The 72,089-nt window shown below is 29.9% G+C and overlaps 5 protein-coding genes across 7 annotated transcripts in view; all 5 read right to left on the bottom strand.

Moving 5' to 3' along the window:
* LOC126835197 (uncharacterized) overlaps positions 1-10,805 on the bottom strand; it is a 12,348-nt gene extending 1,543 nt beyond the window's left edge. For 2 of the 3 annotated variants that reach the window (XM_050567581.1, XM_050567582.1), the window contains exons 1-9: positions 10,637-10,805; positions 9,908-9,977; positions 9,807-9,836; positions 1,084-1,146; positions 947-1,000; positions 609-638; positions 494-523; positions 298-348; positions 57-86 (exon numbers count right to left, since the gene is read on the bottom strand). In XM_050567581.1, the coding sequence (XP_050423538.1) occupies positions 57-86; positions 298-348; positions 494-523; positions 609-638; positions 947-1,000; positions 1,084-1,146; positions 9,807-9,836; positions 9,908-9,971 (352 nt within the window). In that variant the 5' untranslated portion in view covers positions 9,972-9,977; positions 10,637-10,805. Of the gene's footprint in view, positions 1-56; positions 87-297; positions 349-493; positions 524-608; positions 639-946; positions 1,001-1,083; positions 1,147-8,226; positions 8,257-8,510; positions 8,562-8,714; positions 8,745-8,832; positions 8,863-9,206; positions 9,261-9,648; positions 9,712-9,806; positions 9,837-9,907; positions 9,978-10,636 lie in introns of all 3 variants that reach the window. The other variant, XM_050567580.1, reaches the window with a different exon arrangement.
* Positions 10,806-12,168: 1,363 nt separating this feature from the next.
* On the bottom strand, positions 12,169-20,255 carry LOC126835193 (uncharacterized). Its single transcript, XM_050567567.1, has 16 exons — positions 20,165-20,255; positions 19,460-19,556; positions 18,865-18,934; positions 18,766-18,795; positions 18,628-18,690; positions 18,278-18,331; positions 18,108-18,137; positions 17,990-18,019; positions 17,777-17,806; positions 17,593-17,643; positions 17,300-17,329; positions 16,825-16,914; positions 16,301-16,387; positions 14,210-14,413; positions 13,566-13,745; positions 12,169-12,248 (listed from the first exon to the last, which is right to left on the bottom strand). Exons 3-15 carry the CDS (start codon positions 18,926-18,928, stop codon positions 13,606-13,608), a joined length of 903 nt encoding a protein of 300 aa, XP_050423524.1. The 5' UTR covers positions 18,929-18,934; positions 19,460-19,556; positions 20,165-20,255; the 3' UTR covers positions 12,169-12,248; positions 13,566-13,605.
* A 1,428-nt stretch (positions 20,256-21,683) lies between these two features.
* LOC126835192 (uncharacterized) lies at positions 21,684-40,723 on the bottom strand. The gene is made up of 16 exons (XM_050567566.1): positions 40,708-40,723; positions 30,972-31,041; positions 30,867-30,902; positions 30,733-30,789; positions 27,720-27,767; positions 27,298-27,327; positions 27,179-27,208; positions 26,979-27,020; positions 26,830-26,874; positions 25,483-25,509; positions 24,540-24,593; positions 23,791-23,820; positions 23,603-23,653; positions 23,070-23,099; positions 22,351-22,449; positions 21,684-22,086 (listed from the first exon to the last, which is right to left on the bottom strand). The coding sequence occupies exons 2-16, from the start codon at positions 31,033-31,035 to the stop codon at positions 21,806-21,808; spliced, it is 924 nt and encodes a 307-aa protein (XP_050423523.1). The 5' UTR covers positions 31,036-31,041; positions 40,708-40,723; the 3' UTR covers positions 21,684-21,805.
* A 4,187-nt stretch (positions 40,724-44,910) lies between these two features.
* On the bottom strand, positions 44,911-46,861 carry LOC126835198 (uncharacterized). Its single transcript, XM_050567584.1, has 4 exons — positions 46,810-46,861; positions 46,239-46,334; positions 45,722-45,814; positions 44,911-45,397 (listed from the first exon to the last, which is right to left on the bottom strand). Exons 1-4 carry the CDS (start codon positions 46,844-46,846, stop codon positions 45,177-45,179), a joined length of 447 nt encoding a protein of 148 aa, XP_050423541.1. The 5' UTR covers positions 46,847-46,861; the 3' UTR covers positions 44,911-45,176.
* A 19,095-nt stretch (positions 46,862-65,956) lies between these two features.
* Positions 65,957-70,970, bottom strand: LOC126835814 (uncharacterized). Its single transcript, XM_050568640.1, has 7 exons — positions 70,944-70,970; positions 70,839-70,868; positions 70,280-70,351; positions 69,686-69,733; positions 68,621-68,650; positions 66,916-67,008; positions 65,957-66,198 (listed from the first exon to the last, which is right to left on the bottom strand). Coding segments are annotated over exons 2-7 (486 nt in total). The 5' UTR covers positions 70,840-70,868; positions 70,944-70,970.
* Between the last annotated feature and the right edge of the window lie 1,119 nt (positions 70,971-72,089).

The raw sequence follows: 72,089 nt of genomic DNA, 5'->3' as shown, positions 1-72,089 counted from the left end.
ATTAAATTTAAAACCTAAACTACATTTAAAGGCTAATTACGATTATCGAAAATTACTTTCGTCTGGAACTTCAGGAACAGGAATATCTGTAACAAATATATCAAATAACAATCACTCTAAATTGAAAATAATTAACTAAAAAATTAATGCGAAATAAACGATATCAAGTATATTTTTAATTATGGTTAATGCAAAAAACATAAAGCGATAATATGATTTAAATGTAATTTGTTTTTTATCGTTTTTCTTTAGGGTACAGGAATAAAAGTATTTAAAAATGTTAAATTTTATATTTACTTAATTCCAATTGTATTTCGTCTCGAACATCTTTTTGGAGTAGCATTAATGCTGTAAATTTACATAAAATAAATTTGAAAAATGTATTTCTTGTGATTGATGAAACCATAATGACGTATGTATTATTAAAATGTTTTGTAAAAAAAATACATTTTGTGTAAATTATTGTAAGTAAGGAATAAATATATGTAGTTACCACCCCAGTTGAGACCAAAGGATGGGTATTCTGAAATTAATACAAATTCATTGAGTACTTAAGTATCAGACAGCTGCGTGGAAATATTTCCAATATGATTATTCATAATTATTACCCGGTACAACGAGCATAGTATTCAGAAAACCTGAAATTGACATTGTATAAATTAATAATACTGGATTTAATTATCTATTCTGTTGTAAACCGGGAGAAGAATTTAAAGGAAGATAAAACATGGGTGATAGTAAATTGGAAGAAATGCGCTCGGTTCGATTATGGTAAATAAATAAAATATTATAAAAATAAAATTGCTGAATTGATTCTAGCGAGAAATGTGTAATTTATATTACATTTTATACATTTTCACAAGGTGAATACAAATTGTAAATTTTATATATTTTTCAAACACTTTTTTTCTTCGTTTTTTTTTTTTTTTTTTATAACTATAACTACCTAAAAAATATTCTTCATTCTTTATAATTTTTTTAATTACATGCTCTAATCCATCTGGAATAAAATAATAAACCGATAATTACATTAAAATAACGAAACAATTAAATAGTAGTACATTAATTTTAAATATATCTTACTTAATACAATTATATTTTTTATAGTAAAATTATTCATGTTAAATGCAAGCTCGATATGTGCGTCTGTAGTACAGAATTAAAAAAAAATGTATAAAAAAATAGTACTTTAATAAAAGAAAAAAATATTACTTGTAACGGCAACTTCCTTCATATAATCCACTGTAAAAAAAAAAATGTTGATTTTTTGAAATTTACAATTACTTAAAGTGTGAAAAAAAAATAATTACTTTTAGTAGTTATTGATGAAACATTAACAATGACAAAAGATATGATAAAAAACGAAAGTTTCATTTTTTTCTGTAAATAATAATAAACATAAAAACAATTAACATTAGTCACAGTCGCCACCAAAGTTGTGAATGTTTTGGTATTGCATGTCAATTTTTTATTTTACAAATACCTATTTTCTATTTTGTTTTGACAAAATCTACGTTAGAAAAAATAAGGTTGTAGGTACAAAATGAAAATGTTATATCTAAAATACGCATTCAAAAAAATATATTTTTATATTTACCTATATTACAATTTACAAGCGTACATACAAATTCAATGATGTACAGTGTTACTTACTTAAATAATTATATGTATTAAACTTTTTAGAAAATCCGCTTGTTTAATTGTATTGACGTGACTATGAACATATATATCGCCCGAAACAGTAAAATCTAAGTATATTTTGCAGTGTGCATTTATATTTGTTTACATAGCTGGTTTATTTTATTAATATGCTTTCATGTTTACATACATTACTCTGACGTGGAGTTTTAATAATAATTTTCTTTAATGTTTTATATAGAATAATTTTCACTGAATGCCTATGTCATTTTATCAATACAAAAATCATATTTGTTTTGTGATCCCTCGGTAAACCAATTGGACCAAAGATATTTTAATGTTGTGTACATTATGAGTTGAGTAAAATCAACTGAAAATAGACTTTTTGATTGAGATTATAATGGTATATGGAATAAACATTTATTCACAAACAGTAAAATTGAAAGATATTTGGCAGTGTGCCTTTATATTAGTTTACATAGCTGGTTTATTTTTTCAATATGATTACATATTTACATAATACTGACGTTGAATTTTTAATTATTATCTTTTAATGTTTTACATAAATTCATTTTCAATAGATTATTGTCTGTGCCATTTTATCGATAAAAAAATCATATTTTCTTTGGGATCCTTCGATAAACAAATTGGACCAAATAAATTTGAATTTTGTACACATTTTGAGTAAAGAGGCCGGCAGCATGGTTTTTACAAAAAAAAATATTAAGTTAAGATTTCGAAAAAATGGCGGAATTTGATACTTTCAAATGTTGGATTTTAAGTTTAAAATTCGTTCGAAAAAGAAAATTGAAAATCGGCTTTCTAAAAAACCTAGAAAGTTTGTCAACAAATTCATACATATTTAAAAAATTAAAATTCAACATTAGGAAGTATGTCAAATTTAGCACCACAAAAACTCAGGCGTGCCCCGACCCTCTTAAGCAGTAGATTTACCAAATTCTCACGGTATATATAGAGAAAAACTTTATCTATGGGGTGGCGGTTTTATTTTTTTGATATGTATACTTAATATTTTTTTGTAAATACCATGCTGCGGCCCCCTTAAGAAAAATCGACAAAATATTTAGACTAGACTATTGGAAATTTTATTATGTAATCAAAAACGTTTTAATACATTAAAAAAAAAACTCAAAATATAAAAAAAATTATTCTAAGATATTAAAATTTCTTATAAAATATTTTGGAATATAAAAATGTTTGTTGTCTGTTTACAAATATCAAGAAATCGTTGTACCTAATACAATTATGTGCTTAAAAATTAATTTTAGTCCATAATAATTTTTACCACACATACTAACATATCGTAATTAACAATTTAATCAAACTCTTTTCGGACACCTGTTAACTGTTGATTTACTCACACGTAGCAATTTAAAAACTGACTATTATAGTCAAATGCGATTTTTTTCTTTAATAAAAAAATAGGATAACGGGTAAAAAACAGGGTAAAACACAATATATTCGACCACAAAATATACAAATTACGTATAATACAAAATTATACTAACTAACTAGTATAATCTTTGGGTAGTGTTACCTTGGTCGAGCTTATCGGCAGGCTGTCCGGGAACCGTCCACGTGCTCTTGTATTGGTAACAATATAACCTCAGGTTGTTAGGGTTTGTAATGTATTATGTAGACGACACGTTAAGTACGATAATAAATACTATTTGGTTGTTTATTGATTTAAACAAGTTTAATTGAAATGATATTTAGATGAGATGTGTAATATATTATGTTAAATGGCTATTGTTAATGTTATACAGGGTGTGCCATTTTAAAATACTAATCGATTTTTCTCCAAAAATACTAATCCAATCAAAAAGTTGTTTGCTAGAGACTTTTAGAATACAAAGGGGGACGTAAAAAAAAAATAAAAAAATATTGTCCAAAATTCAAAATGGCCGACTTACGGTCAAAAACATGTTTTTTTAAAATGGAAACCATGTATTTTTTGTTAACCAAACAAATGTTCTTATCAAAACTAACAACTTTTGTAGGAAACATTTTTCGGTAAAACCCATTATTTGTAAATTAAGTCTCTTTAGCTATTTTTGGTTATGTTATTTTATTTTGATGCATATGGTAACCGTAGTTTTTGTTTTTGTGATACATAGAAAAGAGGATAACGTTAACGATAAAGATAATGATAATGTAATGGTAATAGTTATGATAATGTTAAAGACAAAGAAAAAGTAAAAGACAAAGACAAAGACAGAGATAAAGACAAAAACAAAGACAAAGATAAAGATACATTTTAAGAATGTCTTATTTGAGATGTTCGAATATGCCGCCATTGTTGTCCAAACATGCTGAACATGCTTCTCTCAAAACTATCTACAGTTGATAGAAGAACGTCTCTTGGAATTGATCGACATGCATTCCTAATCCGATCTTTCATGTTTCCGGTGTTGTTGGTGCATCACGATAGACAATGTCTTTAGTAAATGGAATGAGACAACATTTTTATTTTGAATCTATTCATCAGATTTCTTGTTTAACTATTACCAAACACACAACACATACCATAATTACCATACATACCACAGTTACCACACATACCACTGTTACCACACATGACACAGTTACCACACATATCACGATTACCATACATACCACGGTTACCAAACATACCACGGTTATCACACATACCACGGTTACCATATGCATCAAAATAAAATAACAAAACTAAAAATAGCTAAAGAGACTTAATTTACAAATTATGGGTTTTACCGAAAAAATTTTCCTACAAAAGTTGTTGGTTTGGATAAGAACATTTGTTTGGTTAACAAAAAATACATTGTTTCTATTTAAAAAAAACATGTTTTTGACCGTAAGTCAGCCATTTTGAATTTTGGACCATATTTTCTATTTTTTTTTCGTCCCCCTTTGTACTCTAAAAGTCTCTAGCAAACAACTTTTTGATTGGATTAGTATTTTTGGAGAAAAATCGATTAGTATTTTAAAATGTGAATTATTAATAATCATATTTTTTTTTTTATATAGCAAAATAGTAAAAATTGGTTTACGTCGTCCAAAATTTTACTGTAAATGATAGATTTCAACAGTTATTAAGACTCGCACTCTTGCACAAAATAATAGTTTACTTTATTGGAATTATTGTGTGATAAAAAGCAACATTCAGCTTTAAAACAGGATCTTTAAACAATGCCAAATGTGTATAATTATCATAATATTTCCTTAAGTGGTTGTACTTCGGTGCCGACGACTTGGAACCATTGGCATTCAATTTTTCCATATGTTTTATATGTTTTATTCTGTCTATCGAAATAGTCATCTTTTAGGGTACAAGTATCATCAGGGTTTAGCTGAATATATTTTATATGTGACTCTGGGTATTTTGTACTCATAAATAATGCCATCAAACAACACATCCAATGTAAAGATATTTCCGTTTCAGGTCCAGCTAGAAAATTAAAAAAAAGTTTTTAATTCGTCAAATAGTTTACTACTTCTATTTATAGTACAAGACACAACTACGTTACTCTACGAAAATAAAATATTAAAAGAATATGCACAATGTACTTATTGAGCAGCAATTTAAATGAAATAGAAATATGTGTTAATAGTATCTATACATTAACTATTAAAGTATACATTTGTATTCTAGTTATCATTTTTTTAGATAAGGTACTATCAATATACATTTAAAACCCCTAAAAATTAACAAAAATCCTTTTTCTCTAGAAGAAGTATAAACTTTCTCAGCACATTATTGTCAACACAACTATTTTATTGTTATTTGTTCTACCATTTACAGATTTACACCAAAAATTCTCAATTTAAAAAGTTATTGAAATGTGTGCGTTACCATTAAGTTTCAAAAGTTTCTATCAAATACACTAAGTTTGAGGGGGTGGGAAAACAAAAAAAAAAATGTGAAAAATTGAGACAACATTGTATAAAAACAATATGAAAAAAAAATTAATTTCTTATTAAACCCTATGAGATATTGAGTAGTTACCGATAAATTTATCACCCTGTATAATATTTACCCAATGTTCGGCTGATTCTATTTTCCGTGTCTGTACCGATACTTCTCTTATTTATAAGATTGGTCACGTTTTCTGGTTTTCCATTACCTGTAAAAGTTTTTAAATAACCGCGTTGATAAAAAATAATACAAATTTAAAGTAGTTTAGTTGCTTTATGCTAGTAATAGATTTTTAATTGTATTACATTCCAACTAACTTTGGTAGTACTATTTTTCTTGTACAACCAGTCATTAGCATTGAAGCTTGAACAAAGCATTCTTCCTTAATTCGAACTTCGTAATAAAATGTTAAACGAATATACTCCTATTTTAATAACCCAAGTGGTCAAATAATACAATGGTTCAATAGACCCTCTGATATGATACCAAACAACAGTGTCTAATAACCTAACATGGCTCCTCATAAATTATTCATAATTATATAAGAATATAGTTTCAATTTTACTGGCTATAATTTCGAAAAAAGGGGTCGGATTGAGTTGAAATTTACGAGGAATATTTTTTTGGTATACCCTTATGCGTTAATAGTCTCAAATTTAAATTATACTCATTTTCCATTCCCCCAAAGGGGGGGTGCAAGAATTTTTTTGTTTTTTTTTGGTGATTTTTATACCTAATTTTCATAATTGATCAATAGTTAGACAAATATGTATCCATGACATATTATACTTATCACTTTTATTTATAATAATTCCTATAGACTTGTGACCTGTAGAATCGGGTAAAATCACTTTCATATAAATGCTTTGATGCTAATTTGTAAACACTGCTAGGAAAGTATTAAAGTGAAGATACTTTCCTACTGTGCTGGTTTATACTTTGCTTGGTTTGGACTTTACTGGTTTAAAAATACCGATTCCCATCAAAGTTTTTATTTGAGAGCGATTTTATCAATTTCAGTTGTAATAGTTCCTGTAAACCGGTGACCTCCCCTACCCCACTGTGCCACGACCCCACTGTACTGGTTGTAATATATTGCAAAATAGTAAAAATTGGTTTACGCCGTCCAAAAATAAATGTTTACTTTGTTGTAATTATTGTGAGATAAAAAAATGTATTTATTTAATTGAACAATTAAGAGAACTGCTCTCCAACTATGAGCCTTTCAACGAGATTATATACTATACAAAAAAGGGTTAAAACCTATTATAACTCTATTAGTATTTACTTATGGTTTGATTCAATATATTTTTCAAAGCTATTCCAGTAAATTCTCTTCTTTTTCCTCCAAGCTCTTCTAAAACTAGTCTTTTAAGATCTGCAATAATTATTAAATGACCATGTTAATAAGAATAATAACTATTATTAATTTTATAATATAATATAATGTATATATATATATATAACACACACAATATACATAAAAATAATAACTATTTAAGTTAGTTTAGTTTTTCATCATTTAGTTACATAAAAAGCTATAGATAATTATAGTATTCTAGCATAGTTTAACTGTTTTTTAGTTATATTTATATGAATACAATCAATTTTCTTTTCCTCCTTTTCCTTGATTTCAAATATATTTTGGTGTTGTCCAACCTTGTACTAAACTTATCCTCACAAGACCGTCTTCACACCATTTTTGCATAAACCAGCAGTCCTCATAATATTTTCCATCGAATCCAACCACCTTTTTTTTCGTTCGTCCTCCTCCTTCGGAAAGTTAAATCTGGAATGCTGTAATGGGTGAACCACACAAAAGCTGAGGTTTATAAGAAAAAAGTAAATCCCAACATTTTAAAGGATTTTCTTTGATATTTGAACATATTGCGTATTTTTTGTTGAGACAAGAGTATTCATTAAGGGGAATGGAAAGCGCTATTTATTAAGGGCAAAGGATAGGCAATATTTGACAAAAAATTGATCTGGTAGCCATTTCTAATATGGCGACTAATTTTAAGGTGAAAAAAAGATTAAGGTTTTCTAGTTAAATTTTTTTTAAAGTTATTTTTCTCCGAGTTATAGCAAATTTTTTTATTCAAAATTACTTTTGTAGAAGTGATTTTCTGGCGCATCTATTGGACGAATTTTCATTTTTCTTTTTCTTGTGTAAAGCTTACTATTTTTTCTATGGGGGCTAAAAGGCCGATTTTTGATTTAGCAATTAGAAAATTAGTTAGATTGATTGGGGGAAAAAATGCTTATTGAAAACCAAAAAAAACTGTTAGACCCTTTTAGACCCTTACGAAAGATGTTTAAAATATTGCAAAGTAAAATTTTTTGAAATCGGTTCGGTAGACACTTCAGAAAGTGACTTTGCGTTATGGTCTTTATTTGTGAAAAAATTTTCTCTTACCTTTCTATTTTCCCTTAATATAATTCGTCAAGTAAAAAATTATCCATGTTTATATTCATATATTTTTTTTTCTTTTTCAATGAGGTAAAATTTCATTTACAAACATGACGTTTAAAATATCACCGTAAAATGGTATAAGTCTCATTCTCTCTCACCAACTGAATGTTTATTTCATTAAAAATGTACAAAACAAGCAAATTTCAACTCTAAACAGTACTTAAAGGAAATTTACGAATATAGAAAAATGTGTAATTACTTTCGTCTGGAACTTCAGGAACAGGAATATCTGTAACAAATATATCAAATAAAAATCACTCGAAAACTGAGAATAATTAACTGAATAATTACTGCGAAATATTGTAATGATATTAATTTCTTCCTAATAGCAACTAATGAAATTACGGTTAATTTTTATTTCGAATTATGGCCTATGCGAAAACATAAAGCAATAATATAATTGAACTTTAATTTAAACTTAATCGTTAAAGGAATAAGTGATTTTAATCATTTTCGCTAAAAACTGTTAAACTTTATATTTACTTAATTCCAATTGTATTTTGTCTCGCACACCTTTTTGGAATTCCCTTAATGCTGTAAATTTACATAAAAATTAAATTTTTATTATTTATTTCTTATGATTCAAACCATTATTTATGTACAGATAATATGTTTATTCTCTATGTGTATAAATAATAAATTTGTGTAAATTATTGTTAAAAATATGGAATATAAATATTTGGTTACCACCCAAGTCATGACAAAAAGCTAGATATTCTGAAATGAATACAAATACATTGTGTACTTAATGAATACCAAACAACTGTGTGGAAATATTTCCATTACATTCATTGAAAATCATTACCTGGTACAACTAACATATTATTCATCTCTTCTGAAATTATCATTGCAAAAATTAATAACATTGGATTTGATTTTCTATTCAATTACTAAAGATTTGGGTATTAGTAACTTGGAAGAAATGTGCTCGGTTCGACTGTAGTAAATAGATGACAAATTATGAAAAAAAAATGTCTGAACTGAACCAGATGTGGCGAGATTAAAATTATTAGATAAGACTGACAGAGCTAGCATTATTTTTTTTGTTAAATTGCCAAAAATTAATATTACTAATATGTTAAATTAATATTACTTGTAAATTTACACGAAATTGTAAATTGTATATAATTTTCAAATACTTTTTCACTACTTTTTTTATTATTTTATAACTATAACTACCTAAAGTATATTGTCTGCTCTCAATAATTTTTTTAATTACATGCTCCAATCCATCTGGAATAAACAAATAAAGGTTTGTGCTATTATAAAAATTTAAAACAAAATTGTAATAAACATATAAATAATTAGAATAACTAAAACTTGCTTACATCCTATTTTTAATGATAACTATTTAACGTTTCGCTACTTCTTCTGTTAGTTTGAATAATCACTGCCTAAAAGCTGTATGTAACTGCTAAGTGTATAAAATTATAGAAACCACTTATATGTAAATAATTTTTATAACTTTAATAAAACTCAAAGTATTTAAAACGTTGGTTCTATATTCCTCGTGCAGGGTTATAGAAACTATATAATTATTATTTTTATAAATAGTTCAACAACTAGATAAATATAACAAAACAATTATATATAGTAGTAAGTTAATTTTAAATATACTTACTTAATACAACTTTATCTTTTATAGTAAAATTATTCGTTTTTAAAGCAAGCTCGATATGTGCGTCTGTAGTACATAATTTAAAAATATATATATATATATAAACAGTATAATTATAATATTTTAAACATTATTTTCTTATAAAAAAAATTGTTACTGACTTGTAATGGCAACATCCTTCATATAATCCACTGTCAAAAAGTGAAATATTTTTTTTTTTTTAAATTTACAACTACTTCAAGAATAAAAATAAAGTAATTACTTTCAGTAGTTGTTGATGAAACATTTACAAAGATAAATGATATTAAAAAGCTATAAATTTTCATTTTTACCTGTAAATAAAAATAAACATAACAACAATTTATATTAGTCGGAGTCGCCACCAGAGTTGTGAAGTCTTTGGTATTACAAGTCTATTTTTTATTTGACAAATCCCACATTATTTCTCAGGCCACTAATATGATTTTAACATGACTATATATTGATCTGGAGGTCGTTCATTAATAATTAGCGTCATAGAACAGAGCAGTTAATAAATTAAAAATTCAATATTGCGTGCTATCCAAAATATCATTGTCATGCGATTTCATTAATCAAATGTTGCTTAAAACCCATAAAGCTATGTTTTCTTAAAAAAATATAAAAACTAAGTCGTTAATTGACGCTCTAAAAAAAATAACAATAAAATTGAATATTATATTATAAATACTGTTTCAGGTTTATTACACAGTAGTTTTTAGCTTTTGAGTAGGACTGAGTAATTGTTTATACCACGTTCTTGACTACTAAATAGGTGGTTACTATTCAATTTCCAACAGTTTTATTTATTTAAAAAACCTATTTTAAACACCTTACCAACATTTTTTTTTACTTTATTTATTACTTGAAGTATAAAAAAACGTGAAAAAATATGTATTCGAGAAACAAAAACTAAAATAAAATGTTGTTAATAAAATGAGCAATTATAAAAATGTAGTTTTATATATTTTACCTATATTATATGATTACAAGCGTGCATTAAACGTTTAAAGCTTGATAGTGTTAAGTAACACTATCATAGATACTTAAATTATTTAATGTATAAACTTTTCAGAATATGATCAGTTTGTTTGACTGTGTTGACGTGATTTTCTTGTCTCTTGTCTATGGAATTATATCGACCAAACAATTAAAATCGAAAGATATTTTGCAGTGTGTCTTTATGTTAGTTTACATAGCTGGTTTTATTTTTTTATTTTTTTTATGGTTACATATTTACAATACATTGACGTAGAGTTCTGACGTGTTTAATCTGTACACGGCCGGTTCGACTATTAACAAATGAAGTTGATTTTTAACGTTCTAACAATATTTAAATTTATTTCGTTTTTATTTCAAGCTCCAATCTATTGCCTTGATTTAAACTCAAGAGGCCGAACACCCTGAAAATGTTGGGAAAGAGTTGGCACTCACATCAGTTATTACATTAATTAAGCTTAACTCGAAATATACTACGATTCTTTCAGGCTTAAGAGCAGTTTCGTTTTTAAGTGATGTCATACTGACATTATGTATTATAATATACTCAATAATCGGACCGCGGAGATATAACGCTGAATGTCATAAAACATACTAAAAAAAATAGATAGGTACTAGCGAACGAATGTCGACAGATGGGTAGATACAAAGAACAGAACAATTTATATTTAAAAAAATACATCAAACTGTCTACATAATATGGTGAAAATATGAAGTGTCTGTTTAAATCAACACATAAGCAACAAATGTGATTATAATCACGAGTAAAGTTTTTTATTACAAATTACATTAAATAGTAAATTAACAACTTGGATAATAGTGTGGAATGCAAATATTATTTAAGTAGAAAATAATTTGTGTAACTATCATAATATTTCCTTTAGTGGTTGTAATTCGTTGCCGATGACTTGGCACCATTGTCCATCCATTTTTGCATATTTTTTATATTCACTTTCGAAGAATTCAACCTTTAGGGTACAAGTACCATCAGAGTTTATCTGAATATATTTTATATGCGACTCTGGAGGTATTGTACTTAAGTACAATACTATCAAATGACACATGCATGATAATGATAATTCCTTTTCAGGTCCAGCTATAAAATTTAAAAAATGTTTTTAATTCGCCAAAATTAGTTACTACCTACTTCTTTTTACAGTACAAAATACAACTACGATACTATAAAAAAAAAAATAGAATATGCATGGTGTCTTTATTGAGATGTTTTTTATACTAAATGGAAGTATGTGTTGGTAGTGACTAGATATTTTTATAAAAGTACAAATTTGTGTTCTAGTTATCATTTGTTATGTTTATTGCTAAAAATTAAATTTACAATTAGTAGTATTAATTTCATATTAAACTCTATAAGATACTGAGTGGTTCACTGTCAAATTATCACTATGTACAAATAGCATTTACCAAATGCTATAAAAATTGATGTCACATTGTACTAAAACAGTGGTTTACGATAAAATGACCACCTGTATAATATTTACCTAATGTTCGGCTGATTCTATTTTCTGTGTCTGTACCAACTCTTCTCTCATCTATAAGATGTGTCACGTTTTCTGGTTTTCCATTATCTGCAAAAGTTAATAAATAACCGCGTTGTTAAAAAATACAAATTTAAAATAATTTATTCATGTTTTATTTATTCAATATGATTAGATATTTTTATAATACTGACGTGGATTTTTAATTATTTTCTTTTAAATTTGTATAAAAAAATAATTTTCAATAAATTATTGTCTTTGCAATTTGTTCGGCACAAAAATCATAATTATTTTGAGATCCCTCGATAAACAAATTTGACCAAAGATATTTGAATTTTGCTTACATTTTCGAAAAATCGACTGAATACAAACACTTGCCGTTTGAGAATTTTATAATATATGGAATAATCATTTAAATAAACTTTAAAAAAATCAAAAAGTTAAAAAAAAATAATTTAAGATATTAAAATTTCTTTAAGATATTTTGGAATATAGAAATGATGTTGTCTGTTTGCTTTCTTTATTCTTACTTATTTTTAGAAATATCGTATGTGCTGTATAAAAAAATTATAAACGTATTAAGATCATAATCAAAAGATTAATAAAACAAATGCATATGTAATTTGTTAAATTGAGTGTAAGTGAGTAGTAGTAAGTAAAGGAGGTCTAGTATTCATAACTTATATCACGCATTTACCGTTTATAGAAAATAATGTCTAAAAACATAACTATTCTTTTACATTTCTTTAGCTCAAAATCTCAAATATTGACATTTTTATGTCTTTGCTATGTGAACACACACGGAAAATCGACACCGACACCGATTATCATAACGACACCGCTTACCATAACGTAAAATAACATCTGATTTATCTGTTAAGATAAGAGAGATAAGATATATGGTTTTTACTTTGGAACACAACCGGAAAAAATCAAAACCGACACCGGTTATCATAACGAAAAATAACAGCTGATTTATCTGATAAGAGTGATAAGAGATAAGAGATAGGGGTGAGAAATAGGGGTTAAGAGACAAGGGTGAGAGTTAGAGATGAAGGATGAGGTGGAAATGGTGTTGGGGGTGGGGATGGTTATAAGGATGAAGGTGGAAATGGGGATGAGGATGAGGTCGAGAATGAGGATGAGGTCAAGGATGAGATCCAGGTGGAGGATGAGGAGGGGATGAGGTCGAGGTTGAGGTCTAGGTCGAGGATGAGGATGGGGAGGGGATGTTAAATTTTTTTAATTATGTGTTCTTTTCACGACGAACAAACTTAAATTAATGGTTAATGAATTGATTCAAAATAACTAGCCAAGTGAACGTTTTGCCAATAAATCGATTAAGGCCAGTTATTAAAAAACTGCTAAAAAACTTTTGGCCACAACATAAAATTAATCATCACCTACCATTCGAGTACCGTGGTTACCAATGTCACAAACCAAGTGTTTATTTTGGGTTAGCAACGAAAAATATTTCGAATGGTATCGAGGCCGAAAAATTGTAAAAATGACTTTTGCTAATACAGGTTGTTGAATTTGTCTTTGCATAGCCATCCATGGAAGAAACAATCCTGAATCTGGACTCCACTAAAAAACGCATTAATTACATAAATTATAATTATCTCGAAATCTATTACGTTTTTTTCAAGCTGATGAGGAGTTTCGTTTTCAAGAGATGCTAGAATGACATTATATATTACATAAAATATTCCGACTTTAGATATATAATTAGTATTGAATTACTCAAAACAAACTAGAAATAAATAATGGCGTACAAATGTCAACAGTTGGGTAGAACAGAGAATAGATCAATTTTTAATTGAAAAAATCCTTCAAACCGAACTGTATAATATGGTATAAATATTAAGTATCTGTTAAAATCAACACACAAGCAACAAATGTGATTATAATCGTTAGTAAAACTGTTTATTATAAATTAAATTAAAATGTAAATTATCAACTTGGATAATAGTGCTTAATTAAATTATTATTTAAATACAATAAAATTAATAATTATCATAATATTTCCTTAAGTGGTTGTACTTCATTACCGATGACTTGGCACCATTGACCGTTAAATTTTCCGTACGTTTTATATATTTTATCCCGTCTATCAAAGTAGTCATCTTTTAGGGTGCAAGTATCATCAGGGTTTAGCTGCATATATTTTATATGCGACTCTGGAGATTTTGTACTTATGAACAATGCTATTATATGACACATGCATGTTAATGATAATTCCCTTTCAGGTCCAGCTATAAAATTAAAAAAATGTTTTATTCACCAATTAGTTACTACTTCTATTTTTATAGTACAAGACACAACTACGTTACTTGAAAATAAAATATTAAAAGAATATGCACAATATACTTATTGAGCAACAATTTTGATGAAATAGAATTATATGTTAATAGTAACTAGATATTAATTACAAATTTGTATTCTATTTCTAAAAATTAAAACTAGTTTTATTCTTGATATATTGTTGTGGATTATACCTATTAAATACTTTGTGGAAAAAGTGACGTTACAACACTTATACATAAATATAATAAATAATGGGTTAAAAACCATCCCAACTCTGTACAGGGTGATCTATATTTTATTGTAAACCATTCAATATCTCATAGGATTTAATATGATATTTGATTTATTTTTTTCACACTGTTTTTATACAATGTGATAATAACTTCTGAAACTTATGGTAACGCATAAATTGCGTTAACTTTTTCAATTGAAAATAATGTACTAAAAATGTCGACTGGTTGATAACTAGTTTCGAACAACTATTTTTAAAGTTATAAAGGTGGAAGGATAGGAGATGGGAGGAGAATTGCGGTTGGGAAGAGCGTGCAGTTAAAAATAATTCTACTCTCCATCTTTCCTCCTGCCCTAAACTTGAAACTTCATCAACTTCAAAAATAGTTGTCCAAAACTAAAAAAAAAACCAATTGGTTATATTGGTAGTTCAAAGAATATCAATATTTTTTTAGATAAAGTACTATCGATAAACATTTAAAACCTCTTAAAAAAAAATATCAAAAATCTACAACAATTTACATGACTTGAGGTTACTCCCACTTGGACGTCTTGAATAGTTTGCCAACGTTTCGGAACACTTGCACGTTCCATCTTCAGGGCTGTGGTTCGATGTTGCTCGTACCGCGCTCTCCTGCAGACTGACCGATTCGCTTCCCAGGGCGTAGGTTATATACCATACCCCCCACCGCATTCTCCGCTTCCTCTTGCCGCTGCCAGCTGTTTTCTACGGCCACGCCCCTTCGCCTTGGCCGGCTGCCGCATGCTGATTATCGTTTCCGTTATCAATAGTTTCTCGCTGTATTTCCGGCTCTGTTCGTCCCGTTTGGTCTCCGGTTTCCTTTGGTCTTATTTTTAATTGATGTGTCACCGGTTTCCACGTTTTGCTCAATTTCCAACCATCTCTCGGTTGAAGTTTGTTGTGCATTTTTCAAGATGTTAAAAAACAAAATAAGAATTTAAATTTAAATGTTTGTTTGGTTTATCCTGCAAAGTTGCAAAAAACGAAATATGACCCTTGCGTTTCGAGTAATGGGATTCCCGGGACAGGACCTTGATTTCTTCAAAGTGTACGCTATGACCTTCTTGACCCGTGTGTTCTGCTACGGCCGATTTTCCAGTTCTCTTGTAGTCCACATCTTTTTCGTGTTCTCTTGCACGTACTTCGATAGGTCGTTTGGTTTGACCGATGCGATGTATGAATTACATCCAACATCGAACCACAACCCTGAAGATGGAACGTGCAAGTGTTCCGAAACGTTGGCGAACTAGTCAAGACGTCCAAGTGGGAGTAACCTCAAGTCATGTAAATAGTGTAAATATATAATACCCCACTCGAGTTTCAGTAATTTTTTATATCAAACATCCTTTTTTCTAGAAGAAGTCAAACTTCTCAGCACATTATTATCAACACACATATTTTGTTGGTATTTGTTCTACCATCCACAGATTCACACCAAAACTTCTTAAATTAAAAAGCCGCTAAAATGAATGCGTTACCAATGAAGTTTCAAATAAACTAAGTTTGCGGGGGTGGGAAAACAAAAAAAAATTGTGAAAAACTGAGACAACATTGTAAAAGAACAATATGAAAAAAAACTTACCTAATGTTCGGCTGATTCTATTTTCCGTGTCTGTACCGATACTTCTCTTATTTATAAGATTGGTCACATTTTCTGTTTTTCCATAATCTGCAAAAGTTTATAAATAACCGCGTTGATAAAAAATAATACAAATTTAAAATAATTTAGTTGGTTCATGCTCGTAATAGTTTTTTAATTGTATTACATTCCAACTAACTTTGGTAGTACTAATTTTCTTGTACAACCAGCCATTAGTATTAAAGATTGAACAAAACATCCTTACTTAATTAGAATTTTATAGTAAACGTTTTAAACAAATATAACCTTATTTTAATAACAAAAGTTGTCAAATAATTAAATGGTTCAACCGGCTCTCTGATACGATACCAAACAACAAATACCTGCATTGCTAACACGCAAATGTTTAATAACTTAACATGTCTCGTCATAATTTATTTATAATTATATACATTTTTTTTTACATTGCCAAATGGTAACGCCATCTGAAATTTTACTGTAAATGTATTTGATTTATAAGTATTTACTTATTGTCCGTTTCAATATATTTCTTAAAGCTATTCCAGTAAATTCTCTTCTTTTTGCTCCAAGCTCTTCCAAAACTAAACTTCTGAAATCTGCAAACATTTTAAATGACTGTGTTGATAAAAAATAACAGCAATCATAATTATTTTTTCTATATATATATATCTTTATATAATTTTTTAAAAAAGTTTTTCATAATTTATTTACATAATAAATACTAAATACCTAACATACTATTATAGCATAATATAACTGTTTTTTTTATGTATATGTACATATAAATACAATGAATTTTCTTCTCTTCCTTCACGATCCCAAATATTTGGAGTCGGCCAACCTTGTACTAAAATTATTTACTCAACACCATCTCCACATCATTTTAGCATACACCGGCCGTCCTCAATCATATCCTATGCAAATTTCAACTCTAAACAACACTTAAAGGTCATTAACGAATATAGAAAAATTCGTAATTACTTTCGTCTGGAACTTCAGGAACAGGAATATCTGTAACAAATATATCAAATATCCAATAACAATCATTCTAAAACTGGGAACAATTTACTAAATAATTAATGCCAAATTTTGTAATAATATTAATATAATTATTACAATAGCAACTTTTGAATTAACGGTTAAAATTATATTTGAAATTAAGACTAATGCAAAAAATATAAAGCGATAATATGATATAACTCTAATTTAATTTTTATCGTTTTTCTTTAGAGTAAAGGAATAAAAGATTTTAAAAATGTTCGCTTAAAACTTACCTAATTCCAATCGTATTACGTCTCGCAAACGTTGTTGAAGTACCTTTAACGCTGTAAATTTACATAAATTAAATTTTAATAAGATACATTTTGTAACTGAATTCATGATGTATGTATTCTTCATATGTATAAATAATAACATTGTGTGATTTATTGTAAATATGGAATTTAAATAAGTAGTTACCATCCCAGTTGAGACCAGATGATGGATATTCTGAAATGAACACAAAAACATTGTGTACTTAATAAATATCAAACAACTCTGGGGAAATATTTCATATTTTAATAATTTATTCTTTGTGATTGAAACCACTTTTTATTTATATAATATGATTATTGTCTATATGTGTAAATTATGGTAAATTATTATTAATATGGAATATAAATATGTCATTACCACCCCAGTAGTGATAAAAGGATTCATATTCTGAAATTATTACAAAAACATTATGTACTTAAGGAATATCATACAACCGTGTGGAAAAATGTCCATTATATTTATTGAAAAATATTACCCGGTACAACTAACATGTTATTCATATCTTCTGAAATTAACATAATAAACCGGAAAAATAATTTTAAGTTAGAAAAACAAGGGTATTAGTAACTCGGAAGAAATGGGTTCGGTTTTTTTTTTACTACTTTTTATCTTTATTTATTTTTATTTTTGTGTTACTATAATTACCAAAAAGGTTTCGTCTGTTCTCGATAATTTTTTTAATTACATGCTCCAATCCATCTTGAATTAAAAAATAAAGGTTTAAGCCATAATAAAAAATTTAAACAAAATGATAATAAACATAAAAATCATCAGAATGACCAGCACTTTCTTTAAGTTTTTATTGTCCTAAAGCAAAGTATATGAAATTATAGAAACTAATTATACAAAAATAATGTTTATAACTTTAATAAAACTCAAAGTATTTAGAATATTGGTTCAACTCGTATATTCCTCGTGCATGGTTTATAGAAACTATATAATTTTTATTTTTATACAATTATTATATTAGTATAATAATTTTAAATATTTCTTACTTAATATAACTTTATCATTTATAGTAAAATTATTCATTTTAAAAGCAAGCTGGATATGTTCGTCTGTAGTACATAATTAAATATATATATATTTAAACAGTAAAATTATTAGTTTTGTATAACAAAAATGTTACTGACTTGTAATGACAACGTCTTTCGTATAATCAACTGTAAAAAAGTGAAATATTATTTTATTTTAAATTGACAACTACTTCAAGTGTGAAAAAAAATTATTACTTTTTGTAGAAATTGACGAAACATTCACAAAGGCTAACGATATTATAAAACTGTAAGGGTTCATTTTTATCTGTAAATAATAAAAAAAAAATAAAAGCTATTAATATTTGTTACAGTCGCCACCAGAATTGTAAAAGTGGTGTTATTACATGTTTATTTTTATTTACTTTTTCGTTTATTGACAAAACCCACATTAGCTGCTAGACAGCTATAATGATTTTAACATTAACATATTTCGAGTTGGGGGGTCAATCAATAATAATAATCGTCACGTCAAAGAATATGCAAAGCTATCTGTCCACATTATAGAATGTGATTGCGGTTCCAAGTAGAAGAATGATATTTTTAGATAGAGGAAAGGGAGGGCAGAGGGGGAAGGTAAATGTTTATATGCTGACACAAACATATCTATAGTTCAATATTTTTTCGTTAGGTTAGATTAAAGAAAATAGGTTTTTTTTTTTTATGGAAAGATATAGAATTCGTACTTTAAAGGTGACTTACCTGATCAAAATTTTAGTTAGGAAATCAATTTACCTAATGCATATGATTACAAGCGTATATAAAACGTTTAAAACTTGATAGTATTACTTACATAACTAGGTATTTGAATGTATTCACCTTTTTAGAAAATCAGCTTGTTTAATTGTGTTCATGTGACTTTCTTGTCTCTTGTCTATGGCATTACTTATCTAACGAAACAGTAAAATCGGAATACATTTTACAGTGTGCCTTTATGTTAGTTTACATAGCTGTTTTATTTATTCACCATGGTTACATATTTACATAATACTGACGTAGAGTTTTAATTATTTTCTTTTAACTTTTTATATTACAGAATTTTCACTAAATTATTGTTTTTGCAATTTTATCGATACAAAAATCATATTTACTTTCAGCTCTCTCGATAAACAAATTTCACTAAAGATATTTGAATTTTGTTTAGATGTTGAATTAAGAAAAAATCGACTGAATACATACACTTGCCGATTGAGAAGTTTATAACACATAGAATAAACATTTAAATAAACTTTTAAAAAAATCAAATATGTAAATTAATTAATTTAAGATATTAATATTTCTTTAAGATATTTCAGAATACAGAAAATTGTTTTGCTTGTTTGCATAATATATCAATCAAAAGAATAACAAAATGAATGCACATGTAATTTGTTTAAAAAAAGTTAAGTAAATGAGGTTCACAGATAAAAATGCAAATATGGATAATACCATTGTAGCTAATGACAATATTTTGCTTAAAAATAAATTTTAGTTTATAGTATTTAATTGCCATAGATACCTAAATGTCGTGTTTAACTATTTAATGAAAATATTTTTGGATAACCTTTGACTGTTGATTCACTCACACATAGCAACCTGAAAATTGACTACAGTCAAAGTGTAGTTTTTCCTTTTTATTATTTTGTATTTTCTTTGAAAAAAAAGGAGACAACAAATAATTGAGAAAATGGAAAATTATGGTATAGTGCCTTCTAGATCTACATTTGGTCAAATTTTCTTACTTAAATCTCGAAAACTCAGAATTGGATCAATTTACGTAAAAGGCGTGTAAGGCGAAGATAAAGAAGAAGAGACACAGTACTGAGAAATACCGTTTAGGAGTACCTAGCAATTATTTAATTATACATAATATGTGTTCATTTAATATTTGTCAGTATGGCATTTTTTTTTTAATAATTTTAATTTAATTGCATTTTAAAACTTTATAGACTGTGGGACACTTGTGTACACAAAAAATGATACATCAAAATTATTATTAAAATCGAAAAAAACACACGACTAATTTAAATATTATTCAACGTATTATAATTATTATAGGCCTGTGATATGAGACTGTCCATAGCTCCTTAATTTATTTAATTAAGTAACCATAGTCTTTGTAGTATATCATCATCGTCGTTGTGGTTTACATCACTCAATTGCCGTTTATACAAAATCATGTCTTATAACTGGGATTACCTGTCAAACCTTTGAGACACTCTTTTCTTATACTACAATTGTAAATTTACTAAAAAAGTTACCAAAGACGACGTATGCATAAATTTGTTATATTTATTACTTTTACATTAGAGAAGAGCCGGGATACCGAATATCAGTTAAGTATTTTTAGTCAAAATTCTAACAAACTTGTCTTTTGTTCATAAAGTTCAATATCCTTGCCCATTTTAACTGTTAAATAAATCTGTTAATTAGGGTTCCTTAATAGTACCTTAAGATAGGTACACAGTTCAATATCTTTCTGTCAAGAGAACATTTTTTTATTTTGTATTTTTGTATTTAATGTATTTTTGATCTGTACAAGACTAATTCGACTTTTAACAAATAATCGGTTTTTAATATATTTCGAAGAGAGTGCAGACATTAATTTGGTTGCAGTGAGTATATTAACGTTATAACCATATTTTAGTATATTTAATTTGATTATAAACTCCAATCTATTGTCCGGATTCGCGTATTTCAAACTCAAGTGGACAACACCCTGAACGATTTGGGAAGAAGTTTGCACTCACATCGATTATACAAAAAAGGGAAATAAGTAAGGGATGACAAGGACATGACGTGCTTGGCAGGTTCAAAATTAAATGGCCCGACAAATTATAAAATTGAATTTTGCTAAACCAACTTGTTGATTTTGTCATAGTATAGAATAAATTAAATAAACTTATCTATCTATCTAAAAAACCACGAAGTTGAAGTGCAGTAAAGTGGTTTTATTAGTTATTATCAGTATACACGGGAAAATATTAAACGACAATATAAATGAAACACATAAAGAAGGAATAATTTTATAACCATGATTGAAACTATTCATTTTTAAAGACATTATATTAATTGACAATTTCGATATTAGAAGGCATGAAAATGTGATTTACATATAATAATAATAATAATAATAAATTATAATTAGAAGAAGTTGTCCTTAGGATTTCTGTAGAACATTATTTAACAAGTTTTCCCTAACATATTGACTGAAATTTAGTTTAGTATCGTTAGCGTTATATTCCCAAATTCCGTCAGGCATGATTTTCAGTGTCGTTTCAATGTTGTATAGATCTTTTAGAATACAAGTTTCATCTTGAACTAAAGCAGATTTTATAAATGTTTTTTTATTATAAACGTTGTGTAAACCCATGCGCACTCCAAATAAACGACACTTGTATGACAAATCTGATGTATCAAATTTCAAGTCAGGGTTTCCTCCTTAAACAAAACAAAACAATTTTAATTAAAAAACACCGTCAAAAATCTGGAAAAAATTAAAAACCGTGATTTGTATAATAATTTACTTTAATAGAAACTTTTATTCGGAAGCTTTTATACTATTAAATATATTGATTTGTAATTGAATTATGATTATTATAATATAATATTAGAATAAAGCAACAAAATTAGTGCAAAATTATTTACAAAACTGGATACATATATAAAAAGATAACAATTTCTATATGAAATATGAATATTTACCTAATACAGCTGTACTGATCAATTTGCTTACATCTTTATAAATTGCCAATCTTCTTCCTTCTCCCAAAATTGTCATCGTATAATATCTAAATATATTGTCTTGGTAATAAATAAGAAAACAAGTAATCAGTTCACAATGTAATACATTTGCAAATGTTTATATAACCTAGAATTTATTAGTACCTATTTTTTACTAAAGTTCCAAATGTATAAAGAACTTTTAGTATTTCAATATTTTTGAATATATTTTTATATTATTTTTGCATAGGTAATCAATATATTATGATGACTAACATAAACAATTTTCATAAACCCTTTCCCTAAACATTTTTTTTTTATTTCCCTTTTGTGAGTATAGTTATGAAGAGTCATCATTTTTAAACAACATTCTGGCAACAGAGGGTCTACCCTATCTCTTAAAAATAAGCAGAAAAATCGCTAGTGATCGCAAATGAACCTCCCTGTATATGAGTTATGTTTATCTATTTTTGTCCCTATTCCCGTGGACCACCCTGTATAACGCACATCATTAACGCTCGAATCCCTGTTGAGCGACCAGGTTAACAATTCGCAATTTGACTTGGTTAGAAGACTAACGAGATAGGGGGACTAACCAACCTTCTACCGCAAAATTCAGTGTTTACCCTTACTTCGTATTAACTTGTACACTAGCCGTTAACCCATATATCTACGAAAATGTTATGTATGATTGTTATTACCTTTTGCTGTAGGGTTAGAGCACCTTTTACCTATAACGAAAATATAAAATAGTTATACCACTCAAAAAATTGTTTATTATTATTCACAGCGTGATTCATTAAAAACAAGACAATCAATATTAAAGTTAAGCTCCAATGTTGCTTTCTAAATCCAAATTTTAAGATTTTTGGTGTTTTTCCTTACTGAAAAAAAATGTAGTTACCGTTAATTTTTTTATTTTTTATAAGTTATAGATATATAATAGCCCAATCATCAATCTAGTTTATAGCTCTAAAATATTAAAATTGCGCCTGTAGTATAAAAAAATATCAATCTTTACTGAGGGACGTAGGGTTATTCAAATTTGGATTTAAGACTATTTGCAGATAGGGGCATTCCTGATGAATATTCGATAAAATTATTGACTCATGCTGACCAATCCAATCAATGAACGTCCACAAATCCGGCAGTACCCTTGTCTGATATCTGCCGGGTTACTGGGAGCCTACTGTAATACCTTTTCAGCTCCGCTAAAATATAATAATTGCATTACCTATTACAGCTTCTATTTCTGATATCACATTTTTTTGGTACCATAACTTTTCTAAAATTCGAAACAAAATAAATTTATATATACATCGTTCATTGTAATAGAAACCAATATACAAGTATACGATTGTTCTCGTTATATACGAATAATCTAATATCTTAAATAATATAATTAACTACTAAAAAATTTACCACGCTTTATGGTTAAGATTTCTGGTGTTTCTGAAATGAAAATAAAAATATTTTATACTTTATAAATATAAAATTATCAAATTATCAAATAACTATATGAAAATATTTCCATAATAAATTGTACATCATTCATAATGACAGAAATGAATATGTAAGTCTATGATTATTCTCATTATACAGGCTGTTCAGTATTTCATGTAACACCCGATTCTTGCCGGTAAACTAAAATGTTGAAAACAACTTTTTAATATAAAACATTTGTAACTTTTGTTGTACAATATTAGATATAGTTTTTGTATTTATGTTTAGTCAGAAGCTAGCTTCTCTAGAGTTACTCTAGAGTTAGAAGGATCGTAACTTTTAAAAGTTTAACGGCAATGCATACAGTACATTTTTTTTAAATTAGGGATAAATTTCCGAACTTTATGACTGGTTGACAACTAATTTCGAATCGTTAATTTTAAAGTTTTTAGAGTTGAAAATATAGGCTGGGAATTAAATTGTGGTTATATAATTCACGCATATAACAATAACCCTATACGCCACCATTCTACATATTCTAAATTTGTAACTCGGTCTACTTTATAGTTAGAAAAAATTGTTTGGTAAACATTTTTTTTATTTTTTGATTAGTTTCTACCATATCCAATGATAAAAACTAAATTTAAATTACCTGTTTTTAATTATTCCGTGTTAACTTTATTTTTTTTAACATACTTTAAGTACAAAATTAACAATCTAAAATTTACCATGCTTTTTCTCTACGTCCTTTTGTGTTTCTAAATCAATGTGAACGGGAAAAACTATTTATAAAAAGATATCAAATTTTTCTAATTATAACATTTTTGAAGTTATTTTTCTCCGTGTTATGGCGAAAGTTTGATAAAAAATGGTTTTCATAGAAGTCATTTTTCGGCATATCTATTTTACGGATTTCAATTGTTATGAAAAGCTTACTATTTTCTCTATGGGGAGTGAAAGGGCGATTTTGTATAGAGCTGTTAGAAAATAGTTAGATTTATTAGAAAAAAAACTACAAAAAAGTAAAAATATAAACGTTTATGGTAAAATTTAAACAACCGAAATAAAAAAATCGGCCTTTAAGCCCTCATAGAGAAGATGTTAGTAGACACTTCAGAACGTAACTTTTGTTATAGGTTTTATTTGTAAAAAAATTGGCGTTTTCCATTTCCCCAAGTACAATACATCTGTGTGAAAATATTTTCATATTACATTTTAATGTATATTATGTTGGAATAAGAATTAATATTTTAAACAACAGGATTTATTAGTTACAATAATAATTTTTGTATTTATCATTATAATATAAATACTTAGGTATGTTACAATAACATATATCTTAAGCAATAACAATGTTGTTTTTGTAAACACACGTGTATCTAACCTTGTCTAACTTATCTTAATGTCACACTGTTTATTATATTCTACTATGTAATAATATTATCTGTTATTGTAATTACTTTATGTATTTACCAATAGTAGTGTATTAATCACTTAACTTTTTTGTTTTGTGTTTATTATTCAAATACCAAACTTCCACTTAACAATAACTCTTATACTACCTTAGTGTTATAATATTACAACATATTATTCATTATGAAAGTTATCAATAATAACAATAAGCAATTTTCCTAGCCATATTTCCAAAAAATTTATATATATTTTGATTACCTGTTTGAACTGCAGGTGATTTTATAGCTATAACCAACATATAAAACCAAATTATATTGTTAAAAACACCAGGTTTTATTTTTATTTGCAGGGTGATTTATTAAGGATAAAACAATCAAAATATCTTAATATAATTGTAGTTTTGTAACGATTCTTTTTAAAACATTTTTGTTTATGTTATTTTACAGTACTATAAAATTACTAAACATTTGCCTTTTTTAGGTATTTCCTAGAGCTTTGTACAATTTTAAAACTTAATCGTTAACTTATATTATATTTATTCAACTATATAAGTTAAGAATAACTTGCTGAAAATGTTAACTGATCGATAACCAGTTTTAGATAATTATTTTTAATGTAATTTAAGTTTAACATTTAGGACGGGAGAAAGAGTGGTATGTAGAGCAATTTTTATCCACGTGCATTACTCTACCACACTCCACCTCCCGACAGAAATTTTAAACTTTGACAAGTAGTTATCTAGATTTGGTCATCGACCAGTCAATTTGTTCAGAAAATTATTCTTAATTTGTATAGTCAAATAAATATGCATGTTAATAATGCATAATCATGTTATAATAACGATATAGATCAGAAGATAAGAATGTTAACAAAAAAACTACACTTTAAAAATTGAATGTGGTGCATCACAATGAGCTATAGGATGTTGTCTTTTTCAAAAAAAAATAGGCAAGTTTACTATGCACCCACGTCTTAATACTACAGAACAGAAATATGCACAAAAACAGATGGTATCAATTAAATTTGCATGTAAGAAATTTCAACGACTTGTATATGGGCAAGAAGTAGTCTCAGTACAAACAGATCAGATGTCGTTTAATAGTACCTAAAGCCACATGTAAGTACATAATTACTAAATTCCATGAAACACACTTAGGTATAAGTAAAACTTATTTATTTAACTAAATGTATTAAAGACTTATTTAATATAAATAAAACGGTTACAATTTCAATTTTAAAAGTAATAGAGCTCTGGAGAAAAATGAAAATAATACAAAATTTTAATATTGTCCAATAATGTAAAACTACATAAACTAAAGTATGTCTAAAAAGAAAAACTACAAATTTTATCTTTAATGAATCACCCTGTATAGCAGTAATCCTATAATTGAGAATTTTTTGAAAAATAAGTCAATGTAAAATAATGTAAAAACTTCTAATAGACATGTTAAATTAACGATTTAAACTATGTTTTGATCGATCAACGATATCTTAAGCAAAAAATACAAAGACTTTGTATTTCAAAAAAATATTTATAATTTTGGTTAAGAAATTTACAAAAATAAAATTTAATAGTTATTCGTATAAAAAAATTAAATTATTTACCTGTTTTAAATTTTAGTTTTGATAGCATACATTTGTGTGACTTTTCTAAAATTCCATACAAAATAAATTTTAACATACATCATTCCTTATGATAGAAATCAAAATAAAAGTCTATGATTATTTGTCAATTTATATGAATTATTAATTACTACTTTTATTTTCTTTGGCTACGTTCTCTTGTGTTTCTGGAACTAAAATAAAAACATTTTGTGCTTAATGAATATCGAGTAACTATACTGAAATGATCACATACACAATCTGAATGTACATCAGTCACAATGATAGGAAGCAATGTGCAAATATATCATTGTTCTCAATTCATATGAATAATAAACTACTAAATATTTACCAGGCTCTATAAATACGACATCTTGGTTTTCTGAAATTAAAATAGAGCCATTTTAAACTTAGTGAATATCAAAACTTTTTGGATATATACCAAAAAATATGTTATGGTAAAATTATTACCCGGTTCTACCAACATTAATGCTATTTCCACTGAAATGAACATAAAACGAATGTATTATTTAATGACATTACATTTATTTTGTATTTTATTGAAATCATAAGACAAAAATCAAGTATACTCGTATATATGTCTTATAAATTTGGAAAAAAATATTACCGGATTTATTATAGTAAATTGAGTAGAGATTATGGAAATTAACTAGTTGAATTGCAGCAGTTATTTCGAGTAAAATAAAATACAATGATTAGGTGTAATTAAAATTAGTTACATTAGCGTTGTTTGGTAAAAATATTTGCTATAGATTTTAAAGTAAACTTTAAGATTTATGACTTAAAAAAATCATATTTAATTTAAAAATAGTTTTTTCTTCTAGCATACTTTATCATTATCATTATATTTTTTACTATTTAATTATGATTACCCATCGTATATTGTCCAAGAATAATGTTTGTAATTATTTTCATTAAATCTAGAATAAACAAAAATAAGTTGAGCTAAAAAAAAGTTATGAATTACTTAAGCAATACTTGGGTTTATAGATAGTTAAAAAAAAGAATATGTAGTATAATATTATTAAAAAATATTGGGGGTAAATTGCAATTAAACAAATTTTTTTTTTCAACATTTCTAATTGTTCTCTGTTATACAAAACTTACCAAAATACCCATATAATTATATGCATTTATATTTATTTAATTATTTAAAAATAGTTTACTTTCGAAGGGCAATAGAGTATAGAATAATATCTTATAAACATAAGTTAAGAATAATTACAATAGCACTCAAAGAGAAATTATGTATAAACAATTAAACAACATCATTAAGAATACTTTTTAATCTGGCTAAAGTAATCATAAATAAGTCCAATTTATAATTATGTATTGCTTTATTTGAAGCCATTAACATTTCATTCACCGAAGTATTATTCGGTGTGTATACTAAGTGCAAGAAAATGGAAGGAACATTAAGAGAAAACATATTTAATAATTCAGGACAGTCAATAGTACTATTAATTAGACCACGAATCCAACAGACATCTGCAACATATCGACGATGAGCTAAGCTAGACAGTTTAATATTAGATGCGATAACATTTAGATCTGCCCCGACTTTGTTTGTTTTATATGCTAACATTCTTAAGAATCGTCGTTAAAGGCTTTCAATTTTATTAGATAACTCTGATTGATAAGGAGACCAAATAATAGTACTGTATTCGACTAACGAACGAACAAGAGCACAATATAGTAATTTGAGGCAGACCTGGTCTGAAAATTCCCAGCAATCACGTTTAAGGAACCCAAAGGTTCGTAAAGTTTTATTATACATGACAGCTGTATTCGTTAAAAGACAGATCAGAATCAAACGTAACGCCAAGATCTCTTATGTGAAAAACTTTAACTAAATTATGAACAAAATTTGAAAACATTTATTTACATTAAGACTAAGACTATTAGAGACACACCAATGGTGAAATCTGTGAAAATCTTATTGAAAGATTGAAGTAGTCATTTATGAACTCAATTTGTATAAATATTCAACAGCAGAAATTATATCAGCATAAAAGACAAGCAAATTAGTGACAGTTGATTTGGAAGTTCGAAAACCATATGACAACTAGATAACACATTTTTAAAGACTACAGATATATTATTATCTACTAGCTTTTCAAACAACTTAGACAAGGCATATAATTTAGATGTTGGTCGATAATTAAGTATATTTGATTTATCATCTTATTTAAAAACTGGAGGGATATAACTTGACTTCCATCTACTAGGAAAGATATCAGAGTAAAATTATAAATTAAAAGTGTATAGGACCATCTTAGACCATTTGCCATTAAGTTCCATACTACTTGAGAATGATTCAGTTTTCTTTTTTATCTTTGACAACCTTCCAAAAATACTTAGGGTTAAGAGTAAGAGTAAGTTCATCATAAATTGAGAGCCTGTGCGTTTAATTTTTTTTATATGATTTATTCTTTTCACGTATTAAACTACGAAGTTCCTTAGAGAACCAACTTCGATAAGATGCCTTACTTGGAAGTACTTTGGGAACAAAAATATCAACGTTTTGTAGAACCAAACTATGAAAAATATCTAAGGCGTCATTCACATTTTCACAATCATATAAAGGCAACCAGTTCGCCATAGCTAGTCAATAAGACATACCTATATAGTCACCTGATTTAAAATTATATACACAAGTGGGCCGACAAGCATGTTGAACAGGAGTATTATCATTAGAAACTATTGAAAGTGCTGGGCGATGAGAATCAAGAGGCACTAATATATCTAAAGCTTGATTTACCCAAACTGGACTAGAATTTTAAAATAGTAGATCAAGAGATGTGCCATTAACATTAAGAGGAGCTGGGTTATGTTGATACATATTAGAGAACGCCACGCAGAACCGGCATCCACTATATTAAAACCAACTACATCGTTGTACAATTTAACACCCGTTGGATTGTAATCAACTGCCAAAATAACAGTCGTATTAGCACTAGCGTTCGATAAAATGTACTCAACGCACTCGAGGAATGTAAAGGACTTCAGTTCTTCAGAGTGCGGAGTTTCGATTTACATTTAAGTAAGATGGAAACATCATTAATACTTTTGAGATTGATGAGTAATGGGCGACCTTTTTCCACTGGTTGTCTACCTAAGCGTTTATTATTACAAATAGGTATATCAATGTTCAAAGCAGCAATTCAATTCTTTGTTGTTATATGGACAGAATTAGAGTCTTCGGTTGATTCTTCAGGTATATTGTAAACAATAAAATTATGAGCTCTACGCATACAGTCTTGGGTTTCTCTAGTTAAATCTACAATGGAATTATTTGACGGTGCGGCAGATTCTAGTTGATGTATATTGTCGTGTAATAGCTTAATTTCAGTTTTTAAAACTGAATCATTCTCCTTTTTCAAACTTTTAAGGGTAGCTGTTATGTTACTCATAGTTGTCTGGATAGAGAAAACATTGTTTTCGTAATTACTAAGGTTACTTTTAATTGTTGCAAGCTTGGTATCTTGAGATGGCTGTAATGATTTTAATGACAATAGTATAACATTTAACCTTGGCTCAACTCGATACACGTTGGCTTATGTACCAGTTCTTTTAATATGTGTATCATTTTTAAGCATAATGTGATGTATGAAATTATTGAAGAGAGAAAAATAAACTATGCATTTTCGCGGTAGAATACGTGTTCACTGTACAACAGCCGATACTGTATTGTATATGAGTACCATCAATATAAATTATTTGATTTACATCAACTCTGGTTTTAAACACAATTTACTACTTTACACGTTATTCATTTATAATCTCAACAGGTTATAAAAACTATAATATTAAATTTAAAAGTTGATAATCAGACAAACCTATCAAAAACGTTGTGTTTTTATTTTTATTTTATGTATATTTTACCTGTTTGGTGCAGAGAATCTCTATCGGTGTTGTATTCGGTATACTGGAGGTATTTGTCTGGAATAAATTGTATACATACATCATAATGCAAGACTTGAAATATTATTTTATTAAAAAAAAACATGTTTGCTTACTAGTTAGGTAAACCTGCCTTTTATATATTATTTCATCTGCAAAACAAAAAGTAAAATGTTGAGTTTTTTTTTATAGTTTGTGTAGTGTAAAAATGAAATAATCACCTGTATCTTCAGCTACCAAAACATTTACCAAAGCAAACGATATTAAAATACGTAAAAGAATCATTTTTATCTGCAAAATTATTAATAATCATTAAATCATTTTATGCTAGACTCAGTGACCATTTAGTTAAATCACTTAGTTCTTTACGTGTTACGAATTTTCTTAAACAAAAAATTGTAACATTTTTAAAAATAGTCGAATACATTAGAGCAATAGCGTGCATTACCGATGATACCCATACATAAAGTTTTCTATACACTGCTCAGCGCCAGAAGCGTACGATAATTGTATGAATTGTACGAAAACTAAATTTTATCACTTTTAAATATTGTTTGTGCATCGTATTTTGAACCGATTTATTTATTACCTTTGTCACTCTCCCAATTTAAATTTAGGTTTCCTCCGAGAATGATAGTTTGCTATTTAAATACTAAATCATGGTGGTCGGGATGTTGAGTATTTCTATATTATACAGCGATACGATTTAAAAGGAAACGATTGATATATTTACATTAATGTTTAACAGATGTTGAAATTCAAGAAAACGCTTCGATGCGAATATGTGGATACTGTTGATAATTTCTTACTGCGCCGGTTTGAACTGTATTAAGTTTATACTGTATTGGTATAGACAGAACTTAATTTTTAATCTACGGGTTTAAGCTGTACTGATTTAGACTGTACTATTATATACTATGTACAGATTCTCATTGAAGCTTTCTAAAGTGATTAAATCACTTTCAACTTAATTACCCTTCTTGAACTACTATGCTAATTTATAAATGAACTAGGTTTATGTTGTACTAGTTTAGACTGCGCTGGCTTAAACTGTGCTTGGTTTGAACTGTACTTGTTATTTCGTCTTGTTATCAAAGCATTTATTTTAATCTATAAATACGCCATGAGAGATGAAATGTATTCTATAGCCTTAAAATATAACTATTTTTTTTTGTACAATTATAAAATTAAATCCAAAATACTGAAAATTGTCCTACATTTATAATTGCTTATGTAAAAATGTAATGGCCAAAAATATAATATTAATCAAAATCGTTTTAATTTGGAGAATTCAAATCCTATAACTAGGTCGACTTTAAAATGTTGTTTTTGGATACATTTCTTATTTAGGGCATTAGTGTATTACTAACGGGTAGTTGTTTGAACAAGCATACAAAACATCACATCAAATTATGTTTTCTTCTTATTTCCTCAAATAACACAATTTTAAGACGTGTTTTCAATACTTTTGTATAAGAAAGTAAATTTACAATTATTTAGAAAAGTAATAATCATGATAAACCCGTTATTTTATATCGTTGCGAATTTAAGGTAAATAAAACGCAAAAATAAATATTACTTACTGTGTGTTTACACACTTTATCGTTCATTATACAAATATAACAGCGAGTTTTATACAACGAAAATTGAGAGTAAAAAATAAAATCTAATACATTATCAATTAGAAACCTAATTTTGGTCCTCTGGTTAAAAATATCTACACACGTTAAGAAATATACGTTCTACTCGTTAAAATTTGGGCAGATACAAAATAAAAAAAAACCAGTAAAGTGGGGTCGGTGCATAGTGGGGACGGAGCATAGTTGGGTCGGGGCATAGTGGTGACGGGGAGGTCACAGGTTTACAGGAATTTTTAAATCTGAAAGTGATAAAATCACTTTCGAAAAAACGCTTCGATGCAAATCGGTAGTTAGTATTTTCAAGCCAGTACAGTCCAAACCAAGCACAGTATAAACCAGCAAAGTTAGAAAGTTTTAAATGAAGGTTCTGTATTTACAAATGAGCATCAAAGCGTTAATTTGAAAGTGATTTTATCCGAGAGGACTAGTACAGTAAAGTATTGGCATAATGTAATCAAAGCAATGAGGAAACGGAGAGGTCACAGGTCTACAAGAATTATTATAAATAAAAGTGATAAAATTGAATAAAATCGCTTTCAAATAAACGCTTTGATGCCCATTTGTAAATACAGAACCTTCATTTAAAACTTTCTAACTTTGCTGGTTTATACTGTGCTTGGTTTGGACTGTACTGGCTTGAAAATACTAACTACCGATTTGCATCGAAGCGTTTTTTCGAAAGTGATTTTATCACTTTCAGATTTAAAAATCAAAGCAATGAGGAAACGGAGTGGTCACAGGTCTACAAGAATTATTATAAATAAAAGTGATAAAATTGAATAAAATCGCTTTCAAATAAACGCTTTGATGCTCATTTGTAAATACAGAATCTTCATTTAAAACTTTCTAACTTTGCTGGTTTATACTGTGCTTGGTTTGGACTGTACTGGCTTGAAAATACTAACTACCGATTTGCATCGAAGCGTTTTTTCGAAAGTGATTTTATCACTTTCAGATTTAAAAATTCCTGTAAACCTGTGACCTCCCCGTTCCCAATATGTCCCGACCCAACTATGCTCCGTCCCCACTATGCCCCGACCCCACTGTACTGGTTTTTTTTTTTTTTTTGCAAAAACTTAGTACACCAAATAACACATATACAATGTCTTGTTATATTTTGTTGGAATGGTCGACGATTCATGTTTCAATCGTTTGTACTCCATAGTTTAAATTATAATCGCTTATTCTCAATAAAATTAATATTTATGTATTATATACTTCCATTAAAGCAATCTCAAACAAACTATTTATACTTCACAGATTATATTATTTCAAAGCTATATTATACTTCTATTTTACTAGATTGACAATGTACAAAATAAAATGCAACTAAAAAAACCTTTTCATAGATCCTTAAAATGTAAAGGGTGGGATAGTGAAACGGGTTTTTACCATTTAAATACATTAGAAAATCGCCGTTTTACTGCCTCATCCTGTATATTAATTTCTTGTTATTTTCTAAAGAAAAATCGATTTTCTTACATTTAAATTAAAATAAATCGTATACTGGTACTGTGATGGAGAAAACAATAAATTTTACCTACATTTATTACTTATTAGTTAAATATTACTAACATGTATAGCCACTAGCGGTCGGCTGTTGCCTGTTATTTAACAATAACCTATTATGGAGATTTTAAAAATTGTGTTTTTTTAATAATAGCATAGGAGCAGTATCATGATATTAAATGTTCACGAGATCTGATCTAGTCACAAAATAAAGTATTATCATTTATGACTTAATTATTATTAAAATTTATCTTAATAGTAATGGTACATAGTAATAAAATAATGAAATATTTTTTACAAAATTAGAGCTACAAGTTGATAAACTAAAAAAATAAAATTAGCACGAAGCAGATTATCTAATATTAGACAATTTAAACAATCAAGCGTGAATCTCTTTAAATGAATAACAGTATAACAGTATACAAAACATAAGTTTTCCTTTAAAAAAATTGTGTAATAAAAAAAACATTTTGAGGCGGTATACTGCATAAAAACTAACACTTAATCTGAATCCAAAAAACAACAGTCCTCTTCATTATTTGCAGGTAGTTGGACATTAAATACTCATAGTTAACCTTCGGTAAGGTTATATAACGCAGGCTATAAAATAACAAGATAACGAAAGTGGTTTTGTCGTATCAGAATCATTAAATGTCTTAATAAGTACACGGATAGGTTTTTTTCCCAATAAATCGAGTGTCTACTATAATCAGTTACACGATTTAGTCGCCTATGATATCATGTAAATAACACAATATTATGATACCGATCATTGGACCCTAACCTAATCTAACACGGATAGACGTTACCAACTGATAGTTTTTAGTGTCTGTTCGTTTCTCACATCTGGTACACTGGGTTTTTAGTTAAAAAAAAAAAAAAAAAAAAAAGAACTTTGTGTAAACTTTAAGTCAAGAGTGGTACTTGAGCACAAAACCTAATAGTATCATTCTGCATAGATATAAATAAAATTGTTTTAATGATTTGATCAATTTTTTTTAAAGATTTTAGGTGTTTTTGTTGAAATATACATAATCTGCGAAAACACAGTTTCCCGGCAATTAAAAAAAAACTGTAGTGCCGAATTTTTTTCCCGTTTAATATGTTATGGGTACATATGAGTTCCAACTACTGGCAAATTTTCAACCCAAAAGTTTTAAAATTACGGCTAAAAACCCCGAAAAACAAAAAAACTTGTACCCCCCCTAGGGGGGCGGGAAATGGGTATATTTTGAATTTGACAAAACTGACGTGCGCGGGCTTACCAAATAAATATTTTTTAAACATTTCAACTCGATCCGACTCTTTTTCTTGATACTATAGCCAGTAAAAGTTCTAACTTAAAAACTCGTACGGTTTTTTTTTTGTTTTTTCAACTTTCGTCTGTGAAGACTTAAATTTTTTCAACTTTTACCCCCCCAAAGTACAAACTAGACAAAATTTGTGATTAATAGAGTTGCTATTCGAAGGAATTGGTCTAGTATTAAAAAAGTTACAGTGTATACAGCGAAAAAAAAAGCCCACATCAGAGTAAAACCAATACCTTCTCGCTTTGCATCGAAGCTAAAACATTTTTCTGGATTTTTGTGTAAAAGACATCAAAAGTGGTCAAATTATATGTTTTTTGGGTCGGTGATTACGAATTTAATATCAGTTCTCAATTTTAATCATCCGGAAAGAACTAAAGTAAAAAAAAAAAAAAAAAGAACTTTATGTAAACTTTAAGTCAAGAGTGGTACTTGAGCACAAAACCTAATAGTATCATTCTGCATAGATATAAATAAAATTGTTTTAATGATTTGATCAATTTTTTTTAAAGATTTTAGGTGTTTTTGTTGAAATATACATAATCTGCGAAAACACAGTTTCCCGGCAATTAAAAAAAAACTGTAGTGCCGAATTTTTTTCCCGTTTAATATGTTATGGGTACATATGAGTTCCAACTACTGGCAAATTTTCAACCCAAAAGTTTTAAAATTACGGCTAAAAACCCCGAAAAACAAAAAAACTTGTACCCCCCTAGGGGGGCGGGAAATGGGTATATTTTGAATTTGACAAAACTGACGTGCGCGGGCTTACCAAATAAATATTTTTTAAACATTTCAACTCGATCCGACTCTTTTTCTTGATACTATAGCCAGTAAAAGTTCTAACTTAAAAACTCGTACGGTTTTTTTTTGTTTTTTCAACTTTCGTCTGTGAAGACTTAAATTTTTTCAACTTTTACCCCCCCAAAGTACAAACTAGACAAAATTTGTGATTAATAGAGTTGCTATTCGAAGGAATTGGTCTAGTATTAAAAAAGTTACAGTGTATACAGCGAAAAAAAAAGCCCACATCAGAGTAAAACCAATACCTTCTCGCTTTGCATCGAAGCTAAAACATTTTTCTGGATTTTTGTGTAAAAGACATCAAAAGTGGTCAAATTATATGTTTTTTGGGTCGGTGATTACGAATTTAATATCAGTTCTCAATTTTAATCATCCGGAAAGAACTAAAGTAAAAAAAAAAAAAAAAAGAACTTTATGTAAACTTTAAGTCAAGAGTGGTACTTGAGCACAAAACCTAATAGTATCATTCTGCATAGATATAAATAAAATTGTTTTAATGATTTGATCAATTTTTTTTAAAGATTTTAGGTGTTTTTGTTGAAATATACATAATCTGCGAAAACACAGTTTCCCGGCAATTAAAAAAAAACTGTAGTGCCGAATTTTTTTCCCGTTTAATATGTTATGGGTACATATGAGTTCCAACTACTGGCAAATTTTCAACCCAAAAGTTTTAAAATTACGGCTAAAAACCCCGAAAAACAAAAAAACTTGTACCCCCCTAGGGGGGCGGGAAATGGGTATATTTTGAATTTGACAAAACTGACGTGCGCGGGCTTACCAAATAAATATTTTTTAAACATTTCAACTCGATCCGACTCTTTTTCTTGATACTATAGCCAGTAAAAGTTCTAACTTAAAAACTCGTACGGTTTTTTTTTGTTTTTTCAACTTTCGTCTGTGAAGACTTAAATTTTTTCAACTTTTACCCCCCAAAGTACAAACTAGACAAAATTTGTGATTAATAGAGTTGCTATTCGAAGGAATTGGTCTAGTATTAAAAAAGTTACAGTGTATACAGCGAAAAAAAAAGCCCACATCAGAGTAAAACCAATACCTTCTCGCTTTGCATCGAAGCTAAAATTCCTGTAAACCTGTGACCTCCCCGTCACCACTATGCCCCGACCCAACTATGCGCCGTCCCCACTATGCACCGACCCCACTGTACTGGTTTTTTTTTTTTTTGCAAAAACTTAGTGGACCAAATAACACAAATACAATGTCTTGTTATATTTTGTTGGAATGGTCGACGATTCATGTTTCAATCGTTTGTACTCCATAGTTTAAATTATAATCGCTTATTCTCAATAAAATTAATATTTATGTATTATATACTTCCATTATAGCAATCTCACACAAACTATTTATACTTCACAGATTATATTATTTCAAAGCTATATTATACTTCTATTTTACTAGATTAACAATGTACAAAATAAAATGCAACTAAAAAAACCTTTTCATAGATCCTTAAAATGTAAAGGGTGGGTTAGTGAAACGGGTTTTACCATTTAAATACATTAGAAAATCGCCGTTTTACTGCCTCATCCTGTATATTAATTTCTTGTTATTTTCTAAAGAAAAATCGATTTTCTTACATTTAAATTAAAATAAATCGTATACTGGTACTGTGATAGAGAAAACAATAAATTTTACCTACATTTATTACTTATTAGTTGAATATTACTAACGTGTATAGCCACTAGCAGTCGGCTGTTGCCTGTTATTTAACAATAACCTTTTATGGAGATTTTAAAAATTGTGTTTTTTTAATAATAGCATAGGAGCAGTATCATGATGTTAAATGTTCACGAGATTTGATCTAGTCATAAAATAAAGTATTATCATTTATGACTTAATTATTATTAAAATTTATCTTAATAGTAATAGTACATAGTAATAAAATAATGAAAATTTTTTACAAAATTAGAGCTACAAGTTGATAAACTAAAAAAATAAAATTAGCACGAAGCAGATTATCTAATATTAGACAATTTAAACAATCAAGCGTGAATCTCTTTAAATGAATAACAGTATAACAATATACAAAACATTAGTTTTCCTTTAAAAAAATTGTGTAATAAAAAAAACATTTTGAGGCGGTATACTGCATAAAAACCAACACTTAATCTAAATCCAAAAAACAACAGTCCTCTTCATTATTTGCAGGTAGTTGGACATTAAATACTCATAGTTAACCTTCGGTAAGGTTATATAACGCAGGCTATAAAATAACGAGATAACGACAGTGGTTTTGTCGTATCAGAATCATTAAGTGTCTTAACAAGTACACGGACAGGTTTTTTTCCCAAAAAATCGAGTGTCTACTATAATCAGTCACACGATTTAGTTTCTCACATCTGGACCCTGGGTTTTTAGTTTAAAAAAAACGGTTTTTTTTTTGTTTTTTTCAACTTTCGTCTGTGAAGACTAAAACTTTTTCAACTTTTACCCCCCGAAAGTTCAAACTAGACAAAATTTGTGATTTATAGAGTTGCTATTCGAAGGAATTGGTATAGTATTAAAAAAGTTACAGTGTATACAGCGAAAAAAAAAGCCCACATCAGAGTAAAACCAATACCTTCTCGCTTTGCATCGAAGCTAAAACATTTTTCTGGATTTTTGTGTAAAAGACATCAAAAGTGGTAAAATTATATGTTTTTTGGGTCGGTGATTTCGAATTTAATATCAGTTCTCAATTTGAATCATCCGGAAAGAACTTAAGTAAAAAAAAAAAAAAAGTTGAATTTGTGTAAACTTCAAGTCAAAAGTGGTACTTGAGCACAAAACCTAATAGTATCATTCTGCATAGATATAAATCAAATTGTTTTAATGATTTGATCAATTTTTTTTAAAGATTTTAGGTGTTTTTGTTAAAATATACGCAATGTGCGAAAACACGGTTTTCCGGCAATTAAAAAAAAACTGTAGTGCCGAATTTTTCATTCGCTTAATATGTTACGGATACATATGAGTTCCAACTACTGGCAAATTTTCAACCCAAAAGTTTTAAAATTACGGCAAAAAACTCCGAAAAACAAAAAAACTTGTACCCCCCCTAGGGGGGCGGGAAATGGGTATATTTTGAATTTGACAAAATTGACGTGCGCGGGCATACCTAATAAATATTTCTTATACATTTCAACTCGATCCGACTCTTTTTCTCGATACTATAGCCAGTAAAAGTTCTAACTTAAAAACTCGTACGTTTTTTTTTTGTTTTTTCAACTTTCGTCTGTGAAGACTTAAACTTTTTCAACTTTTACCCCCCCAAAGTACAAACTAGACAAAATTTGTGATTTATAGAGTTGCTATTCGAAGGAATTGGTCTAGTATTAAAAAAGTTACAGTGTATACAGCGAAAAAAAAAGCCCACATCAGAGTAAAACCAATACCTTCTCGCTTTGCATCGAAGCTAAAACATTTTTCTGGATTTTTGTGTAAAAGACATCAAAAGTGGTCAAATTATATGTTTTTTGGGTCGGTGATTACGAATTTAATATCAGTTCTCAATTTTAATCATCCGGAAAGAACTTAAGTAAAAAAAAAAAAAAAGTTGAATTTGTGTAAACTTCAAGTCAAAAGTGGTACTTGAGCACAAAACCTAATAGTATCATTCTGCATAGATATAAATCAAATTGTTTTAATGATTTGATCAATTTTTTTTAAAGATTTTAGGTGTTTTTGTTAAAATATACGCAATGTGCGAAAACACGGTTTTCCGGCAATTAAAAAAAAACTGTAGTGCCGAAATTTCAACCCGCTTAATATGTTACGGATACATATGAGTTCCAACTACTGGCAAATTTTCAACCCAAAAGTTTTAAAATTACGGCTAAAAACTCCGAAAAACAAAAAAACTTGTACCCCCCCTAGGGGGGCGGGAAATGGGTATATTTTGAATTTGACAAAACTGACGTGCGCGGGCATACCAAATAAATGTTTCTTATGAATTTCAACTCGATCCGACTCTTTTTCTCGATACTATAGCCAGTAAAAGTTCTAACTTAAAAACTCGTACGGTTTTTTTTTTGTTTTTTCAACTTTCGTCTGTGAAGACTTAAACTTTTTCAACTTTTACCCCCCCAAAGTACAAACTAGACAAAATTTGTGATTTATAGAGTTGCTATTCGAAGGAATTGGTCTAGTATTAAAAAAGTTACACTGTATACAGCGAAAAAAAAAGCCCACATCAGAGTAAAACCAATACCTTCTCGCTTTGCATCGAAGCTAAAAAAGGTGTATGTTTTTTTTTTTTTGATCATGAATATCCGATTAAAAAATATATTCTCATTGAAACAAGTTTTAAAAATAATATTTATGGAGTTATTGGAGTTTAATAGATATTCATATATGATTTTCAAAAGCATCTTTTTTATCATTTCTTTAACAGAAAAATTATAAAATACAAATTTTTAATACAATTGTATGTTGGCTGTAGAGTGTAGACCCCTAGATTTTCTTAATCGACTAGCTTGTCGGTCTACTTTAAATGGTTTTTTTAACACTTGTGTTAAAAACTCTATTATATCGACCGAAACAGTAAAATCAAAACGTATCATGCATAGTTGCCTATACAATTTCTTATATAGTATCTACTTGTACTTTAATGACTTTGGTTTATTGATTACATTTTACCGCTAGTCTAAACACAAAAATAAAAAATTCTAATAAAAATATATTTAAGTAGTACTTACAATGCTTGATATTATGTTGAACGAAACAGTAAAACTAAACGTAGTATGCAGAGTTGCCTATGAGATTTTCTTTAACTTAAACGGGATTGTTTTGTTCGGTATGTTTACTCTGTTATTGCAAATATTCAGTTGCAAAAACAAGCTTTTCTTTTATTGACACAATGAGTACATCACCACAACCTACGATTGCAGAAAATATATCATTATACATATTTTTTATGTTATAATATAAGAAAAATATTATAAGAAATGAAACGCAATGAACTAAACCTCAACATAACTACAATCTGAATTAAAGGAACTAGATTTTGTTCACGATTTGTGTTAGTTTCCTTCCCTCGCCAATAAATAGTTGGTTAATTACCGTTGGCCATGTTTTACATGGGCACGATGCGGTGAAGTGTAGTTGTGTAGAGCCGACTGCCTTTAATAAAAAGAGCAGTATCGCCTGCTACGATTGTCGGTATAGGTTTAGCAAAACACTTTAATGGGTCAGGTTGACCGCGCGCGCTTAATAACGGGATATAAGGAAACTATAGTTAGGTAGCTTGGTATTGAGACCTTACAACAAAAAGTTCAATAACGACACAATTGATTATAGTATCAACAAAAACTGATACTTGCAACAAAGAAGCAATATGGAAAAAAGATAGAAAAACAATTACAACGCTACAAGGCCAAACATTAGTTATTAAATTAAAATAGACAAGCACTTTTAGTATAGTGTTGTTATGTGTATAAAAAACAAATAAATATTATTAAGTGGACTGTATATTATAAAGTATACTATATCAATATATTTTACTGAACATGTACTCTCAGTGAAGACGATCGAGATCCTATGTGTACTGACCGTGAAACACATTATAACCACGCTTGGAAAGAAATCAAGGTGCCGGTCATTGGACGTATAACACAATTCTGGGCCACACAAACATGCCGTATAAACGATGATGAGAGGGGAAGTGCGGTTGGGAAATGCGAGCAGATAATATTACCACACTCCGCCTTTCCTCCTGCCCTAAACTTGAAACTTCAAAAACTTCAAAAATAGTTATCCGAAACTGGTTATGGACCAATCAAAATTTTAAGTACATTATTCGCAATTTAAAAAGTTAATAAAATATGTACGTTACTATTTAAGTTTCAAAAGTTGCTATAAAAAAACCCAAGTTGGGAGAGGGTTAAAAACAAAAAAAAAATGTGAAAAATTAAGATCACATTGTATAAAAACAACATGAGAAAAAAATGTAATTTCTTATTAAACAAATGTTATGGTGAGATAGCGGGGAAGATATGGGAAACGTGTTGCTTGCTGTACTGGACACGGTTGAAATATTTTTTTTTATAATAACAACTGATTGGAGCATATTTATTTGTATATGTCTGTTTGAATATGTATACTTTTATACTTCTATACATTTTTTTTATAATTGAGTAATTTGATAAAAAAAAAAAATTGTAGTCTGAACATTCGCTATAGAGGACTTGGTGGGTATTATAAATTTTGAGAAAAAATAGTTAGCATTTAATGACATTTTAGTGGGCGGAGGAGATAAATGAACTCCTTTGCTATAATCTATATTGGAGTCTATATGGTCGGTCAACTGGATTACGACCGATGGTCATAAGTGTCTTAGACAACCACTAACCAACACGTCTTATACTTTTTTTGTTGTTTACTTTTGATTTTGTTAGTGTCCCTTTTTTTTTTGAGTACAGTAATTTGAAAACACGTTTTCTTGTGACGTATGCAAAAAAACCTTCCTCCGCAAAGACAATTTGAAACGTCACGTGAAGACTCACGATGGATGTCGTTTCCCGTGTGGTGTTTACAATTATGAGTTTTTGTGTAAGGGCAGCCTTAATAGACATTGTTTGGCTAAGCACGGTAATTATATATTACCTTTTTTTAGAAAAATACTATATGTTATAATTGAGCTAATTTTTTTCAATGCGCTCATATTTTGGTAAACCAAAATTAAATTACAAGCAGTATATTATAACCAACTTTTGACGATCTGATTCACGCTGTATAAATTAAATCAAAGAAAAGTACCAAAAAAAAACACATATTAACTAGTAGTGGTATATCGACCTATTTAGACCAAAAAAATAAATTGTTTTTCAGTGAAATATTTTCTTATGCAAAACATGTGTACAAATAAGAACAATCACACATCGACAACAACAACACAGAAAGCACAACAACAATTTCGTTTCAACAGCAAGGGAACACATTTTCAATTCAAACCCGCGCGTCCATAAAATATCTGTAAATACTTCCTATACACTGAATTTATATTTTACAAATTTCTGAATACGTAGAAATAGAAATTATTTTGATACATACATCACGCATTTTTCAATTAAACTACGTCCCTTTTCCCGATAACTTATTATTATTTTCAATAAATTGCCAAAAAATAAGCAATCATGTTCACTACCGTTCTTGTATAATAAGTTTTATTTAAGGCTAACGTATGTTCTTTAATCATTTTTATTTCGCACCATGAGACTGATGCGATGGTTGGAATTAGTATTGTACTTGCTAGAATACAGAAAATAACATACTATATATAACTATTACTGAAAATTAGTCCAAAATGCGTTCAAAAATTGGTTTGAAAAAAAAAAAATTCATCTCGCCCACCGGGGGGGGGGGGGGGGCCGCTTGTTAAAATTTTGGTTGGAGGCAACGTATGAATATAGAAAGGCCTAATCAATTGTTCCGTGTAAATTTCGACTCTAATTTTTTTTAAATTTTTAATTACACCACATTCGTAGACTATTTTACAACTAATTTATTAATTATTTATTATCCTATTTTAGCTGAAAAAAAACCTTCAAACCGATATGTATAATGTGGTATAAACATTAAGTGCCTGTTGAAATTACACATATTAAGCAACAAATGTGGTAATATTCGACTGTTCATTATGACTGCACTTATTGAACAGTTCATACTGTTACCATACAATGTGTTTTCATTTTTCATCTGTTTTTACTTATTTTATTGATAGCAACTTCAGAAACTTAAATGGTAACGCATAAGTTGCATTAACTAGTTTGGCAAGTAATTCGGTAGTTGACCGATCGTTAGTATGCCGTCAATAGGACAGGTGACTTGAGGGAAGGAATTATTGTTCCATATATATATATATATATATATATGCAAAAGAACAATCGCGTATTACCGCAGTTCGCCTGAACACAACTATTTTTAAAATTATAAAAGTATTGGTTAAATTACACATTAATTATAATTGGTTATAATTATTGCAAAAATTTCAATATTCGTTTTAGATTATTTACTATCAATAAACATTTACAACTCCCCAAAAAATATAAAAAATACTTTTTCTAGAAGAAGTGACACACTTTTGTCATTATAACTATTTTATCGGGATTTGTGTTTCTACCATCCACAGATTCAAACCAAAAATTCACAATTTAAAAAGTTGGAACGTGTGCGTTTCCAATTAAGTTTTAAAAGCCACTATCAAATAAACTAAGTTGGGAGGGTGGGATATAAATAACAAAAATTGTAAAAAATTGAGACCGCATTGTATAAAAACAATATGAAAGAAAAAATGTAATTTCTTATTAAACCCTATGAGATATTTAGTCCACGATAAAACGATCATTCTGTATAATATATACCCAATGAAATAACTTATGTTCTATTGAACATTTTAAACAATTTTTTTTTTTAAATTACTTTTACTCATTTGCGCTATAAATGCCACGAAAAAACGTGCATTAAAAAAAAATGCACTTTTTTGGCTGCAATTAAGTTTAATTCAATCTTTTTTTTTTTGTGAGCTGTTAGATTGGTGGACAACTCTTGCTCTACTAGAGACAAGATTTGCCATCCTAGAGAAGTGGTTGTGGTGCGGTGATTTCCCGTTGCCTTTCGCATCGGTCGGGTGGCCATTTCTCTCCATTTTTCTTCGATAACTCTGGCGCATAAATCCCCACAAGAAAATGTCTGGCAGGGTCAAAGCCAGGTGACGTGGATTGGCCACCAAGATCGTGCGATTTGACCCCGCTAGACTATTTCGTGTGGGGATTTTTGAAGTCACAGGTCTATGCTAATAAGCCGCATCTAGATAATTCTTGTTGGACTATTTGAAATAAGAAACAAAATACATAATATTTTATTTAATTAAAAGAATAGTTGAAAACTGTTTAAATTGCTTTAATAAATATTAACACCGAGTTGAGCTCAACAGAGAAGTTACTAAGACAATCAGTAACCACAAGTACTTGCCCCAGCTAGTGAGTTGCAAGCAAAGTGTGGCTAGAGACTGGACTTAAGAAATGGTACTCACCACATAAGCAACACGTGTAATTATAAGTGAGTATAATTGTTTAACTTAAATATATATATTAAATTGTTAACTAACAACTTGGATAATAGTGCAAAATTCCAGTATTATTTAAATTAAATTAAATCTGTACTATTATCATAATAGTTCCTTAAGTGGTCGTACTTCGTTGCCGATGACTTGGCACCATTGTCCTTCAATTTTTCCGTATGTTTCGAAAGTAATGTCATCACTTAGGGTACAAGTACCATTAGAATTTAACTGGATATTCGTTGTGTATGATATTGGCTTTTTTATACACAAGTACAATGCTATCATATGACACATCCATGGTATAGATATATCCTCTTCTGGTCCAGCTAAAAAAATTTTAAAAAATGTTTTCTTATCGTCCTTGCAATATTGTTGTGAACTATCTCTATTAAATACGTTGTAGAAGAATGTTGATAAAACGTACATATATAGTGGAGTATTGGGACCATAGACTCTCATTTAAATTTTTGATTGTTACGTATAAGTGAAAAATATGATGTGAAACGATGCATATGGCTATAATACAGCACGTTTAATAACTACCACGTTATTATTGTAATTTGTTCGTATCAATAGTATTAATAAAGAGAACAAAAATGAATGTATACATGCAATAAATAATGGTATAAAAACCATTCCAACTCATTTACCTAATGCTCGGATGATTCTATACTCTAAAGGGTCTGAACCAAGACGACTTCTCTCATTTAAATGATTGGTCACATTTTCTGGTTTCCCATAATCTGCAAATGTTTATAAGCAATCGTGTTAATAAAATTAAAAAAAAATTTAAATAATTTAGTTCCTTGTAATTTCAAACAGTTATTTGGTCTCTCACTCTGTCCCCAAAAGTTTACTTAATTGTAATGGTAGTGTAATAAAAAAACAACTATCAGCTTTAAAACAAGATCATTAAAAAAATGCCACAATGGTATGGTTATAGATACAAGCAACATTAAAATTAGTAATATGAACATATTGTTTTATTACCTTTTTATCATAATAACATTTAAAAAATTAAAAATAAATTGAATTTGTTATGCCCTTTTGTTATGATTTAATTACTCTGCCGCCGGCGGACACCGGTGTGCAATAGAAAAAAATTGATACCCTAATTATGTATAAAGCTTTAACATCCACTACAACTCTAGATATACTAGTATTTACTTATTGTCCGGTTCAATATATTTTTTAAAGCTATTTCAGTAAATTTTCTTCTCTTTTTTCCAAGGCCTCTTAAAACTTCTCTAAATCCATCAAAATCTGCAAAAATGATTAAATGCCCGTGTTGATAAAGAATAATTATAAGATTTATTATTTTTATTAATCTCTCTCTATATATATATAATTATTATTGTATAATACTATAAAATTAATAATTATTTGTATAGTTGTCATTCGACATGCTCTCCACATCATTTTCTACTCATAACACTCAAACTTGCTTACTACGGCATTGTTTATTATAATTGTTTGAATACCATGTTTGAAAGTTATTTAAATAATATCCATTTAAATAACTTTTCATCTAGACGATTAGTTTAGTAAGTTTTTATTCGAATAATGCATAGCTCTATTTGCATATATTTATCTAACCTGTTGGGAGAATTTCCAAGTGTAAATTTATTTCATTAAAATTTAGAGTTTGACATTAAATATTTAAAAAAATATAGCAAATTTTAACTCTAAATCAAGCCTTAAAGGCTATTCAAGAATATCGAAAAATGCGTATAATTACTTTGGGTTTCAGGAACAGGGATATCTGTAACAAACATATCAAATATCAAATAACAATCACTATAAAACGAAAATTAAAAAAGTATATTTCTAATCGCATAATGCGAATAATCGTTGCCACATAAGTTGGCACAGCGGTGGCGTCAAACTAGTCTTTTTCCTCGACCGCCCGTTGGCTAGGACAAGCGTGGTACAGCCACAACGGTGCTTTATTATTGTTGTTATTACTATTATCAGTATTATTATTATAAATTTTATAAAAATACTATCAACCATGCTTCGAAAAGGCATAATAGACAAAAGAGAAAACATAAAATACAGAGAACCCCAGGCGTTGCGTTTCGCGCCACCGCAGCTGTGCAAAGTTACCTAGCAACGACTGTAATTACTTTCGTCTGGAACATGAGGAACAGGAATATCTGTAACAAATATATCAATTAACAATCACTCTGAAACTGAACATAATAAGACTAAATAATTAATGCGAAATATTGTATTAATATTATATTATTTACTAAGTCTTATGCAAAAACCATAAAGTCATAATATAATTGTGTAACACTTGTCCCTTTTAGGGTTCTAAGTGTTTATCTTCCTTATATAATTTATAATATGCGTAATACTTTAAATGTATAATGTCGAATCTCATTTGACATTAAACAACCCTGATAATCAACCCTACTCTAACGTCATTGTACACACAAGGATGGATCGAGAGCGATCGATTGTGAGAGGCTGCAGTTTGGCTCGCGATTGTCTGCCGAAAATCTCTTTACCCCCACGAAATCGCACAGCCTAAGCGTTACAATTGAACTGTAATTTACTTTTTATCATTTTTCTTTAGGGTTAAGGAATTAAAGATTAAACAATCTTAAATTTCATATTTACTTAATTCAGATTGTATTAGTTCTCGCAAAGCTGCTTGGGTTTCTATTAGTTCTGTAAATTGACATAAAATAAATTAAAATTATACATTTCTTGTGAATGAAACCAATAGTGTTATTCATATTATGATTATTCTCCAAATGTATTATTAAATATAATTAATATTATATATTTGGGTCTGGAATATGAGTATGTAATAAGTATAAATTTAGTATAACTTTGTATAATAGTATGCGAATATTATAGAAATCATTATGTAATATTTAAAAGTGGTTTGGTACAGGGACCAATTTCACTTATGACATAGATTATACCATATATAAGCCATAGTATTAAGGTGTCGGGTACAATTCTATTACGGGTGCTGCTATAATTATAACGTACGTTGTGCATACTATTCTTTATATTTATACTATGTGATTTTATGTTTAATATTATTGTGTTAGATCATATTATTATCGTTGTGTTTTTTATTTCTATTAAATATTAACTTCCACCAAGTTATACAAGCGTATAATATATCATGTATGAATAATGAATTTGTCTTAAGTATTTTAAATATGAAATATATATATATATATATGTGGTTACCGTCCCATTCGGTATAGAGTCGAAATTCTGAAATTAATACAAAAACATTGTATACGAATATCAAACAATTGTGTTGTAATATTTCCATGTAAATTATTACCCGGTACTGCGAACATATTATTCAAAGGTCCTGAAATTAACATTGCATAAATTATAAATATTAGATTACATTTTCTTCACAATGGTGAATTTAATATTACAATACATTTATCATTATTTTTTTTATTATTGTATAATAATAACTACCTATACTATGCAGGCCTTGCTCGACAAATGTTTTAATTACATACTCCAATCCATCTGGATAAACAAATAAACGTTTGAGCTGTTACATAAGTTTTATACAATATCATTATAAATATATACATATAATCACAGCTAGGACTTGCTTACATGTTACTTTAAATGATGACTATTTTACTTATTGTTACTCCCAATATTATGATTAGTCACTGCCTATAGCCAAGTGTAAGACATTATCGAAACCATTACTATAACTATACATTAGAATTATTGTAGTAACTTTAATATAATACAAAGTATGTAAAACATTAGTTCTATAAACCTCGTGGACTTTTCAGAGCTGCTTAAAGAAAGTTTAATTTTTAATTTATAATCAATTCTACAATCAGTCATCAGATAAATATATATATTAAAACAATTATTATATAGTATTAGTATATTAATTTTTAATATAACTTACCTAATTCAAATTTTCCTCTTATTCTAAAATTATTCATGTTAAAAACAAGCTCGATGTGGGCGTCTTCAATAAATTATGAAAAATTATGTATAAATGAGTACAATTTTAAATTTAAAAAAATATATAACAAAAATATTACTGACTTGTAACACAAACTTCCTTAATATAATCCTCTGTAAAAAAATAAAAAATATTTTTAAAATGTCAATAACCTCAAGTAAGTAACTGTAAAAACAAAATATTTACTTATGTCATACGTTGAAACATTTACAAAGATAAATGATATTAAAAAACTATAAAATTTCATTTTTATCTGTAATCTGTAAATAATAATAAACATACAATAGCCACCAGAGTTGTGAAGGTTGTGCTATTAAAAAATTATTTTTATACGTTAAAGATATATATATATATATATTTATATATATATTATAAAACCAAAGATATTTCTTGGACTTCTTATTTTTTTGAAATAAAAAATTTAGAGCTAGGTAGTGTTACTTATTAAATTATTGAATGTGTTAAGCTTTAAAAAAAAACGTCAGCCTGTTTAACTGTATTGATGCGACTACCTTGTCTTTTGTCTACGGACTTATATATCGACCGAAACACTTAAATCAAAATGTTTATTTGCTCTGTGCCTTGTGTTAGTTTACATAGCTGGTTTTGTTTTTTCAATATGATTATATATTTACATTAAACTGACGAGGAGTTCTGATATTTTGCTACTAATATTTTACATAAACGAATTTTTACTAAATTATTGTCTATGCCATTTTATCGATACAAAAAACGGATAGTACAATTACTTTTGCTCATTTGCGCTATAAGCGTTACGTTTTTATTGCACTTTTTGACTCCAATAAAGTGTAATTTAACACAATTTTGACCGGTGGATAACCAGTTTTGGAAAATTTATTTTTAACTTATTTAAGGTTAATATTAAGACGAGAGGTGCACATTACGTGGTGTTTACAACGCAAATAAGTAAAAATGTATATTAAAAAACAATTCACTGTAAGACACCCTGTATATGTTTGAAACGTTTTTAAAATCCGCTTGCGTTCACGTTATGGGTGATATGTGTGCAATTATATGATATGATTTCAGATTTGTCAAAAGTCAGGTCTGCTATGGGGATAGTGCAGACATTTACTTGGGTATAGTGAGAATATTAACGTTATTTCAAGCTACAATCTATCGCCTTAATTAAAACGTCCCCTCAAACTCAAGTGACTAACAACCTTTAAGAATTAGGAATGAGTTGACACTAGTAGTACTACTGTAGTAATTACTGTAACAGTAGTTATGAAAAGAAGGAAAATGAATAAGGCAGGACGAGAACACGACGTATGTCTTGCTCAAAAATAAATAAACCAAACAATTGTAAATTTAATTTTGCTAATCCAAGTTATTGAATTTGCTCCGTTTACATTGACACAAATGTAAATAATAACTCTGAGACTAGACTCCACAAAAAAACTTAATTATTATTCGTAAACGTAATACATTAATCACGCTTTACTCAAAATCTACTACGATTCATTCAGACATATGAGAAGTTATGTTTTTAACACGCTTATATTAGCTTCACTTGTATGTATGTATGTTTGTTTGTATATAACTATGTAACTAAAAGAGACAAATTCAAGATCACGATTAACAAGAGAATCGATCAAATAACTACGAGTATGATAATCGACGATTGTAAATGTTATATGAAATTTTTTCGTTTATTTTTGCGACCTGCAATCAACGAACCGAGTGTTTTAAAAGAATTATTGGAAAACATTGCAGGAGTCGATAAAGCGGGAAAAGCCCGTGCATACCATCTAATAAATCGTACCTGCGACAGAAATCGTGATCTCGAATCTTTTGAGGCACAGACCAATGCATTTTTTGAATGTCATCGTAGGTTTATGAACGTTATGAGGTATGCTATGTTGCACAACTTGTGGATTTCCGTACTTGAAATCGCTGCTCGCTTACCATCTAAAAACTCAGATAATCCACTGGTGTATGAAGTTATGATAAACTGGTTATTCGACGAAAAATGGAAGACAGAAGAATCTGCCATCAGTGGGATAGAGGAGTACAACAGTCTAATATTTAACGATTTTAATAACATTTTACGGCTTTTAAATTTGGAGGAAGATGGCGAATTGAAAAATATTGCTGAACTGTTCCAATCTGCACGCACGTTGGCCGATTTAGATAAAATCAAAGAAGTCGAAGAAATTATTTTGGCCCTATTGAAAAATGTCAATAATATGAATTTTCCCGAAAGTTACTTTTCTCCGGCTAAATTTTACAATGAATATTATAAAAAAAGGTTTAGAGTGTTAGCAAAGAAGTTACCAAGCTATGGCTATTCAAAGTCTATGCCACTCGTGAGTCAATTAAGTTTCTTTTTATTTAGTAAGGATTTGGAAAGAGATTCAAGTCGTATAGACTTTGATGTTATCGCTTCATTTGATCGGTTTTCGGAAATGAAGGAACTCTATTAAATTGCATATTATCACAAAATAGTGATATTTTATTATTTCTGTTCATTATTGTTAATATTAATTATTTATCAGGTCATTGTTTTTAATAATTGAGTAAGTATTGCCTTTTTAACATATCATCAACATCATCGTGTCTTACATCATTTTCCGTTTATACAAAATCATGTCTAAAAGCATTATCATGCTTTTATATTTATATAACTCAAAACTTCAAATGTTTTTTTTTTTATTATATCCTAAACTAGTCAAAATACTACAGTCTTATAACCGAGATTACCTACCAAAACTTTGAGGCACTTTTTTGTACACTTTAATTGTAAATTTATTAAGAAATTTAAAATACCAATAACGACCTATGCATATAGTTTGTTATATTTATTACTTCTACATTAATCGGTAGCCAGTATACCGAATATAATTTAAATATTTTTAGTAAAAATTTAAACATATTTATCTTTTGAATTCTTGAATTGAATGTCTTTGCCCATTTTAACTGTTAATTTATTTGTTAATTATAATTCCTTTATTCCACCTTAAGACAGGTTCATAATCCAACATCTTTCCTTCAAGAGAAAAATTGTTATTTTGTTTTTAATGTATTTTTGATCTGTAAACGACCGACTCGACTTTTAACAAATAATTGGTTTTTCATATTTTTTTGGTAGAGTGCAGACATTTATTTGATAACAGTCAGTATATTAACGTTATAACCATATTTTATTAAAAACTCCAATTTATTTCCTGAATTCACTTAATTATTCACGTCTTTAAAACTGAAGAGGCCGATATGTAAAATATTGTAAAAATATTAAGTGCTTGTTGAAACTAACACATAAGCAACAAATTGTATAATTATTATCAACCTCAAGTAAAACTGTTTATTTTAAATATATATATTAAATTGTAAATTAACAACTTGGATAATAGTGCTAAATTCAAATATTATTTAAATAAAACAAAATTAATAGTTATCATAACAGTTCCTTTAGTGGTTGTACTTCATTGCCGATGATTTGGCACCATTTTTCTTAAACTCAAGAGAATTTTGTCAGCAATCAGAATATATGGTCAAATTGCCGATTTGTGTGATTTAAATGGTCAAAATTTTGAAAAAACCAAAATTTCGACCTAGCTCAAAATTTTCAAAAAACTGAATTTTATTCCAAAAATACCTCACCAATATGGCTCTACTGTGGCTTAAAAGATTCACAAATGACTCAGCTTGCCTTTTAACCTATACATATGTGTTGATTGTACATATATTTTTCTATAGGAAGAAAAACCTAGGTTTACCCAAGGTATGTCCAACACAAAAACACACTAAAACCTACATAAATTCTACATTTCTGCACCAAATTCGCTCAAACCTAGACCAAACTCAAGAGAATTTTGTCAGCAATCAGTATATGGTCTAATTGCCGATTGTGTGTTAACTAGGTCAAAAGTTGACGTTACTAGGTAACCATAGTTGTGGTTACCTAGCTTACCATAATTGTGGCTACCTAGGTTACCATGGTTGTGGCTTACCTAAGTTACCATGGTTGTGGTAACCTAGGTTACCATGGTTGTGGTTACCTAGATTACCATGGTTGTGACATTGTTACCATGATTGTGGTTACCCAGGTTACCATGGTTTTGGTACCTAGGTTACCATGATTTTGTCACCTAGACCATGTCTTGCCTGGTGACCTATGTTAACCATTGACTTTGACCTAACTAGGTTACCATTGATTTGTACCTACTACCATTTGTGCTATACTTGGCTTGACCAATGACCGTTGCTTTAACCTATACATGGTTGTGTACCAATCTTACCATATAGTGTAACCAGGTTACTATGTACCTAACCTAGCTTAACCTTGTTCTTACCTGTCACATAATTGCGCTTAACCTAGGCTTAACCATGAAATTTTGTCAGCAATCAGAATATATGGTCAAATTGCCGATTTGTGTGATTTAAATGGTCGAAATGTTGAAAAAACCAAAATTTCGACCTAGCTCAAAATTTTCAACAAACTGAATTTTATTCCAAAAATACCTCACAATATGGCTCTACTGTGGCTTAAAAGATTCACAAATGTCTCAGCTTGCCTTTTAACCTATACATGTGTGTTGATTGTACATATATTTTTGTATAGGAAGAAAAACCTAGGTTTACCCAAGGTATGTCCAACACAAAAACACACTAAAACCTACATAAATTCTACATTTCTGCACTAAATCCGCTCAAACCTAGACCAAACTCAAGAGAATTTGGTCAGCAATCAGTACATGGTTATGGTTAAATTGACCATGTTGTGTGTTAACCTGGTCAAATGGTTGTGGAAAACAGTACCAAGATTGTGGTAACCTAGGTTACCATGGTTGTGGAAACCTAGCTTACCATGGTTGTGGTTACCTAGGTTACCATGGTTGTGGTTACTTGGTTACCATGGTTGTGGTACATAGGTACCATGGTTGTGGTTAACCTAGGTTACCATGGTTGTGGTAACCTAGGTTAACATGGTTGTGGTTACCTAGGTTACCATGGTTGTGGTAACACAGGTTACCATGGTTGTGGTTACCTAGGTTACATGGTTCTGGTTATCTAGGTAACCATGAATTTTGTCAGCAATCAGAATATATGGTCAAATTGCCGATTTGTGTGATTTAACTGGTCAAAATGATGAATAAACCAAAATTTCGACCTAGCTCAAAATTTTCAACAAACTGAATTTTATTCCAAAAATACCTCACCAATATGGCTCTACTGTGGCTTAAAAGATTCACAAATGTCTCAGCTTGCCTTTTAACCTATACATGTGTGTTGATTGTACATATATTTTTCTATAGGAAGAAAAACCTAGGTTTACCCAAGGTATGTCCAACACAAAAACACACTAAAACCTACATAAATTCTACATTTCTGCACCAAATTCGCTCAAACCTAGACCAAACTCAAGAGAATTTTGTCAGCAATCAGTTACTATGGTTGTGGTTAATAGGGTGACCACAGTTGAGTTTACTAAGGTTACCATATTGTGGTTACCTAGGTTTCCGTAATTGTGGTTACCTAGGTTACCTATTTGGTTATCTAGGTTACCTGAATTTGTCGTATCAGACTTATTCAAATTGTCGATGTTGATTTATGGTCTACCATGTTGACCAAATGTTGACCTAGCTCTTGTTACCACTGAATTGTTGTTACCTAGGTTACCTACTTTGGCCTACTGTGGTTAAAGTTCCATGTTAGTGTTACCTATACCTGGTTGTGGTAACCTAGGTTACCATGGTTGTGGTAACCTAGGTTACCATGGTTGTGGTAACCTAGGTTACCATGGTTGTGGTTACCTAGGTTACCAGTGGTTGTGGTCACCATAGGTTACCATGGTTGTGGTTATCTAGGTTACCATGGTTGTGGTTACATAGGTTACCATGGTTGTGGTACCTAGGTATACTATGGTTGTGGTAACCGAGGTTACCATGGTTGTGGTTACCTAGGTTATCATGGTTGTGGTTATCTAGGTTACCATGAATTTTGTCAGCAATCAGAATATATGGTCAAATTGCCGATTTGTGTGATTTAAATTGTCAAAATTTTCAAAAAACCAAAATTTCGACCTAGCTCAAAATTTTCAAAAAACTGAATTTTATTCCAAAAATACCACACCCAGGCCCTAACCTAACCTAACACGTACGCGACTCTCATGCGCCCCGCTGCGAGGATCGTCTGAACTACCTCACGCCTGGCAGTAATGATTGCGAGCTGCTGACCGCGCTGCTGCTTTATCAGGGTGACTTGAACATCACCCGGATTCGGAGCAGCAACGGAAATTGCCGCCGTGGCTTCCAAGTCACTGGCCAGTTCGTCCAAACCCATCACCACCACGCGCTCGGTATTGCGGAGTTCCCGCACCGTCCCATCACTCCCCAGGGTGGTCTTGAGAGCCTCAGTGACCGCCCCCACATTCTCCGCTTGGTTCCTGAGCTCCACAAGCAGCTCTCCCTGCCTCGTCCTACGCATGGACGTGATGTCTCCCGCGACTGGAGCCAGAGCGACACCCGTCGTTACCTTCCTCAGGGTGTCCAGGTAGGACCCCCCCTCGCCGATCCTCACCATGATCGCCGGTGAAATCGATTTCACCTGCTGATCGCTCTCCTCCTTCTTCTTTCTCCTGTTGCCCTTTCCGTCGGCTATCTGCGTCCAGGTCGCTTTATCCCCGTTCTGGGGTTCTAAGCGGCTGTTGAGGCTGCTCCGCTGCCTGCTTCAGCTTAACCATCTCCTTGATGGTCCCGACCTCCAAAGACAATTCACTGACGCGCTCAACAACAGCTGCGCCGATCCTCTCCATTACCTGGATCATAGGATCTTCGCTGCCGTCGCGATCTCGAACTGAGTTCGCCTGCGCAGCCACTTCCGCTCTCTCTCTCATAACTGCGCACCTACTGCCTCCATTTCAGATACTCTGGCCGCCCTTCTGATCCGGTCAACCTCAGACCGGTTCGCCATAACGGTGTAGATTAACTCATGGAGATCAGTCAGGTCATCTGAGAGAAGCCGCTCGTTAACGGTATGGGCCTTAACCCTACCAACTGCCGCGTTCGATCCTAGGCATATAGAGTCTAGAATTTCTTTCATGCGGGACAGAAATCCGCCCTCCTGCGACTCCGCTCTCCTTACCTGGTTCCTATGGGCGTCCGTATTAAAGTCTCCATACTTGCCCCCACTCCCGATAAAGGGTGCAAATATTCCCGTGGGCTTCGAGGGATTTGAACCTCCAGAGTCTTTACTGGAATCTCCTCCAGTTAATTCACTAGCTACCATATTCCGACGTGACCTTACAGTAGTGTCAGTGGCCTTTTCGCCACCGATGAGAGCCTGTTTCGCACTCTCATCAACGGTTGCGCTACCAGCACCATTGCTGGCGGCAGGAGCCCGTGAACTTCCTGCCTTTGTAGTACCTACGCGCGATAACGACACCTGGGGCGGGCACTGGCCCCCAGCCGCCGGCTCTGGAATATCCGACATCCCTGTAGCAGTAACCTTGCTCAAGTTATTTGTTTTCATTATCATTACTTTAAACACATGGTTTACAGTTTTCCTTCTGTGTGGTCCTTTATTTTGTCTAAAGGTGGACCACGTACCTATTATTTGTGTAATAATGAAGAAAACTCAATATTGAAAAAATAAAACTACTAATTAATTAAGCCAAGGGTCCTGTTGCCGTTACCTTCCAGCCTTGGCCTTCCGGAACGCCTCACATGGACTGCTGCCTGGGTAATGATCACACTTCTTTTGCATCTCCTCACATAGAACACAGTGTCTGGGTGCCTAGCATTCGCTTGCGCGATGTTTGACCCCGCCACAGGTCATGCAAAGTTTTCTTCGGTCTGGGCGTTTGCATCCCGCTTGCCTGTGGCCGTAGCTATGGTAGTGGAAGCATCGGTTCAGACGTCGTTCTGCTGGTCGAACACGGCACAAGACCCATCCGATTCTTACTTTCCCTTTCATACAGATGTCATTTGCAACTTCTGCCGTTACCGTAACGATCGCCTTTTGTGTTCCTCCGTATGAGGGGGTGATCCTCTGAACAATAACTTCATTGATGTTGGCACCTTCTTGACATATGCCAGCGAATACATCCCCGGCTCCGTCCTCCGCGCTGATGTCTCTTATCTCCACAACCTGTTTGTTGGACGATGCTCGAATACCGATGTCGGATCCGAGTAAGTCCTGCGCCGCAGCTTTGAGCTTAAGAGCAGCCTGGCTGGCATCGGCTCCTTTGCCCACTGTGATGGCCAAATGGCCCTCCTTCGTCTTACGCACTGCCTGGATTGAGACGCCCAGAGCATTAAGGTCAATATTGTCCTTAAGCTTTCTGGCTATGTCGGCATAACTACCACCGCCATCGGCCCTAGCGATAACAATCCCTTGTGGTCGAGGAGGTGGAAGTTTGCGTCTTGTCGTCTTGTCTCCAGATTTTGCTGGCTCTTTTTCCTTCTTTTTCTTTCTTTTCTTCTTTACTTTCTTAGTGTCCCGCTCCTTGCCGTCCACCGGCACCTGGACTGTCTCCAACGGTTTTTCAACGGACGGGCTCGACGTGACTGCCAGCGGAACTTGGGGTCCCGTGTCAGTCTCAACGCGTTCGCTGATCCGCTTGAGTAGTACTCCGGTTTTTGAGCACGCGTCTTGTATTACTCGGTTTATGCCTCTTCCTTTCTGTTTTCTATGCATTCTTGCATAATGCTATGCTGCACCCCAAGCTCCCGGAGGTCGGAATATATTAGGGTTGCATGTGCCAGTTTTTCACCATAGTTATTGGGTGACCTAGTCGCCCATAGGTCGTTGAGCGCCGTAACTGTCTTGTCCAGTTCGTGCGCCGTCTCCACTATGTGGTCTGCGATCTCCCCTATTTCTTTCGCACCATCTACCTCTAGAGAAAGGCGGGTGGCCTGTACCAACGCTAGGCGCAGGCCGGTCTCGATGGTTCGTCTTCGTCTAGAGTTTCACCTCCGGAGGAGACTGAGACTTCTGTTCTGTCTTCTTCGGTGATGGGATCTGTGGACACCCCGACATTGATTGTTTTGCTCGCGTAATAAACCCTTTCCCTTTCCCGATTGGTTGCATCTACCAGCTCTTGGTCGATCTTCCAAATCTCATCCCTAAGGGTGTTGAGGACTGGGTTTAATACCTTCATATTGTCTATCGTTTCCCTGATTAGCTCCTTAGTTGCGTTGGGAGATTGGCATTGGGTAAGGTGCCTCTCCAGCCTTTCACGAATCTTACTCATTCCTGCATCCATCTCGTCACACAGAATAAATGGGCCAAGTTGCTGTAGTCGGGCTAACGCATCTTTCTCTTCCTCTTCTTTTGCCGCTCGCAGGGCTCCTTCTTCCTCTCTCCGTTCACGGTCGCTGGATGACGACCGGAGTGAGCCCGCTACATTAGGTCCGGTTTTTACACCATCATTCCCACTCACTCCTGCCGCCCCCTGAGTACCCGAGACCTCTGTAGGGGTAACTTTGTATTTTTTAAAACTGTCTATGTTCGATTTTGAAGCAAATTCTAGCCGGTTTTTAAGAGTGTCCTTCTCTTGTGGTCCTTTATTTCGTCCAAAGGTGGACCACGGACCTTGCCGACCCCAACTACTAAAAGTAAGGGCCGGCTCTGAATTGCCTTCTCCGTTAGCCAACCACTTAAGGTCATTTCCAACCGGCACCACGAGGAGGTGGAGATAGGACTTTGCCGATCAACCTAACCTAACCTAACCAATAGCCCCCTCCCTAAGCATCCTCCCTAGTCTCTAATCATTTATATAATAGTTCACCTTGAAGTAAGTGAGGGGCTTATGGTACAATATCCCCCTTATATCTGCCCTGAACGCAAGACCCTTGTCGCTTATCGTTCATATTATAATTTAGTTAGCATATTGAATTTTAGTTAAAATGTCTGTTTTGTACAAAAACCAACGATATGTTTTCATAAAATACAGTATTTGTCTCAATTCTTGTTGCAATGTAAACAAAGTACACATATCTGTTGGCATTATACAGCTTTAGTTGTAGCATATGAGAAGCCATATTTACATCAACAACTTCTATAGATGTATTATTGTTTTTTTAGAACACAATTGTTCTTTTAAACTTAAATGATGATTTGTTTTGGTATTTTGAGTATTTTACTGTAATACATGGTTCTAAATAACAAGAAAATAAATAGTTCAAACATTTAAGTACATAAATAACATAGTCACATACTTTTATAAGCACCTTGCCCACGAAAAAAAAATATAATATTTCTGTAATAGTCGTTTTTGAAATGTATATTAAAGCTATTACAATGTTACATACTTATGTTGTTCTACTCCTAAATTTGTGTAGCTTTATTATATGTATTGTATGTTAAAGCATATTTTACATTTTTTATACAAAATCAAAAACATATTTTATTGCAATTAATAGAGTATTTGCTTACAAGGATTGTACATTAAGCTTTTATGTTTTAACATTGTAAGGATTAACAAACATTAAAAAATATAAGTTTAATTTTACAGTGACGTTTTTATTGAAGGGTAATGGTTTTCTGTTATGATTGTGCCAGTGTAAACTAATGAAAAACAAGCTGTTATTTATAACACATTTTGTTTTGTTGTTTGTGGCTTAAGATGTTTGAATGCATTGTAGAACCCTGTTGTTATAATAACTGTAACGAATACCGGATTTGTACAGTTGCATAAATATATGACATATCTGTATATTATACAAGTTTTATAAACATAAATTAGTTGTAAGGATTTTTTGTAAAACAATTTATCAAGTAAATTGTATCTTGAAGCTGCATACATAAATAAAAGTTGTAATCTAATGTTGGATTATTGTGTTTTTTATCAAACCGAGCTGTTTTTCACAGCGACTGTTGTAATGTAAACAAATGATTAGTTCCTATAGGTATCACAAATTTGGAATATTTTATGAATCTTCGTATTTTACAAAAATAATTTGTATAGTTTTATAACTTATTTTTTTATCGAAAACCAGTTGTTTATCTGAACATATTTTGTTTTGCAATTGTGTTTAACCTAATTTATTTCTCGCAAGGTAGAATCTCGATGTTTTATTAACTATATGTCCCTGATATGTCTAATTATTATTTTACGGATTACACTTAAAAGGCATTTTTAAATAAAATATTTTTTTTTGCAAAAACGCTAACACTTCTTTTTCTAAGACTGAATACAACATTTTCCTACAGCTTGTATGGTTTTAAATTACACGGTTATTTTTCAACAGGTTAGCAAGTTTAGCATGTCGTTTTTACAACGACTGTTACAATGTAAATAAATCACAACACCTCCAAGATTCGTAAACTGATCATTTTCAACGACCTAAGAACATTATTTACATAATTTTACACTAAAATTTTTTTAAAAAACCATATAAATTACTCTACAGTTAGCTACAATTTCTATCAAAGATATTATAACACTTAAGGACAAAAAACCTAAATCTACTATAATCTATTTAGCTAAAATCAGGTGTACGCATTCATAAATATATTATAGATGTTATTATATAACATAGTAATGTTGTTTCACTCCTAAATTTGTATAGCTTTATGCAAAACATCATGAATTGTATACATGGTCGTCAAACACTTGATATGAACAGCTACAGCGAATATAATTGGAACTGTGATATTACTTTGTTGTAACTTTGTTGTTTTTTATATTTGAATAAAACATAATATTTAATAATTTATCTAATGCAGCGTTAGGATAAGAGCATCACCTTGATGAATCGTATACTTTTATGCTTTAATGATTGTTTATAAATTTTACAGTAAAAAAGTAACACCAAAACATCATAACGATTACTCTACAAGTTGTATTAATCTACATTTTTTCAACCTTAAAAATAGTAAGTATAATTCAAAATCAAAAGGAAAAAATGTTTAAAATATCAGCACATGAAATTGCGCACCTAATGTCATTAACCATATCCAAAAAATAAATGCAATTTAATGGATTTTGTGCGCATATACCTTCTAGTATTGCGGGATGTCATCTTATTGTCATTTGTCACCACTATTACAAAGTGTTCTTTGTTTACCAAATAAATATTCCTAATAAATTTCAATTCGATCCGATTCTTTTTCTCGAAATTATAGCCAGTAAAAGTTCTAACTTAAAAACTCGTACGGTTCTTTTTTTGTTTTTTCAAATTTCGACTGTGAAGAATTAAACTTTTTCAACTTTTACCAACCCAAAGTACCAACTAGATAAATATTGTGATTTATAGAGTTGCTACTCGAAGGAATCGGTCCAGTATTAAAAAAGTTACATTGTATACAGATAAAAACAAAGCCCACATCAGAGTAAAACCAATACCCGCCGCTGTGCATCGAAGCTAAAATGCATCGTCAAGTTTATTTTCATGACTTTTTGGCCACCTAACCTCCCCGAGGAGCAGGTTCGGCACCACCGATTTGGATTATTTTCATAGGAGTTCGAAATCCGAAAATTGGCTTTTACGAGTTTAAAGAAAAGCCTTATTTATTTTCTATCAATAGTTAATAGTCTTGAACTGAACTCCTTGACTTCATAAATGACGAATAAGAGAGACGAAATAATTAGAATAAATCTGAGAATATGATATTTGAGTTATTAAAATATACTGATGGGATACCCTGTATCGATATAAGCGATGAAAATAATGTTTTTGTGCATTTGTTCTTTTGTACAACCGATAAGGTATTGTTTTAAGATTTTTATATGTAGCCACAGCATTGTTTTAAACACTAAAGAAACCACTTAACAATACCAAAAAAAAAATATATGAAAATTAGGTCAAATTTCGAGTTTTGAAAATTCATAATAGTCTTCAAAGTCCACAAATTTTAGAATTAAAGCCAAATTTTAGGTTATTTCATTATAAAAATGTAATATAATATGTTAGATAATATTCTCGAACTTAATTTCAAACTGAATCAGTCATTTCAAAAACGACATAAGTCACTGATTTTTTAAAAATAACTTTTTGTCAAATTTGATAATTATATACGTAGTTACGTATTCTGTGTAATAATTACATATTTCAGATTTGTGACATTTGTCAGAAATATTTTATTTTATTTAAAAAAATTATACTAGTTTGTGTAAAAATTTAATAACATTTCTGTGTTTATTTGTTTTATTTTATTTCTTCAAAATCCACATTTATTAGTATTAAAGCAAATTTGGGGGTTATTTCATTATAAAAAGACTTTTAGAAAGATTTGTTTTTACATAATATGTATAATATGTTAGATAAATATTAAAAAAATAATATTAATAAATTTCAGCTCTTTAACCCTAAAAATGCGCTTTAGTAATAAAAAAAAAAGTTCCAATGCAGAGGGTGATGGGTTGTCGACATTTGGGTTTCAGGCCATGTGAGGCAAGCCTAATCGATGTTTTTTTAAAATTTCGAATTGATCCGGCTTGAATTGGCTAAGTTATATCAAGTTAAAATTGTCGGTTTAAAACCTGTCAAATTTTTTTTTCGGATTAGGTACGAAAGTATGGGCGCACAAAAGCATATTTTTCCATATTTGTGTTTTTTTGTTAGGTTTTTTTACAGTAGTCAGTAAAAAATGTTTTTTTAGCAATAGTTCAAATAATATTTTACGATTTGTGCAAAGAAACCAATGTACAACAACATGTTTTTCTAAGCTCGTGTTGCTCATATCAATACAGGGTGTCTCGTCAGGTTTTAACAACACCTTCTTGAATTTAGATTGAGAACACTTTAGGCTAGGATGCACAAAATATATTTTATCAAGCAAATTTGTGAAGGTCATTGTAACAAATGAACTTAGATTAGACTTTAACATATTCCGATAACAAAATAAGAATACAAGTTAATAATTGTATACTATGTAAAACGCGAGTATAAAATGTTCACAAAAACAAAACGGATCTAACTCTACAACATTGATTAGCCGAAGCTTGTTCATATAAAGACAATAACAAAATATAATAGCCTATAGGGAAATAACTGATTGTTCGTAAAACGTTAAAATATGTTAAATCGAGATATATAAAATAGAAGTCGCGTTGTTTGTCTTCCAGATCTAACAACTCAAAAAAAAATGAAAGGTTTTTTTGGTCCTTTTATTTTTTAAAAATTAAATAAAACACCCAGTTGGCGTTTAACATTCGTCGTAATTTTTAAAATTTAAATCTATTTTATTATTTTCACGGTATATCACAAAACCAGATCTGTGGCACCAAACTAAAATTTAGTAGGAGGGGCAAAACAATATAATGGACACCCATCTGGACCCACCTCAAGGTGAGGTTAGGTAAAAAAAGCGTCGTCAAGTCTATTTTCATGACCAACCGGCCACCCACCCTCCCACCACGACTCTATAACAGGAAAGCTGTCGCCCCCTTCCCTGAGGAGCAGGTTCGGCACTGCTGACCCGGATTTTTTTCGAAAAATCCGAAAACTGGATTTCACGGGTTTAAAGAAAAGCTTAATTTAAATCCTATCAATTGTTCATATACTTGAACTGAGCTCCTAGGCCCCATAAAAGACGAATAAGAGAAACCATCTAATTAGAATAATTATGAAAGTATTATATTTGAGCTATACTGATGGGTTACCCTGTTTCGATAAAAGCGTCAAAAATAAGTTTTTGTGCATTTGTTTATTCGTACAATCGATAAGGTATTGTTTAAAGTAGGTATTCCAAATGTAGGTATACTGCAAAGTTGTCTACAGTAAAAAAACAACTCAACAACACCGATAAAAAAAGTATAAAAAAATTAGGTCAAATTTTAAGTTTTGAAACCCATAATAGTCTTCAAAGTCTACATTTATTAGTGTTAATGCCACCCTTTGGGTTATTCTATTCAGGGTGATCCACTTATTGTGAACTACTCAATATCTCATAGGGTTAAATAATATATTAAAATTTTTTTTTATATTGTTTTTATACAATGTGATCTCAATTTTTCACAATTTTTTTGTTTTTACCCCCCTCCTAACTTAGTTTTTTTTATAGCAACTCTTAAGTTATTTAAATCTCAAGTTATGGGCAGGAGGAAAGGTGGAGTGTAGTATTATTTTTATCTGCGTGCATTTCTCAACCGCACATCCCCTCCTATCATAACTTTTAAACTCTTATGACTTTAAAAATAGTTATTATAAATTGGTAATCGACCAGTCAAAGTTTTAAGTACAATATTCTCAATCAAAAAAGTTAATAGAATGTATGCGTTACCATTTAAATTTCAAAAGTTGCTATCAAAAAAACTAGTTTGGAAGGGGAGTAAAAAGAAAAACATTTGTGAAAAATTGAGATCACATTGTATAAGAACATTATGGAAAAAAAATTCAATTATTAATTAAACCCAATAAGAAATTGTGTGGTTCACGATATGTTGATCACTCTGTATAACATTGAAGTTTGACTTAACGGTTTTAATTACTATTTTTATAATATGTGGGAGATGCTATAATTTAGGTGTGTATTAATTTTAAATCACAGTTCGAGCAAAAATGTATTTACCAAACCAACAGTTAAAATGTTAATTGGTAACTTTTTTTTTTACTATTTCATGATGCCTAAAATAATATTATGTTAGTTGTAACAAAAACGGGCTTTACCGCCCATTTTATACAAATTGTAGTAAATTAGACTAGAAATGAATAACATCTCTTTATATAGCATGATATATTTTATTAATCACAATAATTATAACATTTTATGATTTATCAATCTGTGTAGCATAAAATTAACTTACATAAAGCTTTTCTGTCTTTATTATTCAAACATCTAAAAATCTAAATAAATTAAAAATTACATAAATTCTACATAACACACATGAAAATTATCCTGGAGAACCGAATCCTTTTTCTCCTCTATCAGTTTCATCTAATGACGGAAGTTCCCTGAGTTCTGGGTACACACTTTTTTTACATATTAGTTGCGCTACTCGATCTCCACGTTGAACGATAAAGTCTACAACAGAATGATTGAATTTTCAAAATAATAAAAATATAAAATATTTAGTGATTAGATTTTATAAGCATACCTCCAACATCAATAAAATGTTTCCATGCTATTCCTGATTCGGCGCAATTCGTCCATATGTACCATGTGGTACCACCATTTGAAGATCGGTCTTAACCAATTCTTTTCTTTGTGCTATAACAATGTATTCATATGCACTTTTTAGATTGTATCCAGCTGCATGTTGATTTCCTCTAATCGGTGTGTATGCTTAGTCGGTTAATTTAAAAAATAATAGCATCTAAAGTTTCAAACAATCATTTATTCATAATAACCTTTATTTGCTTTAACCCTAGTTTCTATCATTAATTTTTTGTCTAAACTTTTTTCTAATTTTTTTTTTATTCATCATTTGTTAACGTTATATTTATTTTATTTTCCAAACTAGTGATACATTTTTTGATTGAGTTATTTAATTCAGATTTTATTGTTTCTATCATATTTTTTGAGACATTAGTTATTGATTCATTATGTATATTTAGTTTTTTTCCAAACTATCTTTTAAACCAGTCTGAGTTTCTTAGATAGAGTTTTTTATACTATGTTCCAAGTCAATTAATTTCGAATTTAAATATTTCATTATTTTAAATAATGGCGAAGCAATGTCGACAGATGGGATGGATGGAGAGGAGTAGTGGTCCCGATAAAGAACCTAAATGGCCTGTATGTTAAGCCAATAGAAATTATAATTGAAAGTAATGAAATAATTTATAATCGCGAGCAAAGACTTTATTATGCAGTACATTAAATTTGTTTTGACACGGACTATTAGCGGGCATTTGGCCCGTGTGATTATTAAATTAACAACTAACGGTGTCGTGTTGCGTAAACAGATATGTAAATTTATTTATTAAAATCGGCAGCAAAATAGTGCAAAACTATTTATTATATTTTATTAAAATAAATCTAAGAGAATAGAAATCATTTATGTTATCAGCAACTCTATGATGTTGTTCCAGGTTGAGCCCTTTAGACAACGTAGGATCTCCATAGGCCCAATCATAGCGTATTTGCATTGAACCGTGTAATGCGGTCCATATTGTATAACACAAATACCATCAGGCGAAACTTCGGCTGTTCTTGTCCACGAGCCTGTATATTTTGTACTTATGAACAATCCTATGAGTCGACATGTGTATTTAAATTCCATATTATGGTTTGTTGGGACTAAAAAAAAAAATGTTCAAAAGTTTAACTTGTTGCACTGAAAAATACATAGTTGGACAAATAAAAATTAAGGCTTATCTTATTTTTTTTTTTTTTTTACGGTACAACCTAAATCAGTTCTAATGTTCCAAAAAATAAATTATGCAAAATATGAGACCGTTCCGTTAATTTTGACCCGTTCCCCTGGGCCTCTAAAGTTGAGTTAGAAAGTAATTTTCCAAAAAAAAACTGGACTTTTCGCTATAACTTTTCTGTTGGTAAATCCATAATTATGGAAGTAAAAACCTTTGAATATACTACTTCTTTAATGTCCACCTCTAAACTCTAATTAATAAATTACTAACTAATTAGTTAAAATAAATGAACTTAGACCCAACCCATCTAAGAGTCCAAACGTTATATAACGTAAATATATAGGCAGTGAATAGAGCGTGAAATTTAAATGCAGGTGAACCAAAAAACCGGAAAATTGAATTTTACTATATAATACACTTTTGCTCTGAGGTACGGATATTAACCTAATAAAAAACTGTAACAGTGGGATAAGTGTTAAATAACTTGTTGAACTAAGTTTGTAGTTTCTTTAACTAGAAAATTAATTGGACGAATTATTTACGTGGTCATTTTAACTATACATGTGATATATGTAGTGCTTGTTGGTCCGAATATGCATTTTTTCAGTGTAACTACTAGTTTTATTATAAGTTTATTATTTACAGCTTGCAATGTCGAGTATTAAAGCTCCTAAAGTTTGTCTTAACAAATTTCTTCTCTCAACTCCAAGTTTTTTCATAGTATCTCCGCTTATAGCTGAAAAATTCAATAAATGTGTTAAACAAAGTATAAATAATTTTGTTAAGTGTTTTCATTATGACAAATTTTTCAACTCAGTAAACACGACGAAATTTCCAAATTCCAAATTACATTATTCGAAAAACCCACATTAAACAAACACACAAATCGTTAAAATATGTTTTATAGGAATTATACGTTTACGTGGTGTCTATTGTAGAGACGGAGCATATTTGGGTGGGGGCATAGTGGGGACGGGAAGGTCACGGGTTAACAGCAATTTTTAAATCTGAAAGTGATAAAATCACTTTTGAAAAAACGCTTCGATGCAAATCGGTAGTTAGTATTTTCAAGCCAGTACAGCCGTCCCCACTATGCCCTGACCCAACTATGCCCCGACCCCACTGTACTGGTTTTTCTTTTTTTTGCAAAAATGTAGTTGACCAAATAACACATATACAATGTCTTGTTAAATTTAGATGGAATGGTGGACGATTCATGCTTCAATCGTTTGTACTCCATAGATTAAATTATAATCCCTTATTCTCAATAAAATTAATATTTATGTATTATATACTTCCATTAGAGCAATCTCACACAAACTATTTATACTTCATAGATTATTTCAAAGCTTTATCATACTTATATTTTACTAGATTGACAATGTACAAAACAAAATGCAACTAAAAAAACCTTTTCATAGATCCTTAAAATGTAAAGGGTAGGGTATTGAAAAGGGTTTTCCCATTTAAATACATTGGAAAATCGCCCGTTTTACTGCCCCACTCTGTGTATTAATTTCTTGTTATTTCTAAAGAAAAATTGAGTTTCTAACATTTAAATAAAAATTAAATCATATACTGGTACTCTGATGGAGAATAACGAGATAACGACAGTGGTTTTGTCGTGTCAGAACCATTAAGTGTCTTAATAAGTACACGGATCGGTTTTTTTTCCAATAAATCGTGTATCTACTATAATCAGTTACACGATTTAGTCGTCTGTGATATCATTTAATAAATAAAATATCATGATACCAACCGTTGGGTCCTAACCTAACCTAACACGGGTCGACGTTACCAACTGACAGTTTTTAGCGTCTGTTCGATTCTCACATCTGGTACATCGTGTTTGTAGTTGGTACTTGAGCACAAAACTTAATACTATCATTCTGCATAAATATACATAAAATTGTTTTGATGATTTGATAAATTTTTTTTAAAGATTTTAGGTGTTTTTGTTGAAATATACTCAATCTGCGAAAACACAGTTTTCCGGAAATTAAAGGAAAACTGTAGTGCCGACATTTTTTTCCGTTTAATATGTTATGGATACATATGAATTCCAACTAATTGCAAATTTTCAACCTGAAGGTCTTAAAATTACGGCTAAATACCCTAAAAAACAAAAAAATTTGTACCCCCCTAGGGGGTGGGAAATGGGTATAATTTAAATTTGATCCGACTCTTTTTCTTGAAAATACAGCCAGTAAAAGTTCTAACTTAAAAACTCGTACAGTTATTTTTTGTTTTTTTCAAATTTCGACTGTGAAACCTGGATCGACTTGAAATGTCGAATGACCATTTAGATTTTAAGCGCTATATACAACTGTCGAATAAAACATAATTACCACGAGCTGCAACCTCTTGGGCAGTAAGTTCTGTAACGGTAACATCAAAATATGCAATTAATAATAATTGTACGGTTATTGAAAATAATTATTTTATTAGATCTACGTATAACGGCAACATTAAAATTAAGATAACTTAGGCTAATTAATTAACTTAATCATTTATTTGTCAAAAACGATTATTCATAATTTTGTTGAAAATTACAGGTAACATGGATATGATATTGAGCTGGAAGTCATTCCAAAATTTGCATGGAAAAATCGTGTTACGATTTTGCGTCATCAACATAAAGATAGAGATTTAGTGATAATAAGATAGGCATTAATGTTTGCGGTGGACGATACGGTTTTACGACTTTCCCATTATTTTATTTATTTTTTCATTTTAATTTCTATTCATTCAATTACTTGTGTACACTTATTTATTCAGTGTGAATTTTACGAATAATTAACGAGAGATGTTCCAGGAGTGTCACTTGAAGGAGCTTGAAATTAAGCATATTCTTAGAGTTTTGTAATACTAAAGTATCTTTTTGAAATGTTCAATATTTATATTAATGGCAACTGATAATAAAACAATCATTATGGTTAAACGGACCCGTAATGCTAAAGCATTTCCACGATTCAATGTTTTTCCGAGGAGCGGAGAAAAGAACTAGATTTTTTTAATAAATATGTACTGTGGCTATAAAATGTTAAAACTTATAAAACAATAAATTGGTAAAGTAGTCTTGGTTTACATTACTCTATTGCACACAATCCCGTTTATGGTTTAGGAATTTTTTTCATCAACGAAGTTAAGTAACTCATGTTACTCAAGTAACTCATTGTTTATGAAAACGGTCAAATTAGTTCAAATAAAACTCATACTGTTGGTTGAACGAAAAGTTTGAAAAATTGGTATTCACGAATTGAAATAAGTATAGCGCATAAGAATTAAAAATGTTTTTTATAATTTTTTTTTATGTAAAATTGTATGTGAAATACAATTATTTTTAATTACCCAAAATGTTAACTATCAGTTTTGTAAAGTGTTTGTGAAAATATGTTGAATTTTATAATTACCTGAGCCTTCGAATATTGTTTCTTGCAGCGCATCCTCCAATAATTGCTCTAAAATTAAAAACAAAACACATTTTTAGATATGTCTATTGTTATGGCAAAATTAATGTGCTTATGAATTTTTCATTATTTAAAAACTAATCTGAAAGCCGTATGTAATGTATTATATAATGTGAAATATGAATTACGGTGATCAGGGTTGTCATTAATTCTTTGATCTGAAATTAAAACGAAAACTTTTTATACTTGTGAATAACTAACAACTATATGGAAATATTTTCAATTATTACCAGGAAATGAAAACATAAAACACAATTCCTCTGAAATTATGATTACAAAAAAATTATTTTTAAACGATATTAGACATAATTTCATGTTCTATTATACATTCAAAGGTGGTAATCAAGGTATAAAATACACGTTTAATAATAGTAAGGAAGTTACATTTATAAATAAATATTGAGTGGTTTAAATTTAATATTTATATCACTCATAAAATTGCATTGATAAATCGTTCTTGCAAAAATTACTGTATAATTTCCAAACAAATTCTTCTACTAGTATACTTAATTGGTTTTTTTATAGAATAATAATTACTCATGTCGTATGTATCTACACCATTAGCTTCTCGTTTTGTGACCAACAACTTTATTTTGTCCCAAAGTGTCACTAAAATAAATAAATAATTGACTGAGTAAAAAAAAATCAAATGAAAATTTAATGAGACATAATATGTATAAAAATGTTCTGAATAGAAGTAAATTTTAGTTAAACGTGGCCCATTTACCTAGTAATAAACCGTGTTGGAACTGTATTACACAATTCTTCTATAATATCTATTCTAGATCATGAATAATATTGTACAGACTGAATTAAAATGAAATCATATTATTCGTGTGGGAGACTCTTTCGAGTAATATTCTCAATACAAGTTGCATTAATTAAGCTTATTATCCTCATCAAACCTCAACTTCACCACTATTGATAATTCCTGGAGTTCTTCGATAAAAATTCAATACACACAAACGCCAATAATTGGAAGAATTTTTTTATAGAGATTATAGTTCATAAATATAAATTAACTTATAGTCAGGCAAATGGCAAGTACAACAAAACCTTTAAATTTATAGCATCAATCATTTTAAGTATGTCTTACTTTTATCATAATGTATGTGAAGGAGAAAGTCTGTAATAAATTATGTATAAAAACTGTAAGTCTTAAAACTTCAAAAAGTATTTTTTAAACAACAAATGTACTGACTTGTAAAATCAAGCCTAATTCTATCGTCTCTTTCATCTGTAAAAAAGTTGAATATTAAATTTTGTTTAGTTTTTTTTAAACCTAAGCCAAATACCTTCAGTAGGTACTAGTAAAAACGAATTACATACCCGCCGCAATTGCCAAAACATTAGAAAATACACATAGCAGTAAAACATAAACAGCTTTCATTTTTACCTGCAAATAACAATTCGAATTAAAATATGTTATATTAGACGGAGGTATACTTACAATAAAATCTAAACATTTATTTCAGAGTTGTCTATGTAAATTGTTTAACTCCAAGCGGGATTATTTCTTTTTCATTGTGTTTACTTATTTACATTGCTCTGGAGTGTAATTTAAACTTTAAATTATTTTCAGTTGGCGTAAACATGTTTTTACCACTGGAAATCAACGGTGCAACGCCCTCTTAAAAATATAAATCAAAGCGTTTATAGGGTTTATTTGAAAGTGGTTTTACCACTTTTGTTAAAAAATAATTCCTGTAGACCTGTGACCTCTCCGTACCTACTGCTTTGATCATATTATGCCTCGACCCCACTGTACTAGCTTACTAGGACAAAATCACTTTCACATAAACGCTTTGATACATGCTATATTTACTATGCTATGCGTAGTTATAACCAGTTTTGCATCATTCTAATTAAATATATTTAAATAATTATCTAGATAACAAATTATTCAAAGTTCTTTGTTGAAAAATGTATTCGAATAATTTCAAAAAATATCATTTAAATAGTCTGTAAGTTTTTTTTTTAAGTAGGTGTGTTCTTTATTTTACGATGTATATTTTAATGAAAGATTTACTAACTACTTTCTAAATACAAAACCTTGTGGTGTTTTACACCACAAGGTTGGTCGGAATAAGACGGTTGTTAGCCAGTGGCTAAAAACACCGTAAAATAAACAAAAAAAAAGAAAAGTAATGCAAAACTGTTGTTGACTTAGAAAAAACTGTTAAGCAAATTTATGGTTAAATATATAGTAAAGATATAAAATCTACTTGAACCCTAAACCATAATAAAAATTTTTATGGTTTAGGGTTCAAGTAGATTTTATATCTTTACTATATGTTGTTGACTTGCCGTCAAAAACACCGTTGCCAAAGATATATCGTCAAACACG

This window comes from Adelges cooleyi, unplaced genomic scaffold (assembly GCF_023614345.1).
Source record: "Adelges cooleyi isolate 19-005CV unplaced genomic scaffold, UGA_ACOO_1.1 ACOO_flye_CR_arks_rails_tigmint_CR_PRNA_23, whole genome shotgun sequence".
NCBI lineage: Eukaryota > Metazoa > Arthropoda > Insecta > Hemiptera > Adelgidae > Adelges > Adelges cooleyi.
The sequence above is the reverse complement of the archived record's forward strand: the minus strand, read 5'-3'. Positions and strand labels throughout refer to the sequence as shown.

Excerpts from the sequence above, each read along its gene's own strand:
- LOC126835193 (XM_050567567.1), bottom strand. The coding sequence starts at position 18,928 with ATGAACCCTTACAGTTTTATAATATCGTTAGCCTTTGTGAATGTTTCG. Across the intron at positions 18,020-18,107 it reads TAACATGTTAGTTGTACCGG|AATATGAATCCTTTTATCAC; the intron begins GTAATATTTTTC and ends TAATAATTTCAG. Across the intron at positions 16,388-16,824 it reads TATATTGAAACGGACAATAA|ATTATGGAAAAACAGAAAAT; the intron begins GTAAATACTTAT and ends AAACTTTTGCAG.
- LOC126835192 (XM_050567566.1), bottom strand. The coding sequence starts at position 31,035 with ATGATTCTTTTACGTATTTTAATATCGTTTGCTTTGGTAAATGTTTTG. Across the intron at positions 25,510-26,829 it reads AAAACTAAAATTTAAAACAG|CTATAAAATCACCTGCAGTT; the intron begins GTAAATAATTTA and ends TGTTGGTTATAG. Across the intron at positions 23,821-24,539 it reads GGACGTAGAGAAAAAGCATG|AAACACCAGAAATCTTAACC; the intron begins GTAAATTTTAGA and ends TTTTCATTTCAG.
- LOC126835198 (XM_050567584.1), bottom strand. The coding sequence starts at position 46,846 with ATGTTTGTTACAGATATCCCTGTTCCTGAAACCCAAA. Across the intron at positions 46,335-46,809 it reads CCCTGTTCCTGAAACCCAAA|ATTTTGATGGATTTAGAGAA; the intron begins GTAATTATACGC and ends TCATTTTTGCAG. Across the intron at positions 45,815-46,238 it reads TATATTGAACCGGACAATAA|ATTATGGGAAACCAGAAAAT; the intron begins GTAAATACTAGT and ends AAACATTTGCAG.
- LOC126835814 (XM_050568640.1), bottom strand. Across the intron at positions 68,651-69,685 it reads AACAATATTCGAAGGCTCAG|AACTTACTGCCCAAGAGGTT; the intron begins GTAATTATAAAA and ends TTACCGTTACAG. Across the intron at positions 67,009-68,620 it reads CCAAGAGGTTGCAGCTCGTG|CTATAAGCGGAGATACTATG; the intron begins GTAATTATGTTT and ends TGAATTTTTCAG.